We start from the raw sequence: 72,089 nt of genomic DNA on the forward strand, positions 1-72,089 counted from the left end.
AGACATTTTTTTTTTTCCGATATTCGCAGGCTCCTGCCTGGCTCGCCAAATGTATTGGTTTTAAATGTACAGATGGAAACAAAATGTACAGAAGGTATATAAGTGAATGAGTAAAGGGAAAACTCACCAACGGTGGTGCCTTGACTGAAGCAGCTGAGGCAGTCCTCCCTGGTGAGCGATCTCCAAGAGATACTGCTCCAGTGGGAGTCAGCCCTTAAATGAGGTCTTCAGAGGGGATGGAGTCAAGCTCCACCCCTTCCGGGAGCACAGCTACATCACTCTCACCTGTGCTCCCACAGCTGACCCCATACTTGCCTCAGCTGATTAATCAGAGGTTCAGGCTGTGATTACCAATCTCCCATACAGTTTACTATTGGGAATACTTGATAACTGTCATTTCATGGCTGGCTCTTCTCTTTTGGCACTCTCTTTCTGTTATACAACCCCACATTTTAACATTATGAACTCAGAGAATAGGATAATTTCATTAGGTATCTGAGGGCAGTCTCAGGAAGAACTGTTAATGCTTTCTCAACATTAAGGAATAAATGTGCTAAGATGGACGTGTAACCAATTGCTAAATATACCCTCTTGTCTGCTGGGTGTCAGACTCATTCCACAAGATCACACATTAGACCAGAGAATTCTACAAGGGCTGTTCCAAAAGTAATGCCTCCTATTTTATTATGGTGTCCCATGACATCTCAGAGCTCTGGCACTAAACAAAAGACTCTCATCTCCTTCATAAACAGAGGACTTTTTGGCAGATATCATGTCTCATACTTGACTGATCTATGATACTGGCTCTTAATAAAAGAGTAAACATTCCCCATGCTGGGTGAATTATTTTATTAAGAACATAATGCTGGGTGCTGCAGAGGAAGGTATGCAGGAAATTACTAAGAGTTTCAAATCTAGGGCTCTGAAAGAGATTTGTAGTTCAAGGAAGTCTCTGAATATATTTGCTCTAATGCCAAAACAGTCATACAGGAAGAAATGATAATCACTTTATTTCATCTAACAAAGACTTTTGTATAACATATATGAAGACTACTATGCAGACGACAGAACCTACTTTTGGGTACACTATCTATGACATATTCCATCTGTAAAGGAGTGCAGTGATAATATCATAGCTCAGTACAATAATGCACTGGCAAACACTGTACATTAGACTGGTAAAATCTAGTTGTATTCTATGGATTTCTTTTTTGTCTAAGTTCTTTTCACAGCACTGAAAAATCTTGTGAGATTTATTAAATCATCTCTTCATTGTTGTCTCTGCCTTCGAACAGGTACTGGCACTGTTCACTTTGCCATCTCATCATTTTAGCTTCACTGTCTGGTTAAGTGCATTGTTCATGCTGTGTTTTGTTTGGAATTGTTAAATACTTCCTGTGCGTGCACACTATTCTGTCAATTGCAATCTAGTTTACACTGGTTTGACGTTGTGGTAATAAATCACACTGCACTGTGGGAAAGCTGGAGTAGAATACACAAACTGTTCTTCAAAATTCTTATCTAATTAATTCTACAGGAACTCTTTTCACATAAATGCTGAGTCACAGTGGCAAAATGTGAGGGATGGCATATCAGAAATTCCTCCTCCTCTGCTAACAGCATGGGAGGGAAGAGCTGTGGCTTAAGCAGTGATATGGCTCAGACACAACCTCTGCAAGAGAGAAGGATGAAGATATAATATTATATAAGAAATTGTTATTTCTCTTGGGGGACAGAAGAAAGAAATAAGGCTTATTAATATTATTAATATATCTTATATAAAATATACAATCATTATTATAATTTATATATAAAAATAAAATGCATATATATAATATATGACATCTTATGTATATAATTATATTACATATATATTTATATAATTATATATTTTATATTTTATTATCTTATATAATAATTATATAAGAAATGTATATAGGCATATATATATATAATTATATAAGAAATTATTATTTCTCCAGACTTATTTCCATCTTTCTTCTGTTCCCCAGGAGGGACTGTGTCTGTTGTTTGACCTTGTCATCCTCTTTGCTCTTCCAGTGTTTAATTATGTTTTACATATAGTAGATACAACTCTCTTCTCTTTGTGATGCCCTGAAATCAGCTCAGCTGACCTCCAAAGTTGCATTCTCAAACTGATGAGTCACTGACCTTCTGTGATTTGTGCTTATGTCCCTGTGTCTGGGCCTCTACTCTTAAATCCTCTGTGGTTATCTTGTCCTCTGGTCCTTGCTTTGGTTCTGTGAAATCCAATAAGCCTGTGGCACACAGGGCCACATCTTCAAAGAGGAACAGCATCTCAAAGCTCAATATTAACATAACATCTCCCAGGCTCCCTCCACAATCATTGTAGAGATAAACTAACTCTCCAGAAATTCCAAGTGGAAAAAATGGAATTTCATTTCCTTCTTATCCTCTTTTTGAAGGACTCCACTGAAGACTGTGATGCTAGAAGGAGCCTTAGATATTCAGTCTCTCTTGGTTACATCAGCCCTTGAATATATTGCCCTCCATCCATCATCCTCACCTATTGCTCCACAGCCTTATTGAGGAAGCACAATTGTCTTGAGTGTGGGAATGTGCAGCAAGGCAGGAGACACTAAAAATAAATCCTCCCATAAACTCGTTCAACAAAAGAACTGAACTAAGTTACTGAAAATAAGGAGAGGAACAATAACATTTGAATAATACACTTGAGTCTCCATAAAAGCAAAGGACACTGCAGTCTTTTTTAGTATTCTTCAAGAACCACTGAAGGGAAGATTTTATCTTAACCGTTCTCACCAATCATTCATTTTACTCCTGCATCTGAAAAGATGTTTTGGACATACATTCTTTTTGAGCTCTTCTTACTTTACCCATAGCTTCCTTTCTTAAACAGCATTTACACCACTGCTGTTTATTCCTTTGTTTAATTAATGAGCTTGTTTCTGACCCTAGCCTTCCTTTCTTAAAAAACTGTTTTTTTTTTTGTTTTTTTTTTCTTAATTAACATTTTAAATCAATCTTTGTATCAGTTCTTGTGGAATACAATTTTATTTCTTTTTAGTGGAGTACTTATGTAAAAAAATACATCAGTATTCAGATTATATAAAATGTACTAAGTGGTTATGCTATTTGCTGAACATCTGACCCAAATATCTGTGGATAACTTTTATTCCTGTGTGCTGGAAAGCCCCAAATACATTTGGATTTTTAACTTACAGTCTTGTTATATCCATTTTTAACTTACTTGTTCTGCCTGTGTCATAACAAGCCTGCTCTTCTGTATCAAATGCTTACTGCTGTCTTTGATGGTAAAGCCACAATTATTATATTATCATTTAGTTATATTTTACTAATTCCTATCAGCTGCTTTCCATTGCTTCCATTGTTTCTGGCAAAGAAGATCACTTGTATTCTGAATCAACCTGATATATTTAAGATGCCCCTACAGCTTCCTGAGAGTATATAGATGGCACATTGGGTCAAAGGTCCTTCTAACTAGTGATAGGCAGTTACCAACAGCAGATGCTTAGTCAAGCATATAAACCCAGGAACCATGCAGTGGCATTGTCTGAGTGATATTCCTCTGCTTAGTCGCTGAATCCATGTGCACTTGTACTATGAACTACCTTATGTCACTACAGTTCTTGCAGTGTACCTGCTTGTGTGAAAGATCACCTCCTTTCATTTATTTTGCATCTGCTGCCTTCTTCTTTTATTTGAGAACAATATCATTGTCTCTTGCATTGTTAAAAATTGTTGTTCTCCATTTACTCTCTGTGTTGCCAAGGGCTGCAAAGGTTGCTAATGTACTCCCTTCTCACTGGTTTCTTTTTCATACTAGCACATTTCCCACAGAACTGGTCCAGCTCCTGATAATCCCCACTGCCCTTCTCTGAGTCTATTCTAGTATCTGAGATGGGAGAATCATAAAAGCTGAGAATACCCAAGGTGTGGGCACACTGCTTCCATACAGAGAAAAAATAATGTTCCCTGGTCTATTCTCTGTTCCTTTCTTTGTAATTTGTAGCATTTTGTTTTCCGTCCCGACCATTTGAACATTTCATTAAAATTTTCCTACAATTCTCATTTATAACATAAATATCTTTTCCCTGAACATTAGCAGCAGTCAGGCTGCTATTTTAAATGCACACTTTACCAGTGTGAATAATTTGATCATTAATACTTTCCTCACTCTTGGTTTTGTTCCCAGTACTCCTGGCCTTTGTTACCAATAACTCAGCGATGACTTTGAAAGTCTTGTTTTGCTTCAGATCATTTTCAGCAGCTGCCTGCTTCGTGTGTTGGAATTTCATATCCAATTATTTGATGTAAATCAAAGCTTCCAGGCTACTACTCAATTTAAATTCTGCTTCAAAGCCATGACTAATTTGAAAAGAAAAGGTTAATATCCCCCTTTTGTATTCAGAGAGATATTTTAATTCAACATGGTTCTTATCACACAAAACAGTCGTATGTTTTTTACCTTAGACGACATGCATATTTTTAAAACAATGTACTCTTGTACTTTTTCTCACAAAGAAATGTACATCAGTGTTTTTTCCCTTTTAAGTTAGTCTCGATCAGATCTATGATAATTTATTTTGATCCCACATTGTGTTTTTCTCATTCCTGAGGAGTACTTCTTAATTATCCAGTTTTCTTTCTGAGACATGTATATTCTCTGTGGAATGCACCAGATATGCATTCAGAGCTTTGAAATGTCACGAATTTCTGTATTCTTATTTTTTTACATAACTTATGTTGTCACCTGACAAACTACACTTGGTTTTGCTGCACTATTTTTTGAGATTCAGATGTCTTACTATGAAGACGTTCGGAGTCATTGACCTATACAACATTCTAAGCTGTCACTAATTCTCCTGCCATTGCCGATTTTTGGAGCTCTTACTTCCAAAAAACAGTAATAATTTATATAAATCAATGGTTATTGAATATTGCACTAGGTCTGTCTATCTATCTATCTATCTATCTATCTATCTATCTATCTATCTATCTATCTATCTATGAGTAGGACTCCCAGAAACTGTCAGTAACAACTCAAAACTACACTAGTGCCTTGATTCTAGTGGAAAACTACTTTTTAATGTTCTATGCCTAAACTCAAGATCTTATGCAGAACAACTATTCTCTTTAAGGACTTAGTGAAATACATTGATTTTAACTCAGGGACATGTTTTAGCAATACCAGTGCAGAATAAAAGGAAGTACAATACAGTAACAGCATAAAGAGTGTCTCTCTTGAAATGTGATTGCTGTTGGTTAACTTTATAAGGAACATTTTCCTGGAGTGGCAGTAGAAGTCTATATCTTTCTTGAAAAAAACAACAATGCACAGCTATTAGGAAATGTATTCTAACCTTGGAATTCCAGTATGGTGAATGATTTCCCTCTTACAAACCTCGTTATTTTACCAATTGTTTACTGCAACTAGAAATATCACTAAGGATGCCTGTTGAGACATCAAATTGGCTTCAAAAGCCAAATAAGCTCATTAGGTGTATTCAAAAGACTAGCTGCATATATTAGCTGATCAAAGCCTACTAACTGACTTTTATTTTTAAAAAAAAAGAATCATTTCTACAACAGTGCACTTTTTTTTTTTTTTTTTTTTTTTTTTTCATTGATGACTACAAGACTAAACATACATCAAATGCAATCATGGTTTAGAATATATTTATAGTTAGGTCTCTTCCCATCAAAAACTGCTCAGGTTTATTTTCTTCTGATACAACTGGTAGGGGGAGAAGAAACAAAACAAAAAGAAGGTATATTGGTCATCAAACTACAGAGGTCTCTGAGTATCTAATACGCTGCAAGTGCCATTTTCCACACAATGTGATTTGAACTGTCCAGACTGATACCGTCAAACCAAACTTAAGAATGCAATTCTGGAACCCAAAAGATTCTTCAGTTATTCAGCTCAGCTGAAATGAAAAACCCCACAGGTCTTGAGTATGGAAAATTGTGACTGCAGCATTTTTAAAATTTCAAGATCTTTTGCATTAAAGAACATATGTGGAATAAACTCCACAATAGTAGACCTCTTGGAAATCTGGTCTAAAAATTACACTTTCTTTCTGGCTTGTAGCACAGGGATGCACCTCAGCTGTCAGATATCTGAGAGATTTTCTGGCAATCTGCAGGTTTGGGAAAAAAAAAAAGCTATATAAAATTTTAATCTTCTCAGCCCTTTCTGAGACATAAGAAGAAGAGATGCCTCTTAAAGGTTATTTTTGAGAAGACATTCAGTTTTGATATCACATCTCAGGACTGTATTGAAAGGCTTGTATGTCATGAGGCACACACCATACTCAGAGCCCTGTGATGACAAAGCAGCTTCAGGAGTTTAGGGTGCTGAACAAGAAGAAAAGGAGCTTGACTGAAATTATAGAGCCTGGAAAGTGCCTAATAATATTTTCTTCTATTATTTCATCAACTTTAACAGTTTGGGAATTAAAACCAATAAATACAGAAGTAAAATGGAAGCAGTATGGATATTCAGAGTTGTTCACAAATGAACATTATCCCAAGAAAGCAACGACACGAATGAGGCATGATTGTGAAAAAGAGGGGTATGCTAGACAAGGCTTAAAAAAGACTGTTGAACAGACATGGTCAAATTTTCTGAGTTGAATATCTGGTTGAAACTCTATGCATTGTACTCAGAAATTCACAGGTAATGTATTTACGCTGACTGAAAATGGAGTTGCAAATATACAAAATATACAAACATATATACAAATATAGGAAAAAAAAAAAGATTTTTTGGGGGGTGATCTTGAAACCTATTCTCAAAACAGAAAGTATGGCTTCATATTTTTTTTGCTGTTCACAGGACTGTCTTTGGCCAAAGTATCACAATGCATACAATTATTTTCCACAACTTGTGTAAGCACTGCACCGCTGTGCCCTCCTCATGCTCTGGTTTCAGCCCAGACAGTGCTGATCACACACTGATGTGTGGCTGGGGCTGAGCAAAGGGTGTGCACCTGAATCATGCCAGGCCACTTGGCAGGGAAGTGCCACCATGACAGTGCAGGACAGGAGATGGGCTGCAGGTTGGACATGCCTGCTCCAGGGCTTTTTTCAGCTCCAAAGCAAGGCGCGCAGTGTTAGAAGGGGCTCTGGTTCTGTTCCAGTTTCTTTGCAGGTGATAACTTCCTGTTGCCCTCTGCAAAACTGCCAATGTCAACTATAATTTAATGATTGCATACAATCAATTTATTAAAACATTGTTGCTGAAGCTATCTGCTCCATTAGGTTAGTCCCAAGTTCTGCCCTGACTATACTTACTCACAGCTGGCTTCTTACTTCCTTGGTTTAACATTATTTGAGTTAGTTCTTAACTTGATTTTCCAAGAGAAAAAATTTTATGCGGTCAGTCTCCAACCTTCAACCTCATGTTTACTGCCATTATTTTTTTATTTGCTTCCCAAATTAGGCAAATTGACAAATAAGTACAGGCTGAGTTAATTGTAAGACTGTAAAAACTGGTAATTTGCTGGAGAAAGGAGAACTAAAATAACCCAGTCAGTTAGTATCTGTTCTGCCTTCTGTTACTTGACGAGGTCATCAAAGCATGTTTTGTTTGGCAAGAGCCAGAACGATGTGCTGTGATGTAACTCAGGAACTGAGAGGAGCAAGGCTTTGTGCAAAGCTTTGGTGCAATGAAAGGAAATGCTCTCTCAGTTTGTGAGATCAGAGAGAAATAAGGATGTAGGTGAAAATATTAGAAATGTAAAGCAAGAGAAGATAAAAAAATTCAAGAAACTTGCATTTTTATTTTTATATGGATCAAAGTATAAATTTCCTTATCTGAAGATAAATGTCCACTGAGGGGTTTATAATGCAGCTCAGTAACAAAACAATAAGGCAATTTTAATATGATATAGGAGTAGGGTTACATGTTGACCACTAGAGAGCAACAAATAACCAGTAGTTGTATGCTTAGTACAGCAAAATCCCAGCACTCTTCAATGATGAAACACAAAGTAATACAGACGCAGATATTAACATCATAATATAGCAGTACCCTCTTGCTACTCCTTAACAGTCCTAATACTCTCCAATCAAACAAAATAGCAGAAGTGAGCACTCTGATAATCAGCAGCAGCCTGCATCTGAACAAGTGCCTGCAAGGTATCCTATAAAACATTCACTTTGCTTTGTTGGATCAGGTGTCATAAACCATGGATACCAGCTGCAGAAATGTTAAGCTGGTTTCTTCTGTCTCTGATTCCAAGCCTGAGTTACGAGGGGGTGGGAAACATTCAGAACTGAAGCTTCTTTTATTTCTATTTTAAATTCTCAATTTTGTTATTTGTGACTGCACATTCAGAAAGAAAAAAAGAAAAAGAAAAAAAAATTGTGTTTTTCTTTTCTAAGTGTTCTGAACTCTTAGAATCATAGAATCATAGAATGGCCTGGGTTGAAAAGGACCATAATGATCATCTAGTTTCAACCCCCCCGCCATATGAAGGACCACCAAACACTAGACCAGGCTACCCAGAGCCATGTCCAGCCTGGCCTTGAATGCCTCCAGGGATGGGGCATCCTCGACTTCCCTGGGCAACCTGTTCCAGTGTGTTACCGCCCTCTGTGTGAACAACTTTCTCCTAATCTCTAACCTAAACCTCCCCTATCTCAGTTTAAAACCATTCCCCCTTGTCCTACCACTTCTACCCTTGTAAACAGCCATTTCCCCTCCTGTTTAAATGCACCCCCTTCGAGTACCAGAAGACTGCAATGAGGTCTCCCTGGAGCCTTCTCTTCCCTAAGCTAAACAATCCCAGTCCCCTCAACCTTTCCTTGTAGGAGAGGTGCTCCAGCCCTCTGATCATCTTAGTGTCTCTCCTCTGGACCTGCTCCAAGAGTTCCATGTCCTTCCCGTACTGGGGCTCCAGGCCTGGACGCAGTACTGCAAATGGGGCCTCACAAGTGCAGAGTAGAGGAGGACAATCACCTCCCTCTCCCTGCTGGCCACCCCTTTTTAATGCAGTCCAGAACACAGTTGGCCTTCCAGGCTGCAAGTATGCACTGCTGGCTCATATCCAGCTTCTCATCCACCAGGACCCCCAGGTCCTTCTCTGCAGGGCTGCTCTCAAGGAGATCTTCCCCCAGTTTGTATAAGTACCTGGGGTTGCCCCAACCCAAGTGCAACACCCTGCACTTGGCCTTATTGAACCTCATTAGGTTAACATGGGCCCACTTCTCCAGCCTGTCTTGGTCCCTCTGGATGGCTTCCCTTCCTTCCAATGTATCTATAGCACCACACAGCTTGGTATCATCCACAAACTTGCTGAGGGTGCACTCGATGCCATTGTCTGTGTCACTGCTGAAGATGTTGAAGAGCACCGGTCCCAGGACTGACCCCTGAGGGACACTGCTTGTGACCGGCCTCCAACCTGACACAGAACCATTGATCACAACCTGTTGGCTGTGTCCAGCCAGCCAATTCCTAAATGCATCGTACAGTCCATCCTTCAAATCCACACCTCCCCAATTTAGAGAGAAGGATGTGCTGAGGGACCATGTCAAAGGCTTTGTAGAAGTCCAGGTGGATGACATCCATCACTCTTCCCTTGTCCACTGAAGCCATCATTCCATCATAGAAGGCCACCAGATGGGTCAGGCAAGATCTGTCCTTGGTGAAGCCATGCTGGCTGTCTCAAATCACCTCTTTGTCTTGTAATGTGTCTTAGCATAGCTTCTAGGAGGATCTGCATGCAGAATGTAGTCTATACATACTACATTATATTCCATAGTATTACTATAGAAAATATATTACAACTCAGTATATGTTCACCCTAGAAGCCAAAATGTTCCTGCACTGCAAGTGTGTGTTCCATTCTCCATATAATTCACATCTACAAAGTATGTTCACAGAACACACATCCAAAGAAGCACTTCCCCTCCATTCCCAGATTCAAATAGACTGTGCTGTCGCATTATCACAGCACATAGTGAAGATTTACTTACCTGACTATAGTCTTAAAGAGCGAGAGGAGGATTGTTATGTGAGGGTGTTGCCATAGCTCAAGGAGAGATTCTGCATGGCTCCAAAAACATGTCCTTTTTCACTGTCAACTTCTGATATCACGACTGTTTTTTGCAGGCTTTTTAGTACATTTCTTTCCCGCTATTGGGCACTCATGAATTTAGCAATACGCAGAGCAAAGCTGTTCCAAGAAAAGCTCTTAAGGCATTTATATTTTTTGTTCTCTTTCCTCCTGGGCCTTCTCCAAGCACAGATGTTTCATAGTTCTGCAGCTGCATAGCAAAGCTGTAGCTCTACAGCAGCAAATCTGTGCCGCTCTGTCTGAGGCCCTCCTCAATCTAGAAGCCACTATCAGCATTTTGTATCGGATAATCTTGTTACTGGATGCAAAGAAATGCAGGCTTATAACAGGATAATCAGCAGCAGAGTTGAGGTGAATCAGGTGGGTATCACACATTGACCAGTATCACAGAGGACAGTGCAGGAGAAATAATAGATATTGTTGCAAATGGTGGAAAGGCATCATCTCTGCTGCAAGAACTACGTCTCACTGCAAAATAAGGCACGCTTGCAAATACTAAGAAATGCCTCTTGCTTTAGGGTCTTCTCCTATGTGGCTGTCCACAAGTGAATAACACTGCTGCTATGTGGAGAGTCAGGGAATCAAAGGACAAATAGAGAAGGAAGGACTTTTCAGGAGTAGGAATTCAGACATCATCAAGGAAGACTGGTTGATAGCAAAGGAAAGGAGAGAGAGAAAGTGATAAAGGCAACAATTCTCTTCTCTCTAGTAGCTGAACTAGGCTGAGGGCTGGAAACGAAAGGAAGAAGAAGGGATCTCACCTGACTTACTTCTTTGAGGTCAATATCTATGTGACAGTGAAAGGAAATGAAGAAGCCTAAAGTGTGGGGAAGGGTTTGAATTTAGTGTAGCTGGAAGACACTCTGGAAGATGCAATTTGACTCAAGTTTTCCATAACAATTGTCTTTTCTTGGTGACATTGTTTAGTCTGGCCTTATCTAAATACTGAATGATCTATTTGCTTTTGCAAATACCCCATACAGTAAAGCTCCATTTTAAAGACGCTATCTGCAAGGACTCTGGATCCCAAGTTTAAGCACAGCAAATAGATACTGTTGTGGTTTTAAAAGGGCCCTACTGCGCCCAACACCGCACTCCGGGCTGCTTTCCATATCCGCTGCGATGTCAGTCACGCCTCGCAGTGCCGCTCTCTCCCCCCTGGGGTCCCCACCACGCCGGACCGGGGGGCGCAACGCGCCTGCGCCACCGCCGCCGCGCGTAGAACGTTGCTGTAGAGCTCTACACGGCGCCGCCGGCGGGAACGGCAGCGCAGCGCTGACCAATGGGCGCTCGGCCGCCACTGAGGTCAGTTCCGCCGCCTGGTGCTGTGCACCGCTGAGGTTGCGGCAGCCACGGGGGGCGTGTGTGCTCCCTCGTCGGGGTACCTCACTCGTTCTCCGAGCCAGGTAAGGCTCCCCCAGCCCACCGCCGCCGGCCGCGCACCGAGCCGCCTTCACGCCCGCCCGCAGCGGGAGAACCGGGGCTCCCCCGTGGCGAGCGTGGGCCGCGGCGTTGCTCAGTGCTGCCCCCTGCTGGCCGCAGCCGGCACTGCGCCGTAACGCGGGCGGAGCCGCCTCCCCGCCGGCGGCGGCGGCAGAGGGCGAACGTCTGCGCGGAGTGCGGAGGGGTCCGCCGAGCGGCGCGCCGTCCCCACCGGGCAGCTGTTCAGTATTGCCTCTTGGAGATACACGCTGAGCTGGGCCGGCCCCGCGTCCTTTAAGGGTCGGCAGAGCTGCTGCGTGGGTGGGCGAGCTGCCCAAAAAATGGGATTATTTTTTTGGTGTTGTGTGGCGGATGCTGCCGGCTCGCGGGCGCCATGAGGCAGCGGTGGAGGCGGCTGGACTGCAAGGCTGTTGTCTAGGCTTGGCGTCCTGGCTGCTCGTCCTGAAGAAGAACAGCTTTCGGGTTAGTAGCCGTGTTACTGAGCGAAGCAGCGTGCTGCGCTGTGGGTGTGTACGTTTAATGCTTTATAGTATTCGGATGGAAGGTTCTCTTGGTTAAATCCTGTATTTAGTTTTGTTGCTAGAGAATCTTATCATAAAAACGTATGGCATTGGTCACTTAAGGCAATTTTCGTATGTAAAAGGACTTAAAATTCTTTTAAAAAATAGATCTGTGTTAGCATGGAGGTAGTTTAAGTGCCTCGATGCACGCTTTTAATAAAAATAAGTCTGTTTTTTCTTAATTCAGAAGACTAGTGGTATTCCATAGGGATTGCTAGTGTTCTATTCTGCATTGTTACTACAATGCAAGGCTGTGGTCAAGGCCCTTTTTCCTGCAGATCCTTATGTAAGAGGCCAATTTGATCAGGAATTGAACACAGCGATGATTTTTGCTATCTCCATGAGTGTTTGGAGGACTTGGCGTGGAGGAATATGTGCTTTCATGGAGCTCTTTAGTCCTTCCTCTGTTATTATCTGTGGTGCCATGTTTCCTTGCTTTGTTGCTTACAGGCCTTAAAGCTTGGAGCGTGGTAATGCAAATGCAACTCAATCCTTGGGATATACAGAAAGATTTTTAAAGAAATGGCTGTGAATTCTTTGAAATGGGGGAATGTGCAGCATAAATTTATAGGTTGATTGTATATTACGTGAGAAATTGTGCTAGCATCTTCTTGGGCACTGCCAAAAACAGTCCTTCTGATATAGTGATTATACATCAGGGTGCTTTGCTTGCTGTACTGCAGTAAGACCATCAAGCAATTGGATTATATGCCGAAGTCTTTTATATGTCAGATACAGCTAGGCCTCTCTGGCCCAGAGCCTTAGAAAAGCAGACCTCGGTTTCAGTAGAGTACTGCATAATGCATTTTATATGCACTTGCCTTCTACAGATGCTTGCAATGTTAATTAGACGTTTTTTTTTTTCCCTGCGCATTGGGAAAAGAGTTACTTTTAATCAGTCTTGTGCATAACTTCGTACTGTAAGTGCTAAAAGTTCTGAATGTAATTATTTTTTTATGAACAGGGAAACAACTGTATCTTTTGTAATAAACGGGAGCTCTGAAAACCTGGTACATGGTCTTTGCTCTTCTCCACTCCCTACATTGACACGCCTTGTTCATTTTGATGGAAAAGCTTCATGTGAGTTTCAGATACAAAAGGCACTGCGTGTGATTAACTGTCATTTTGAAACAAAATGCATGTTTTTTCTTAAGAAGGATTACAGATAAATATACTCCGTGTGTTTGACTGGATTTTAATACAAAATCAGTTGTTTTGGTTAGTGTAATGTGTAATACATGAGTCAAGCACTTTGGAGTTTTCCTAGCCATTAGGCCTAAGGCTGTGACTGATTATTACATGGTTGGGTCAGCAGGACAGTTAACTGCTTAACAGAGACAGCCAACCGATGCTGAATGGGCTTATATGGCATAATATACAACTGCGCAGTGCAGATGTGATAGGCTTTCATGGCAATTTAAGTTCTTCCATAGAGATTCACATTTTACACACACGGTCTTCCTGATACAGTGATGCATAGTGCCTTCCAGTTCTTTATAAATCTTTCTATAATATAAAATAAATAGAATGACTTGCATGGCTTTTCAGTACCAAAGCAGGCCTTGATCGTTGGGTGCAGGCTTAGTATGTGAGAAGTTTATGCTTTGCTGATGAAATTTGATCGCATATGATAAAAGCATATTGCTTGCCGCATCCATTTTGTTGATAGCAGTGTATGCTTTGAGGAAGTGCTTGGTGGGAGTGAATACTAAAGTTTATCTTCTTTCTATTGTCTTTCCCCCCCAAAAAAACCAAGAAAATTAAGGTATTTTGAGGTATTTTCATACAGTCATTTTTCCAAATCCATTGTTGTAGAGGCAGTGATTGTACTTTTTGGCACTTCTAGTACCTTTTGCTTTGTTCTTCATCTGTCCCATTCCTGCAGGAGCAATTCAGAATCCTTGTGGACTTTCAAATCTTATTTCAGTGCTATCTTTGCTTTGGTCTGCATGCCCTGGATTTGGTTGTAACTTGAAGAATACAGTATGTATCATTTCATTAAATCTTCTGGAGCGTGTCTGTGCTAATACTTTTAATTACCTCACACATTCTTCAGGGTAGGCCTCAGGCTTCTCCCCCTCAACCATTCTTGCTGATATGAAGTGACTGGATGTTGGATTATTACAATACATTTCTGTGTGTATGTCGTTGGTTTTGTTTCTCTGAAGTAACCAGAAAAAGCGAATAGATTTCAGTCTAGAAAAAAAAAAACAACAAAAAAGGCAAATTTATTTCAGTTTAGTAAAAGACATTTTACAATATACTTTGGTTTAGCCAAAACAACAGTGAAATTGAATGCTTTGCCTCCAGGCTCTCCCGAGTACTGAATAGTTAATAAGAAAAGATAGGTTGGGCAAAACTGGGGAGACAACAGTGGATGTCATTTCAGCAGCAGCTGGTTATTCTGTTCTTCTTCACCTTGTGCTGGGTCTGGTTGAGATGAAGTTAAAAGTTTTTCAGAGCAGTGTGTTTGAAGTTGTGGCTAAGACAATACTGATAAAACAACCACTGTTTTGGCTGTTTGCATAACATTAAGGCCTGCCCTTTTTCTCCTTGCAGCCCTCCCCCACCTCAGTAAGTTAGGAGTGAGCAAAGGACTGGGAAGGCACAGTGCTGAGACAGCTGGCTCAGATCCGTCAGAGGGGCGGTCCATACGATACGACGTCATGCTCTGCAGTAACAACTAGAAATAAAGGATAGAGGAGAGGGGGCTTGGCTTCCAAGGTGGTTGTAGACTGGCTGGGCATCGATCTGCCTGCGGGAGGCTGTGAGTGATTTTCGTTAAATCACTGCCTTCCCATCCCCCAGCCTCTTTCCTTTATTGAATGTCTTTGTCTTGACCTATGAGTTTTCTTGCTTTTGTCCACAAGTTATCCCTCCTTCCTGCACAGGGAGGGGTGGGAAATGAGCAGGCAGCTGTTTGGATACTGGTTGAATTTAACCCACCGCACATCTGAGATGCATTTGCAGTACTCAGCATTAAAAACCTGCTTTCTAACAACTGCATTAGAACAGTATTACAATATAGCATTTTTCATGGATCTAAATGAAAGCTTAAGTTTAGTGTTATGCTCATTTGCTTTTGTCCCCAAATGTCAAGGTATTTGGGTTAGGAAAGATTTGAAAGATTACTAGCCTGTTCTTTGAATTACCTCTATTAAATTCTTTTAGTCCTCTCTTGGGCTGGGCAATCCAGATCTGCATGGTCAGTTGAAGCATTTATCAAGTGCTTGACAATTTCTGTTACTTTTTTGTTTTTAAATGGTGATGGATCCTTTTTCATGTTGTCTTGTAAGGTGAAATTTACAATGTTAATTAAAAAAACAACAACACTTTTTTTTTTGTGATGTCTGTAGCATAAAGTGATCTATACTTACCTATTGGTTAGTTGATGTAGAGTGTAGTTTCAGTGTGAGTAAGAGGAGCAAAAAAATCAAAGACAATCTAATTTCACCGATCCTTCCCCAAAACATTTTGAATTACTTTTTAAAGCTGTAGAAATCCTTGAAGTGCTTTTGGTCTGGACACAACACTAGAGCTTATCAAGGGCTCATAGCATCTTGCTCTTGAACTGAAGCAATGGATCTCCTGAGCGTAGACCTGCTGTCAGTCTTTCATGTGAGCAGGATTCATCTGAAGTTTTAGAAGTGGTATTTGCAGGTGAGGAGTGCAGTCCTTTCAAGATGATCAGAATTTTTTATTTTACTCTTTATGCAGTTCCAGGAGCTACTGATGGGTTTTACAGCTTTGCAGCCATCCATCTGCTAGAGACTGAAAATAGAATTGTCTTTAACCAGTTTTCCAGCTTCTTACTGTTGTTGGCGATTACTTCAATATACTTGCTTCTTGTAGAGTCCCATCTCTAGGGCACCATTCTCATAGCAGGTAGGAATATTAGCAGATAGGGCACAGATAGGTGTAAGAAAAACTTAATGGATCAGATGTTTACTTATTTTCAGGCACTGTGAAGATGTTCCACAGTATAAAGTTCTCATTCTGTTAGTATTACAGTAATAGGATGCTACTCTGATCTCAGCTTTGTGATAGGGCTTTGGAACCCAAATCAAGTCTGTCCCCAAAAAGATGTGGAGAGTGAGGAGTTAGATTCCAGGAGCAGAAATGCCCATCTTCTGTAAGATGTATTAAAATGCGACAGATCTGCATAATGGTATGTCAGTAATTGAGAAGGTTTGAATAAGAAAGGTATTGAACTGAGTAGTTCTTGTTGTTAGCTTTGGATTTTATCTTATTTATGTCTCAAAAGCATATTTCATTTTTCTGTTTTCCAAGTGTCAGTGGGCTTATAGTTCTGGCAGAAGCTTTTGAAGCGGAGATCCTGTTCATGTTAAGTGTAGAATAGAGACAGTTCTAGAAGCTTTGGGGCCAAACATGCTTTGCAAGTTAACAGAGTGCTTTTACACTGATATTACTGTTTTACCTCTGCCTTCTGTTGTTTTGCATATTTTATTTGATGGACACATTTTTTTATTATCAGGTTGGAGTGAATTATTTATATGGTTGTTGACATATGTAGAAGTGATCGTACTGTGCTATTAATAGTGAGTAAAAGTAATTACTTTTTGCAGCTGCTGATTGTTTTAACTTAATCATGTTGTTGTAAGTTATTATACTGAGAATATGTGAAGTAGAAAATGCATGTGATTACGTATTAGCAAGACTGGAGCTGAAACATTGGTATTGTTCTTTTCTAAAGTATTTCTACCCGTACTTGAAGAATTTTTATGTTAACTTAAAAATCCTTTATTTACAAAAACAATCTTATAGTTGTGTGTTTCTGGTAACCCTTGTGGTCACTTCAGTCTTGCCTCCTGGGGTACACAAATGGGTGGTATCTGTAATGTTTTATAATACCTTTTCTATACTGCCAGTATATTTTTGGATCAGATGCTTACTCATTTTCAAGCATTGTAAAGGTGTTTTGTAGTTTGAAGTTCTCAGTCTGGTTTCGTAGTAATTGGATGCTGCTGTGTGATCTCATATGAGAAATGTCCTTGACTGTATATAGAACTGAAAGCAAATTCCATTGCTGAGTTCTGTTGTGAAGTGTCCTCCTTGCTAGGCTTAAATACATCTTTTTAAATGTAAAGTTATTATGACATGGAAGAAATAGCATACGCTCTGCAGGTTTTGATAAATATCAGATCATCTTGTAAATTTATGAACGCTGAATATGAGCAAATACTAAAGGGTTATTTAACGGATTATGTTTTGCTTACAGTTAATGATTCTTTGTGCACAGTAGAACCAACTTAATATATTAACAGATTTGCATGCTGTAATTTGGCTGGAGTTAGCTAGTAGTTGACTAGTTCAATGATTAGTAAACCATAACTGACTTTCTTCTGTTCTCTATTCTTTAGTGTGGCAAGTTGATTGTATGAAATGAAGAACATGGAGTATAATATGGATGCGAGTGCTTGATCACCATTTCTTCCAAAAAGCATATTTTGTGGATTGGTGGACTGAATTGAGTAACTGATAAGCCACATACACCAGACTAACTTCAAGAAAACATTCTTTTGCTGCTGTTTGATGAAGCTGGTGCAGATTTGCATCTTCTGAAATGCAGCTGAAAAAAATGAGGGAAATTCTACCAAGATTGTACCCTGGCCAAGTTGATGATAAAAATAATTCCTTAACTACATCCCCAAAGCAATCGTTTGAAGATAAAACAAATCCGTCGAATGGTGATGATGATCAGAACTACTGTTACCAAGGGACTGAGGCTGAGAATAATAGGCTGTCACTGATAAGCTGTATGAAATGCAGAAATATTCAGAAAGTTTCAAAGCAAGACTTAGAAAAGCATAAGAAACTTGGGTGGACTGAAGACAAAAACTTCATCTGCAAGATGTGCAGTCATCTCACACCGCCTGCTTTTCATTTTGTCCCTGAAGGTGCCAATGCTGTAGACTTTGAAAAACATGAGAAAACTTATCCAAGAAAAAAACAGAAAGTGTTTAAAGTTAAAAACTTTTTGCCCGGTAAATACTACTGTGATAAATGCAGATTTTCAACAAAGGATCCTTTGCAGTTTAAAAAGCATGTAAGTCAACATGAAGAAATTAAATTTATTTGTTCCTATTGTAATTATATATCCTACACCAAAGGTGAATTCCAGAGACATTTGGTGAAGCACACTGGAACTTTTCCATATCAGTGTGAATACTGTGAATATGGTGCTGTTAGGCATGACTATATAGTGAAACATACAAGAAGAGTGCATGAAGCGCCCAAAAAACGGCTGTCAAATACTGGCATAAAACGTCAGCAAAAGAAGTCTGGCTTACCAAGTCAAAGCACTTTATTTGAAAAGCAGAAATATGAAGAAATTGCTTTTCAGAATGAACTTTCAAATTCATCTTCAAATATCACTTGTGAGATTCCAGACAAAGCAACTAAAATAGTCTCTTCACCTCATGATTTAGAACGTAGCATCAATGCAGCATTAATCCAGAATAAAACAATATTGGAGCCATCTGAAATAAGCATGTGTGAGAATCAGAGTGTGGAAGTTGAAGTTTATTCTCCAAAAATGGAGCCTTTGCAACCTGGAATGCCTTTAACTGTAATTGCACCATCTGAACTTGTAGTTCCTTCTAACTGTTTAGCTCAGATAGTAGAAATTAAAATAGTGAACGGAGCTCAACAGCTGGTTCTTAAACTAATTCCTATGAAAGAAGCAGCTTGCAGGCCTGTGAACTGTGCTGAATTGGAACTTGAGAATCAAGGTACAGAGCGAACTGCAGAAGGAAAAAAAACATCTTTATCTTCAAATGAGTTTCTAACCATGGAAGTGAATGTAGACAAGTTATCCAGTATTAGTAACCAGCTTAATTTAGATAGTAAGTATGACAAGAATTCTGAATGTGTTTATTCATCTGATTCTCAGTATTCAGACTGCAACTCTGCATCAATTCAGAAAGAAGACTCGTCAAAATTACGCCTTCATTTGGTGAAAGGTATTGATGTGCATTCAGGTGTTATAGAACTTTGTTCTCAGTCTTTGGTGACTAATAGTACTGAAAAAAAATGTGATCTTAAATCACCCAAGAGGGAAGTGGATGGAAAAAGTAAGTTACGTTACGATTTGTATTGTTATGAAGAAGGTGTAGATACATCTCGTCCAAAGTATGCCACTGTTTCTGAAGATAAAAGTTCCAGGAACAATTCAGTAAAGACTACTCGGGAGAGCAAAAATTTCTACTCTTCTGCTGTCCTTAAACAAAAAGATATGTTTCCGATAAAGAGGGATGACAAAGAATGTAGGAGTCTGATAGTCAACTCTGCAGAAACACATTTAGCTGCTAAGGGTTTTGATAGAAAATCTGTTACGTGTTCTGAAGCAGAAAAAAACTTTCATGTTTCTAAAGCCTCACCTTGGGAGGACATGACTTTTAGCTTTAGCAAAGTAAAGAAAGCCGAGACTGTAAGTCAAAAAAATAATCTTCTTCTGGAATCACTAGAACTACAGAAAATGGAGAATAAAAACAATCCTTTTGAGGGACCTGTTATTTCATCTGTATTTTCTCTTAGCTCTGGGGCTGAAAATGTTCCAGAGGGCATCAGATGGGATAATACAACTCGCAATAAGAAGTCAACAACGTTGCTGTGTAGAAAAATTGCTCAGCTCATGTCTGCTGCTGAATCTAACATGAAAGCTATGCCTTTGAGATGCCAGGCTTCTAGTAAAAAGATGCATTTCCCTCAGGAAAATTCAGCAAGCTGTGAGAGAGCTGCTTCTGTCTCTGAATTGGAACAAGCTATGTCTTTCCCTCAAGTGCATGGTGGAAATAATGTAATGGGTAGTGATGAACAAAGTAATGAGCAGCTACTTACATTTGCAAGAACATCTAAAAGCAGGGTGACTAAAAATTCCAATGTTGCTTCTCCAGTGTTTATCCCCAAAGGGACAATGCTGAGAGTGCTCAATGCTGCTAGCAGTCAAAATTCTAGAGGAATGGAAAAGATGAGTGAAGCATCAGCTCCTTCTGCATATTGCAATGAGATGCTTCTGCCTCGTCCGGTTCCTGTCAGTGTTTCTGAGAAACTTAGCAGTAATCTGCCATGTTTGCCTAATCAGAGTGATCCAAATACTCAGTCCCGAAATATATCACTCAGGCAAAGACCAAAGCGAGAGATGAATGCTAAAACTAGTAGCAAGCAAAGCAGACCCTATTCAAGAAGTCAACAAGGACCCAAAAATAAGGTAAAACAAGCAGGTTTCAGGGAACTTCCAAAAAGAAAAACAAGAACACAGTCGGAAACCAGTTCAGGTTCAGACATGTCGTATCTGTTGACAGCAAGACGTCTTCGGCTTGTCCCTCTGAGAATGAATCAGTTGATTAAGTGCCCTCGTCGTAACCAGCCAGTTGTGGTACTAAACCATCCTGATGTCGACACGCCAGAGATAATCAATGTAATGAAGACTATCAACAAGTATAAAGGTCATGTCCTGAAAGTGGTTCTGTCAGAAAGGACAAGTAGTTGTCTTGGTGTCAAACGTTACCGAAAGCGTCTTACTCTTCAGAATGCTGAGACAGGAAGCCAAGGAAAAAAGCAGAGTATGCTAAAAATGAAACTGAAAAAAACACATAAAAACAACTACCAGGTGGTGGAAGCCTCACCAGCTGAAGCACTTCAGTGTATGTTTAAGTGCTGGTTTTGTGGAAGAGTATATGCAGACCAAGAAGAATGGATAAGTCATGGACAGAGGCACTTGATAGAGGCAACCAAGGGTTGGGATGTTCTTTCACATCCAGTAACAAAGCACTAATTGAGAGACTAGTTTTGTCTGTTTTTAATCTTAATTTTAATGAGTGCCATTAATTTCCTTGAAAAGCAAGTTAGGAAAAACTGCTTTACTTTGCAAAGGAATCTCTATTGTTAGCAAAGCGGAAAGGAGAGCAGAGTTATTAAGATACTGAGAAGCTTATACTGAGAACTAAGCACTACTTTGCACTCCTGTGTTTGAAATTTTTATTGGAGGTCAGCTTCATCTCTTCCGTAAGACAAATTTGAAAAGAATTTGCTATGCAAACATTTTTCTTGTTGCCATTATCTGTTCTAGGATGCTGTGCTGTACCTGGTTTCTGCTGGGTCTGTACAAATAAAATCCTAGACTATGATATCTGTCTAACATGGTTTAATTTGTTTTATTACAACATAGTGTTTCAGAGATTAGGCATACATGTAGTAAACAACACCTTCAAATCCTCTATGGGCTGCAAGTGTACATCACCGTTTTTAGTGGCAATTCAGGCACAAGCTATAGGAAGTAAAACTTAAATTCAAACACTGACTTTAGAGGAATACAAGGGTGTGAGAAATCTGTGAGATGAGAGTTAATCCCACTAGGTCAAATAGCACTAAAATGCTTGATTTTTTTTTTTTTATTTTTTTTTTTTTTCCTAGTACTTAGTTTTTATCTAGCTTGTATTGCATAGATAATGAGAAAAAGAGCACAACCATGCCAGCCCTTTGTACTGCTTTTGCTGAGCAGTCAGGGTTGGTTGGAGAACGCGTTAAACTTGGACTGAGAGGGGAGAGAAACTTTTCTGTGTGATCTGAGACTTCAGAACTCTAATGCTGGATGTGTATTGTAAGTTTGAACTGGAACTACTGTTGTGAAACACTGGTAGTTCCTAGCTCTTCATTTTCACTGTTGGTGCATTTTTGTAAACAGTTTAACTAAGCTGGGAATATTTTTCTAAATACTCTGGCGGATAATTCATTGTTTTGATAAAGTATGTATGGTATCTGTATTGACATGTAAATATTTTAAGACTTCAAAGTACAACAAAGCTAAACAGTTAAAAGGTTGCTTTCCACTAATTTTGCAATACTCTTAAAGTTGTTCAGAGACTTGGTGCTTTAAGTGAGACCTTCTTCATCAAACATTGGAAAAGTTTTGTATCATTTGTACCATAGACTAACGTATTCCACAGAACAAACTTCCTTTTCTCTGTTTTGTCAGTAATAATGAAAGGACAGTTCTCATTTTTGTATTCAAATGGAATTATATTTTTTTAGATGGGTACACTAGAGGGTTTTTTCACTTCATGTACTTTTATGCCAAACCTGACAGTACTATTTACATTTTTTTTATTCTGAAAATAGATTCCATTTTAAAACTCTGGCATATCACATACAATAAATAGTAGAACTGTTAACACAACAAAAATATGGTTAAAATCCCTCCTTTGTTAAACTCTTTCAGTCCAGGTTACTGTCCATATTAATTTTGTTTCTGTAGAAGCGACAAAATAAATGGCTTTGAATTTGCTTCTCAAGAGTTGTTGCTGGCAAAATAAGAACATTCTTTATGAAAGCTGTACTCTGTGTGTGCGTGTGGAAAAAATGTTGCTGTTCAGCATTATAAACTAGGTGGTTTAAGTATACTAATAATGCGTGTCTTTAGTAAGCAAGTTTTCTGTTTTGGTGAGCATCTACAAATCTTTGTGTGTTTCTGACATCGTCTGCTGTCTAAATTGTTAATCTGTTCTTTTTTTATCGTGGGTTTAAATTAGAAAAAAAGAATACTTTTCTTCTAATGTAAAATCCTTTCGTAAGTTAAATTGTGTGGTGACTATAAAAGTCTGAAAGCAGATTATGTCATGCCTCTTTTCCTTTTTGAGTTCTGCCAGACTCAGCAGAGCTCCAATGATTAGATGGTGTCGTGTCAAAATAGTTTCCTTCAAGTTTAATAGTCTCAGCAGTTTGAGAGAAGTAAATACAATGAATGAACTTTTGTGTTACTGTCCGGTGTGGGGAAATGAAAAGGTTGTAGGGAAGTCAACAACCAACTGCTCAGATTTGTTCAGTCAGTGCTAGTTTGTGCCATTGCACAGCACTGCATCATAACCTGGGTTGGAATTTCATGGTCTGGGCTTTAATGTTTTAATTCTTCCAATTACCCACTCAAAGTGAGAAAAGATGCTCACTGATGCTTACAGACAGTGCTAAAGCTTTCCTTTCACGTCCATAACAAAACTTCCCCAAACTTAAGTTGTATGAATAAATATTGCATTTTTTTGCTGGAAAAATACTTCACCATTTCATCTGCTTTGATACACGCTGGAACATTTTTGGGTGAGTTTGAAACTTCTACTGTTTATGCTGATGGTTTTTATCTGTATCCTTGGACGTGGTAAGACTTTGAAGCTGCTGTTTGTGAAATGGTCCTAATGTACGTGTGTTTGAGCGTTCAAAAGTGAGATACAAGTGCTTGCTCTTTAAGCTAAAGGTCATGTTGTGAATAGGTTAGTTAAGCAATAGACCTTTTATCATTAAAGGTGTCCCTAGGATTTGCTCCAACACTTAGGAGCATTGACTGATGCCCATTGATTTCAGTGGCTACTGAGCAGGGATTTTTATTGTGCAGATACACACACTCACACAGAATTAAAGTGTTAAACAGCAAATACTCAAATACTGTTTATGTGTATTTTTAAAGGAAAGAATAAATTTTTTTTTTGATACAGAATGTTTTATTAGGTTTTGCTACTGAATGAGCTTCAGTGGCATTCAAGTAAGCAAGGCTGAATCTGGTTTTCATCTTGTATTGTGTACAATGCAAGATAAACAAATTGCTCAACCATTGTCAGAGTTTCAGGAGTCAGTCTCTTAATGCTTTTCTGCACTTTACCCTCAATTTTGTTGCATCTGCTAGATGCAAATATATTGCAAGTATTAAAAAAATGGGTGTCTAATCCAAGTTGGAGAGAAGATTTTAGTGGAACATACAGATTTCTTCATAATACGGGGAGCTGATCACTCGAAGGTTGACCTGGCTTTTCACACATTTAAATAATAGAACTATTTATATTTATTCAAAAGTTGGTGAAGTTAAGGTAGGATATGTCATTTGTGCAGCTTTAATGGGTGTGTAAGGTAGCACTGTACTCTCTGGCTTCCTGTTTTATCCTTTCCATCGATGAGTGTGATGGGAACGTACTTGTAGAAGTCAATTATATCTTTCACAGAATTGAACTTCTGGGGGAAAAAAAAAGATAGAAATTACTGGTTAAAAATTTAAGTGATACTTATCTATAGAATTAAAATAAGTGCAAATTAATGTGTTAGAAATAGGCAGTATTTTGAATAAAGTTTAGATGAGACAATCTATCAAAAGACAAAAAGCAGCAGAATTTAACTCTCATTTATCATTTGAGTCTTGTGTGATTAAAGACCAGCTGGCTGCTTGGAGCAAAAAGGGAGAATGTCTAATCCTGGGAATGCAATATCACTTGTGAAAGTTTGTAATGGCAGGAGCAATGACAATTTCTCAATCTTTTCACTAAGATTTTACCTTATCAAAAATAACATTTAGTAGTGCATGAAACATTGCTAGTTTATCTTGTCCTTTGATTTTTATTTATTCATTTATTTCCCAATGCTCAGTTTACCAAGTAAGTCAGTATAAAATCCCTTTAAAGCGCAGTTCTACTTTTATTCATTGCTGCTGGCAACAATGACATCCTTTAATTCTGTTCTTAAAATGAAAGCTTTATTCAAGGTCCTTAAACTGACTCAAAGTGGAACTGAAGGCTGCCCTCACCTGTCCTACTGGTGAGAGTCCATCCTCGATTCTGCCATTCTGATGGTTAGCAATCCTCCACTAGTCTACTTCTCAGGCAGTGTTGTAGTCATCACCCCGTGTCTTTCAGTTTAAATAGGACACCTCCCTGTGTATACCTTCTAAGCTTTTGCAGGTGAAACAGATTTGACTTCTAATTTTAACTCTCGAGGTAAGTGATTGATTTTTACTATCACCATTACAAAATTCATCTTGAATCTATGAATTCGTTGTTATTAAATTGCTACAACTGTACACAGAAATGTAAGTATACTGTTACTTTAGTGCTTTGAAAGAAATGCATGCCTTGTTATATCACATTTATTCAATGTACAGTCTATCGCATGTGTGATGATGTCTCATGGAAATCACTGTCACTTCCACCTCATCCACACCCGGTTTAGGACAAGAGGTTTGGGTGTAGTCTGCCATTTGGTGTAACTGCTCTTGTATTATTTTCTGATGAAAGTTATTCTATTGAAAATTAGCTGAGTTTAATTTTTTTCATGATTTTTTACTTGTATAGTTTTTTTTCCTCTTTGCTAAAAATCATGTGTTTTCTGTCTGGTAGGTTATTTTGCAAAGTAAATAATTGTTTTTGGTCATGAAGAGACTTCAACATGAGTAAAGGTTTGAGTTGTTTAGGTCTGTCATAGGAACTGTGTACATGAAGAGCAGTAGAGTTACAGCTGTCTGGATCTTTAATAGAGAAAAACAAAAACTGGCTGGAGTGGGGGAAGGCAAGTAAATGGTGTTTAGAACAGCAGTTTTGAATGTAAATGCTTAAATTTCATATTAAATGTCCCATTTGTGGATCTGATCTTCGCAGCTTTTTGTGATTTGATCTGAAGCCAGCTTAGTACAATGTAAGAAATCCAGCTAAATTGCTAGTAAAATGCTAACAGAATGAAAATCCTTTTTTGTCTTTGTATTCATTCCAGCTTGATATTATTTTATCTGCAAGGAACTTCAGTAAATTATTTCTGATAACCATTACATTAGCACAGAAGTAAAAACTTTCTAAGATAAAATTCTGATAATCAGATATTTTCTACCTCATAGGCCCTTTATAAAGGGCTATAAGAGCAGAGGGGCATAAGAGCTAGTGATGCTCTTCTGGAAGTTGAATTCAATGTGTTTTATATATATATATATATATATATATATATAATTTTCTTTTTCATGGTACAAAGCATAACCATTATGCAAAGAATCAAGAGTTAGGGACAAACTTGAATATTTATATTCAATGTCTATAAAATTTCAGTGTGTGGAAGTAGACTAAACATGATGCAGAATAACAGTAAGACTGAACCTTCTTCACTGTAAGAGCACTGAGGCACTGGCACAGGTTGCCCTGAGAAGCTTATGGGTGCTCCAGCCCTAGAGGTGTTCATGGCCATGTTGGATGGGGCCCTGAGCAGCCTCATCTGGTGGTTGGCAACCCTGCCCACAGCAGGGGGTTGGAACTGAATATCCCTTCCAACCCCTTCCAGCCATTCTATGATTAACTGTATACTTCAAATCCTTGTCCTCGAATTGCAGTTTTCCAAGTTTAGCTTCAGTCCAGACCCGCTGCTCAAGATGCACTTTCTGTGCATAAGATGAAACAAACAGAGTCATTTGTTATGGTATTTCCTGAGATGGTGAGATTGTGCTCTGCTTCCTTTTAGTTTAGTAAAAATCCCTTCCCCCTCGTTGGTTTTCGTGTTCATGTAATTTTCAAGTTCCCTTAATTGTCAAGTCTGCTCAGATGACAAACTAATTGGGTTTTTATCTTTATTCAATAGTATTTCAATTTCATTCAGGTTCTTAAATCTCTTGTTTCTAATCTGAGCCATTTTCATCTGGTCAGTTACAGGAAGACTGAACAGCATAAGAATCACAGAAAGCTAAACTCTTCGTCTCATTAATTTATAATAAAACCCCAGGAAATTATCTTAGAGGCTCAGTTCAGAACCATAGGCAATATTGTACAGAAGACTGCACTACAGCAGTGCCACAGTAATGGTACCAGCAGTATGATTTATTCTAATCTATTGCTTCCCAAGCTGCTTGTGTGCAGTGAAGGTTTTGGTTTATTATTAATTATTAAACCAAGATGAACAACTTGCTAGTTAACTTGTGTCTCATAGGCCTGAAAGCTTATGATTCCTCCCGTGATTTCCATGAAGAGTTGAACTGTAAATCTCGGACCTGTTAAATTAAACAAATTAGTTTGTGTAGGTTTTGATTTCAGATTGTTGTTAGGTTTTGACTTGTCTGGACATGCCCGGTGAGGATGGAGTTAATGTCCTTCGTAGCAGAGTAGTGCAGTGTTTTTGGATAACACATGGATGCTTTAACTGCTGCTGACCAGTAGATAGCGTTGAGGCTTTGTGTTTCTCACTCCACCCCCCTCCCCCACCCCTCCCCCCACGCAATGAATAGATCAGTGGGTGAGCAAGGCGCTCATGGAGGACACAACCAGGCACATGACCTGGGCTAACCGAAGGGGGTATTCTGCGCTGTGTTGAATATTGCATATTCAGCAATAAAAAGGGAAAGGATGGGGTTGGCCCGTGGGAGGTGGTGATTGCTTTTGCATCACTTGCTTTGTTTCCTTTTTCTCCTTTGTTTATTAAAGGACTTTTATCTTGATAACTCGGCTTGTCTTGCTTTTACTCTCCTTTCCTTTCCCCCCCGTGCCACTAGGGGGTGTGTGGTGTTTGGTTTCAGGATGAGTTTTATAAGTACTAACACATATACAAAGGGTGTTACTGAAGATTCAGCTACATGGGCTTTGCCACTTCACCTTATTGGGATATCTATCTGTTTACATACCTAATAACCTTTGTAGCAGTTCCTTGTTCTGCTTTGCTTGCTGTGCAGCTGAATTTAATGCTTAGCTGACTAATCTATTACCTTTATCATGTCTGTATAAAATTACTGGTTAGTTTTTTTTCTTGTGTGAGACATGCAGGTAGAGTATTTGTTAATTAACCATATAGACAAGAATTGATCTCATCATATAATTGAATATAATTGAGTTTAACTATGTGAAAGAACACTACTAATGTAAAGGAATTGTTGACTGAAAGTTTAGCATCCCTGAAAGACTGAATGGAGGGGAAAATAACACTCCTACATTTTTTTCATGGTTGCTGAATATCCGCGACTACTTTTGTCCTATTTCTTCATTTCTTTTTAAATTATATTCATTTAATAGTTTGTTATATGAGTCACAGATGATTAGAGAATCTGATTATGCACAAACAACAGCAGCTGGCCATGCTGTCAGATACATGGAGTTGTATATCTTTTAATATTTCTGCTTATATTAAATATACCAGACTACAAAATGAGCTACAGTGATAGGTAAAATGGTAAATACTTGGAAAGGACTCTTCCCCATTACTTTGCAGGTATTACTTAGAGTAGGTAGGAAAATCATACTTAGGAAATTTTCACATTGATTTAAGTCAGAATTAGGGCATGTTATGTAAAATTAGATTTTAAATCTTGAGGTTTTTTGAAGCATTCAGATGCGATCAGATGCCGGTATTGTAAAACAGACTTCAATGAAATATAGCAAGGATGTTATGTGAGAAGTCTATAACTATCTTTGATGTTAAGAGCTTGTATAGTGTGACACAGAAGCAGTAGACTAAAGCATAGGAAGGGATTTTACTTACATCATCTCCTCTGAGCCCTGTACCCAGTGCATACTGTTGAAAGTCTTCCAGAAAACGTACTTTGATGTTGTATACTCTTCTTCCATAGTAGACAACCAAAACATATGGTTCGGTGTTTGATTTCTTTGAACAGTCTCTAACCAAGAATGTCTCATCCTGTGTAGCACACATTATTGTAGCAGTTATACTGTACATTCTGGTAAAAAGTATCACTTTTGTCTGTAACTGCTGTTTGGATTAAAATCTTGCAGAATTAGTTAGTTGTAACAGTGTGATACTGTATAGTTGACAGAAAAACTATTTTTAAGTGAAATTTGTTGGTAAGCAATCTAGCAAAGCGTTTTCTTTATATGTAATAGAGCTCTGTGTTAATTTCCGTAAGTCATATAATTATATAATTATATAAAAATATAAATATATATATAATATATAAATATATAAATATATAAATATATAAATATATAAATATATAAAGTCATATAAATATATAATTAGCCAGTAGTTTGACTGATAATAGTGAGGAATCATGACTCGATCAGTGCTGCTTTATTGTACAATGCTAAGCTGAAATCTTTATCATATACTAGTAAATGATCTTAAAATGAAAATGGGATATTAAAAGTCAAGTTGCTTAAAAGAGAGGAGTTTAATTGAGTGACTGTTAAGTAGGAAGAGAGTAGAGGTATTATAATTCATTGGTTTTGTTTGCTTTCAAAGGCAGTGAATGATTTTATGTACTTAATTTTCTTTGGATGGAACCACTGTTTATGATACAAGGATATGGACTCTTAATGCTTGTTATGACCTTAGAGTTCTAAATCATAGTGAGTCTTACTCGTACCCGATACATATTTACACTGTTGGGCTAATCTTGAAGTGTAGTACAACTTTGACAAAATTGCTACAACAATTTCAATTTTAGTGAGTTTCTTTAAGGACATGGCATAATGATACCCATGAAATGTAACTGTGAGAACAGAAATCATACTGAAAGATGTTTTTGTCCATTTACTTGTGTGCTGGGAATTGACACCCCCCTGCAGCATCAGCCAGCAGGCTGTTCACAGTCATAAAGTTCAGTATGTAAGTAAACATTTGCATGACTGGTTTTAGCAGTTTCACTCAGCATGGTGAAACCTCTCATATGCCTAAGGAGCTCATGAAACTAAATGTTTTCCAGAAAATGTTTCAAATTCTGTGATCTGTCTAATTCTTTTGTGGAAAGGCCAGAGAAGAATATTAACAGTGATGGAATGAAGACATTCCCACGTTATTTCATGCAGGCAACTCTGTCATGCCAACATAATATTTTTCATTTAAGCAGTAGAAGAGCAGAGGAAGGGAAAATAAAATGTGCCAGCTTTTCAAAATTATTATTTCTTTTTTTTATTGCACTGAATGGATACTCATATATATGGTTCTGCATTTTTAACTGTAAGAATCTTAGAGTAAAAGAAAATGTAAATCAACAAAGCTAAGAACTTCAGAGAAACCCAAGCATTACCCAAGTTTTAGATTTTATGTGAATAATAACAATGTCACTGTAGTAGGAGCTGCAGGAGTTGCTGACCAGAACTGCCAAATGCACCAGCAGTTCTGAACTTAACGCTTTTTTAAGAATATGCAGTAAACAAAGAAACCAGGAGATAATATTAATCAAGGAATGCTGTTCATAATCTTAGTGTCTCTGACTCTGTGCTTGCTGAAATCAGTAGTAAAGCTCACATGTTACGGAATGTAAGACTAGAAGCTTTTTTTTTTTTTTTTTCTGGCCTGAATGCAGATACAAAAATCACAAATGTGAAGGAAAAATGTATTTATGCGTTTCGATGAGAGTGTTCTAATATTGAAAAAACAAACAAACAAAAAACCAGCTAGAACATATTTTTTCTACTAGAATATGTTAAAATAATTCTTGAATGCATGCTTTTAGAGTTTTCACAGGTAGCTGAATGTAGGAGATTGCAAAATATGTTTTACTTTTGAATAGAATCAGAATCATGTAATGGCCTGGGTTGGAAAGGACCGTAATGATCATCTAGTTTCAATGCCCATGCTATGTGCAGGGTCGCCAGTCACTAGACCAGAATATATGAAAATCATTGTATTATTCCCAGCAGATTGGAGGTGTCCAAAAAGCTGAAGTCCAAAAAATTTCCACTTCTTGTTGTTCCTTGTGATAGTCCTCCTGTGTGCAAAGAACTGAGCTATGAAACAAAGTATTGTATCCGAACTATTCTGACACTTGGCTGTGACCAAAGGCACGCTTATGTAGCTGCTTAGCTGAGCTACCCTCCACAGTTGCAGAGCAGCTGCACACGTTACTTTCCAAACTCCAGTGTGACCAGTGTAGAGTAGTGCAATCAAATTTAGGGCTGATGGGAAGACTCAAGTCATTGCTCTGCATGCAATTAGTTTTGTTCAGTAAAAGCTTATTGAGAAACTGTCTTCCCTCTCTTGTTTCACACGGGCTCTGACATTATATTTCAAATTATTATGCACAGAAGTGTTCTAAAAAAAAAACCAGAAAAACACCAAACACATTGTCAAACCCTCTCTCAACATATTGGACTAGAAACCCAATATGACAACAGGAAGATTAGCAATATTGGAATAATGTGGTGCTATTGTTGCTTGGCCTGACTGTCTTTCAGCATTGCTCTGCAGCTGGTTCTAATGTGGGTCTGCCAGAAAACCAGGGTAGGCACGAGGGTGTGTGAGTCTCCCTGATGTCCTTCGGGGCTCCATTCCTTCAAAAGCTCCTGCTGCCCATTAACTCACATTGATCCTCCTGCTCCTTGGGTGAGCACACCTAGCCTAAGACTGAAGCTGAGAGGTTTGGTGCTAAAGGGGCCCTAAAAAAACCAGCTGTTGCTGCATTTGCCTCTCTTAAAATAAGGGAATAAATCAGTTATCATAGTTTGGATCACTGGAAGCTGATGAGCTGAAATGGGTCTCCTGTGCTTCAGCCCTATAGGTGTGATTTCAATACCTGAAGTGGTTAGGAGACTGAAGGATTTCATACCTTCTGTGGACCATTTTGTATATCTTTTTAAATTGATAAGCTCCAATGGAATTACTTTTATCACACCCATGTTGCCCTCAGTGAGGAAATCCTTCCTGCAGTGGCCAGATGCTCCACCCTTTACATTATGCCTGCAGGAACATTCTGCTCACCCTGCTCCCTCCAGGCTGTGCCTTTCAAAGCTGGAGATTAATAATGACTGCAAAACAGCAAGATGGGTGGATCTTTTTATGACAAACAATTAATTAAAAAGTAAATTATTAATATTTGCTCCTTTCCTTAACCTTGTCAGTTAATGTCTGGTGTGTTAATTAGTGGACTAGTTGATGGTTTTAAGTGTTTTTAAACCCTGTATTATATATCAAAGTTAGTATGGAATATATGGTTAAATTACAAAAAATCCTGAGTCACTGTGGACAGTTTTAGGATGTTTTCTCTAAAAGTTTTCACCATGAGTTTCAAGATAAATTGTACTCACAGTGTTCTCCTCCAGCAGTGCTGCCTCTGCTTCATGGCGACCGTATTCTCCAACGTACCATTCATATTTGTGTAAGTCCTTAATTTTAAGACATAATAATCAGAGCATAGAAATGAACCGCAGCTGGCAGAAGCAAATGTCAGAAAAAACAGATTATCTCTAATTTGCATTTAAAGCAACTTTATGGCAGTTTATTAAGATAATTACAATGCATCTATATCATGAAATCATTTTGGAAAATGTGTTTCAAAGTAAACATCTAAATTGTTATCAGCTCATGCTGGATTGTTTTCAGGGGCATTGAAAGCCCACAGATTTCAGGCTATTTTAGTTCTTAGAGGAATGTTTTCAGTAGGCAGCATTTCTTAGATGTGTGCATGCTTTAACAGTGATAATCCTTTTATATGAAGATCCTCTCTCTCCATTAAGTAAAGTATTCTTTACCTGTTCAGTGGGTTGGGCCATATATTCCACTTTCTCTTTTACAAGTGAATGTTTCGGTGTATTTTCACACGTTGTATAGTGAATGGGAGATGGTGACCTCTTGACTGACATATTCTCCGCATTTATTGTAGAACCTGTGAAGGTAAATTCAGAAGGAAAAAAAATGTATTGCTTTTAGTTTGAGCTTAATTTTACTGTCTGTATTTTATACAGTAGAATAGCATTTGCGGTTTGGTAACCTTTATCACAGAATCACAGAATGACCCGGGTTGGAAGGGACCTCAAGGATCATGAAGCTACAACCCTCCTGCCTGGCAGGGCCACCAAACTTCCACGTTTACTAGATCAGGTTGCCCAGGGCCCCATCCAACCTGGCCTTGAACACCTCCAAGGACGGGGCATCCACAACCTCCCTGTGCAGCCTGTTCCAGGGCCTAACCACGCTCCTAGTAAAGAACTTCCCCCTAACATCCAACCTTTGAAATTTTGAACTTTTTTTTATGATGGCTTTTAGGTCAATGCAGCAGCAATGATATCAGAGTAGTGTCTCAAGAAATATAGCATGTTTTCTGATGTATTTTGATTGATAGCAGGTTCTTCTACACATAGGGGTAGTATGTACTGTACACATTCAGGTAGTACAGTTAGGTTGTGGTTGGACATGATGATCTTTAAGGTCTTTTCCAACCTGAGCAATTCTACAAGCGTAACAAAATATTTAATATAAGTTATTAATAAAATATCAAATATTGTATAACATCATTAATGGGGATATATGCGTTCATATGTAATTCTGCTCTGCTTTTACCCATCTGAGGATGTTCAGACAGATGAAAAATGTTTTCCCAAAGCAAGTGATCTGCAGTCTGTATATTTAATGCTGCCTTTAGCAGAGCATCACCTGGGAGCTGTGGCAGTGTGCAAGGCTGAGTGGGAGCACCAAGTGTGGGGTGATTTGGGAAGGCTTGGAATGACTGAGGCAGGTGAGGCTGCAGAGGAAACAACCTTACAAAAGATTCCAGGTGTATGGTTAGGATGCATTTTGCAGATGCACATCATGAGAAAAAGGTTAATTGTAGTGTAAAAGCCTTTATATCCTGCCATACAACAGAACGCTAGTGGGGTTGAATAAAGATGAGGCTTTTAGTATGAGATGAGATAGAGGCTGGCACACAATGGATCCAATATGATACAACAGCAAAAAAGCTAACGCTGCTTTTGAGGGTGTTTGTAGAAGTGGCATCTTCAAGAATAACAAGGCAGAGTGGTGAAACCACTCCTGGGCATGTCCAGCTCTTGGAATTGCAGACAGCATGAGGACAATGACAGGAGTGACATTGCCATAGTTACTGGACACACCACTGCTGGGGCTGGGCACAGACATCACTGCTGGCTCCCAGTCTGCTTGTTCCTTCACAGAGTGCTATGCAGCTCAGTGAGTCATCTATTTCTAGCCCTAGTACACTCACCCATAATGCTGCCATAATAACTGTCCCATAATGCTACCTGCAAGTCCCTCCCTCTAGGAATCTGTGGTATGCCTAAAGCTGTTTTCACAAATAAAAGATCAATGTGTTCACTTAACACAAAGTTATTAAAACAATAGCAGTTGCCTTATAACGTCCTCAACATCTGCAGGTTCCAGTCAGCTGACCCCAGCTCTGAGTGGGGAAGAAGCCTGTGCTGCTTAGTGTCCTTTCTCCATATCTTTTGCATGCCCAGCTATTTGCCTTCTGCTCTCACCCCTGTTGTTCAGCAGCTCATTCCAGTCTCCTTGCTTTTCTGAGGTCTCAGCTTAGGCATTTCTGAATTTAAGCCATGCACAGCATACAGCCAAACAAATGAGTTCTATTTGTTCCTGCTGATTATGCCATTGTTTTGCTTTTTGTCTGCTTGCTTTTATTTTATTTTATTTTATTTTATTTTATTTTATTTTATTTTATTTTATTTTATTTTATTTTATTTTATTTTATTTTATTTTAATTTTTTTTTAACCATCAGTTTCCTTGTGCTTGCTCTTCTGGGATGATTAAAGGCCTGGGGCATCTCCCATATGAAGAAAGGCTGAGATAAATATTTAAGGTGCAGGAATCGAGGCAATTGGGGCAAACCCTAACTGGTGGCAAGCAAAAATACAAGGGGCAACGGAACATGAGAAGTTTCATACTAACCCAAGGAATAAGTTTACTGACGAGTGATGGAACACTGGAGTAGGCTGCCCATAGAGACTGTGGAGGTTCCTCCTCTGGAGACCCACCTGGATGCCTTCCTGTGAGCTCTGCTGTAGGGAACTGGTCGAGCAGGGGGTTGGACTCAATGATCTGCAGAAGTCCCTTCCAGCTACCACAATTCTGTGACTGCATGCATTGAAAACACCAAGTGCTGAGAGATACCCCCACCCATAGAGCTGGTGCTTAATGTGCCACTATAACTATGATTAGCATTTGTCCATTCCTGGTTTAGTTTTCATAGTGATTTTTGGTTCTTACCTGAACTGCAAATGTTTTTGGAGCTCTGCATATATTGAAAGCTAGGAGAGAGCAATGAAAGGAATGTCAGAAAAATATTTATCCTAGTGGCAAATGTTTAAGATCACAGAGAAATGTATGACTGTGCTACCCCAGGGTACCCTTTAATCCTTCAACATGTCGGTGTTTTAGACACTCCTGGTTTCAGATGGTGATTTTGTATTTAACAGTATTTGACTGATTTATCTTCCATTAATTTCTCCAGCCACTTCTTGAAGCTACATCCCTTTTTTGACCCTCACAAGTCTTTTCAAGAATTTGAATTACAGTGATCAGATAACTCCGCATAACGGAGCCACTGATACGATACTAGGGGTCCTATGGACCGCCACATTTACTACAGGCAATTATTTTATCTTGGAAAAGTACCATTGTCAGCAAGAAGGACATATGAGTGGTTCTGTTTAATTATTCAACTGTATTTGTCTACTTAAGCAGGGCATTAAATCATAGGCACATTTCCTATACTTTTATATTTTATTGAGTGCTTTGGGAGGGATGTAGTAGATTTAGATTGAATAACATATTTAGACAAGATTTACATGAATTAGAAAAGTAGGAGAAATGTGGCCGATTTCTATAGAATAATAATTGGCCTTAAGAAGACCACACAAATTCTTGTTATATAAAAACAGAAAACAGATTGTAGTGAAAACGATGAGGCTGGGGATGGCAGGGTGACTTCATATGGTAAGTTTAACACTTCCATAAAAACTTAGGCAAAAATATAATACAGTAGCATGTTAATAAAGATAAAAATTCAAGCATAGCTTGAAAGCAGTTCCCAAGGATGGTTACTCTTTTGCTTCAGGTAAAAACAATGTATCACTCCATGGCATCAAGAAGTGATGCAATCCTGCTTTTATTACGTAGTGAAGTATAATTTACCGTGTGCAGAAATTTTAGGTCTTGAAGCTTCTAGTACAGTAAAATTCTTACCTGGCTTTAGGAAGATGCTCTGCTTTATACTGTTGTTCTTGTAAAATGAATTCAAGTTTCTTCCCTGTACCTGTGTCAATTAATAAAATGAGTAAGAATTTATTATTTCCTCTCGTGTAACTTTGACTGTATCTGGCCACTACTGTGAAAAATAATTGAGTAAGCCAAATTCCCATACAAGGGGAAGAAGTTCAGTAGAGAAATAGGCTACAGTTAGTTTAATTTAAATCAGTCAACTCATTATTTCAGTGGGAAACCTTACTGTAGTGCTGAATATTACATGGTGATGCTGAACATCACAGGCTTTGCCAGTACCACTTATAATTAACATAATCGTAAAGAACAGAATACTGTACTAGAGTTGTACAGAGAGTTTATAAATCCCTTTTGTAGAGTGGGATAGATAATGAATATATTAAATGCAATCAGTACTATTTCTACCTGAAAATCAGGAAACTGCACCTTAATTCACGAAATGAACTGCCAGAGGAAATTATGAACTCATTGACAGGGAGAAGTAAACAGCATAACAATTAGTTAGGCTATGTCTGTCTCTGAGGTATTGTCCATATATATATCTCTCTGTCTCTCTGTGTGTGTATATATATATTCCTAATATATATATATATTCCTGGACCATCATGCATACATACAGACTGAGTGACATAAGATGTTCTTTTAAAAGCTTTATGTACATCTAAAGGATTGACATATTTTTAAAACACTATTTTATAACAAAACCAAACCACCACCCATTGGTTTATTTGTAGCCTCTAAAAATCTTTCTTTCAAAATTCTCAGCCTCACATTATAGGAGAGAGTCAAGATTGGAGAGGAAGAAGATATATTGGCAGATTAGATTTGCGCGTGGTTGATATTTTTTTCTACTTTTCAGGTTATCCTATTTTTAAGTTTCCAGTATCATTTTTTTTCCCTTGGGACCTTAAGAATTTGATTCGCCTGCAACAAGTACGTTGGGTGTAGCAAATGTTGAGTTAAATTCCTTTTTCTGCTCAACTTCCACAAGCGTACAGGTCAGTCTAAATATCTCGGCAGATGTATACCAATGGGATATCTAATACTAGTTTGAATATAGAGCCAGACTGTATGATCCTATATACCAGGATAATGTCACTTTCCTTTTCTGATTACCTCACATGGAGTTTTAATGATAAAATGCTTTGATCTTATAATGCAAAAGAAAAACAACGAATTAGTGTTATATGATTAAATACTAACCTTTATCTCTTCCAGATACCTATATAAAATGATAACACAGTAAATATTTTTTCTTTTAATTGCCAACCTGAAGTTACCACAACAAACCCAAATATCTTTTCAGTTTAAAACATTTCATATACATTCACTTATGAACATCTGATCACTTTGTCAAAAAATCAGGCTAAATTCTAATCTTAGTCCACTGGCAACAATGAGAAATGAATGTCCAGGGGTTTAAATGAACACAGGGTTTATTCATGATCACTGTTGCACATCAGTTTAAGTGATGATATGGATCTTTGTCAATTTTTGTATGAAATCAAGAGTTTGATTTTGATTGACTGGAGACACACTGTCCAAAGATTAAAATCATTCATTTCTTTTCAGAGTCCTCAACTGAGAGTGTAATTACTTGTGCTGTCGTGGCAGATACTTCATTCAAAATCACTATCTGGAGAGTCTAAATATGGTGTACTATACTACAAAGAAATGAATGACAGATAGGTACCTAGAGATCAGAGTTTGGTGCATTTTCTCTGTATTTCTGTAGTATTTTGATTCACATGGAAATAGTAGCTATTTTGATTATTAATTTGATACAAGACTATAATTCATAATTACTATTATTATTTCCTCTGTGTAGCTGTTGCTTCAATAGTCTTCCCAAAAACTTATCTTCCCATTAATTTTTTTCATTACTTAGAAATTAGTTGTGCCATTCAAGTTGAAATGGACCTGGGCAAGACTCTAGACCAAACTTCTGCTCAAAGCACGAAATGGTTGATGAGATCAGGCTCATTGCTTTGCCCAGCTCTGTCTTGCAGACATCCAAAACATAGTCTTCATTGCCTCTCTAGGTCACCTGTTCCAGCACCCTCAGAATTACCCTCTTAATTTATTTTTTTCCTTTTTTCTAGTTTTCCTCTCTGAACCACACTGACCTGCAATTTGGTGTCCATACTTGGCAAGGGTACATCTCATCTTCTCATCTGGATCATGCTGAAACTATTCATATCTTAGGAGCAATACAAATGGGACATGATCCATTCAAATCCAATTTTATTATCTTTTCTGTGTTATGAGATATACAGTATTTATCCTTAAGATGTAGCCAAACTATGTGCTTATTAGGAGCTGCAATATTTGCACAGCTGTTTAGTGCCCAGCCAGAAATATTAATTGCAGATGTAAGATGTTTATTGTTCTTGGAAGTGTTTTTTTTAATTTGTTTTCTGTAATGAATCAGTATCTGGGACATGACAAAGCTTTTGTGTTAAAATATTATCTTTCTTGGCAATATTGTCTGACATTAAGTGTGAATTACAATATTGCAATCAAAGCATGTTTTTAATAACTTCTCAAAATGTAGGAGTTTCAAACTATGGGAGGAGTGAGGATCTGGGACAGCCCTCTGGTTGGGGCTGTGAAGAATTAAAATTCAAATCATTTTGAAGTTAGACTGGCTTGTAGGTTTGTGACACAGCATCTGTGCTAGGAAATGGCTGTATTTAGCTGGTGTAGAGATTCCTTTATTTCCTGTTCTCACTTGTAATGAGACAAAAATGATGTTATAGAAGTGTATTATGCCTTTAAGTGAGTTCATGGCGTCGCCTCTCAGTTTCTGCCCTCTGTCCATAGGCTGTTTAGAGGTGTGGGCTGCCTTCTCAGCCTCTGCTGGAAATGAGAGCCAGCATTACTGACCTTGAGAGCACAGAAGCGCCTCTCCATTCTGCACAGCTTTCATAGACATCTGCAGCATTTGGCACTGATGAGATGCACTTTTATTTGACCACTTGGGAAGGTTGCTTAACACTGTGTGTGCTTTTATTTCCATAAGGAATTTCAGGATCTTAACTGTCATTCATAGCATAGCAGTTTTGAAAATACTATATATATTAAGAATAAATGTATTTATGACCAAAAATAATTTGGTTATTATAGTTTTAGCTATCAGGCTAAGTCATGACTGAAATACTGCTACTTCAGAAGATGTGCAGCCCTGAAAAGTGTATGGTTTTGGCAGTAATAATATATATGAAGATGATTACTTACTTCATTCAGGTCTCTAAAAGATAGATGCCTAGAAAAGAAAGAATTATGTACAAAAACTGCATTATCCTAAAATAAAAATGACTGAGGACTTAAATACTTTAGTTACATCGTTCCTGAAAATTAACAGCCCTTGGCATTTTATTACTGCTATAGAAATTCAGAGGCTGGTTATTCTTTGACATAAATTATTTGCAGGAAAAGGTTATGGACTTCCATAAAAAAGAACAGCAGTCACAGTATTAATTATGGCAAATGAGAAAAGCCCCATTTAGGATGTATTTGGAGAGGAAAAGAGAGATGAGCAGTTATAAGCTTTATTCTGTACCCTTTATCTTATTCTAAAATTATTACTACAAACTTTAAAGTCAGGTAGAAGCAGTTTTTTGAAGACTAAAGATTTTCAAAAATGAAATACTGACAGTGGCTGAATGAAAAGTGTAGATAAAAGGAGATGCAAACCAGGAACTCAAGATGCAAGCTGGTAAAGAGTAGTGGAGAAGTTCTGGTGCCAGATCAAGTTGGTAGTTAGGTGTTTTTATGCTGTCTTCTGGTATTTCTAGTCAACAAAGATACCTTTCCCTCCAGAAGGGAGATCACCAGAAAATATTCTGCCCCTCAAAGGGGACAGTATATTAAGTCTGACCTATTTTATTGGATGTCCTAGGTTTGGTGAACACACAAAGTGTGTATTTCATAATAAAAGAGATTGAGGTATAGATTTTAAAAGTTTTTTAGGAACATAAGGTATGGATAAGCACCTGGTAATTTTCTAAAGGCTCCAAATTCCTCTTTAGCTTATCTCTGAGACAAATCAACAATTTACTAAATCGTTCAAAGAGAATGCAGAAGGAAGGAAGTATATAAAATAAAACCCTGGGAGCTATGTTTCAAGATTTCTTGAGTGAGGAGTCTCTTCCTTTTACCTGTGCTGAAAACATGAGCATGGAGGATTAAAAAAAGCAAGAGATTTGGGATCTATTGGAGTAATATTTCAACAAGGGTAGGAGGAAGGAGAAGACATATCAGGTTTGGATAGATGCTTTTGTGTTAACGTGATTTTTTAGCTTGGCCTCTGAGGTCATTATATGACAAGCAGAAGACTACTTAGAATGTCGGGTGCCTACTACAGTTAAGAGATAACGAAAGTTTTCTTGCAGGGCAGAACTTCTTCCTTGAGGAGACACACCACTTTTTTGGCCCATCTACCCTAGGCATGTAAAAGTTTAATTCTCGCCAAACCTTCCTAATACATTTTAGCATCCTGCATGTGCCCGTATTTTTATGAAGATGTTTATAAGAATGTATAAATAATGGTGTGTATGATTTTATAAATCTCCCAAATCTTGTTGGGGAATAGAATGTGCACTCCTCAATTATGCCTGCAGTTTGATAGCTTTGCTTACAGTCTGGCAGTTACTGGTGCAGTGCCACATCCCCCCCACTGCAGACTGTATGTATGTTTTCTCCCTACCGAGCTGTGACTGGATTGGTGATGGGTGACAAGTATTTTGAGTGAAGTGCCTGTGTGGGAACTATGTGAAGTGCCTTCTCAGATCATGTGTGGTCTTAGTCTGTGCTACGCCTCTCCTAATTCTGTGATTGAAAAATCTGTTACAATTAACATATAACACATTAGAAAAAGCTTGGAAGTTATAACTGCAATGTGAAATTTTGTGGTTATGGGGATTTTTATACCTCCTTTCACTTCTAGAATAAGAAATTACTTGTATTTGTATTAAAGAATTTGGCTTTGTAGTAGGACCTTTCGAATCCAAGTGCTTTGCATACTGATGACTGCTGGCAAGCACAGCCTGTAATAGTTCTCACAGCATTCAATTTATGTGCTGCCCTACCAAGGGGAGGGATCAGCCATGGGATTTGGAACTCCTCAGCTATAGGTCAGGTCATGCATCTGAATATGAAGCTACTTCATATTAATAAAACGTCTTAACATCCAACAGCTTTAACCTAATACATGAAAGAATTTAAGTGCCATTCAGGAAAAATAAGGCATACTCAGAGGTAGCTCTTTAAGCATATACTTGAATTAGATTTCTTCATTGATTTGTAAGCTGCTTTTTTGTTTGTTTGTTTGTTTTTGTTTTTCTTGTGGGATTTGTACTATAGGATTTGGACTCTGGTCACCTTTGTAAAAATGAAGCAAAATTCCACCTCGATAAAATGAAATTGAAGGTATTTGCAGAAGGTTGGGTAGAACTGACACAGCTCAGTTGGGCCCAAATTTCTGTCTGCAATAGGTTTTCAGAGAGGCTCTGTGCATCATACCCAGCTGCCCTGGGTGTATATCAGTCCTGTTCTCAGCATGTCTACACCTGCTTCATTTATGCCCGTGTAGCTTGGTCACATGGGTGTGCACATATATCTGGGTACAGGGCAGTGAGCAGCACACATTCATGTTCATGTAGCTCAATATATTATATGAAAATAGCAGCCAGTCTCATAACTTGACATACATATGCTCTGTCATACAGCTGAACAAAACTGCTGGACTCAGCTTCTATCCATGCTCTCCAAATGCTGTACGAGCAGGTGTCTTGTATGACATAGGAGAAGCTGGGGGGGTTCTGGTGTAAAGGATCAGTGTGATGGTTGGAGCAAGATTTCTGGCTATAGATTTGTCATCTCTTTTGCTGAATGTAATATCCTTGGGATGTGGAGGTGTTTCTGTATATCTCTGGTACATTCAGGGTGTTTCCCCATATTTGGCTTTCTGTCACCAGCTGTGCTGAGCAAATGCAATTACTTTTATTTAGAAGTGGTTGCCAAACCTCTAAATATCAGTGGAAAAAAAAATGTAGGGCCTTAAACAAAGTGTTCATGAGAGTTCAACCTACTTTTCCACTCCTTTTCCTCTTTACCTTATTTTGGCAGTTTTTTCTTTAAAAACTGCTGGTATCAGATTATGCTAAATACCACTTCTCTTGATTATTCACAGCTGTCTAAAGAATCAACAGCTATTTTCTTAAGTATAAGCAGGAGTGTGATGGAGAAGTCTGGTGGTTTTGCCAGGGAGAGTGTTTTGATTCTCAGGAAATCAGCATGAAGAAATTTAGCAGTACCTCGTGGGCTTTGATGATATTGGAAACGTATGAGGCTGGCTGGGTGTTTCCCTGGTGTGGTGGACATGGCTGCTTATCTTCGGCTCTGGAGGAAGTGGATGATACTGTTTTGGCAGTGTCTTCAGAGGCCTGAAAGAGCCAAAGGAGAATTGGAAGAACTTGTAGGGAATGAAGGAGGTGCAAAGACTGTGTTGTAAGTGCAAGCTCAAAAGGGAAAACATTGGAATTTTCCAAGAGTATTTCAATGTATTTGTGCTGAGCTTAGCTCAGGTCCAGGATTCAATAGCAATAATAATTTTGGATAATATTCTGCATTTGCAAGAACTTGCTGTACTGTGTTCCATGCTGCTTAGCACTGCTTTCATGCTTTTCTCCAGTATGTGCCAGCTTTACAGTGCTGAGATCTCTGGGTGGGAAATGCCCAGCTGGGGAATGTTCTCCAGCTTACTTAAGTAATCATATAGAATCACAGAATGATTTGGGTTGCAAGGGACCTTTAAGATCATATAGTTCTAACCCTCTTTTATAGGCAGGGACACCTACCTCTAGACCAGGTTGCTCACAACCCCATCCAGCCTGGCCATTAATGTGTCCAAGGTGGAAGGATTCACAACACTCTCTGTTCCAGTGCCTCACCACTCTCATAGTAAATAATTCCTTTCTAATATCAAGACTAAGTCTACCCTCTTCCAGTTTAAAGCCATTTTCTCTTGTCCTGTCGCTATATGCCCTTATAAAGAGAACCTCCACTGCTTTCCTGTAGGCCCCTCCATGTACTGGAAGGCTGCTATAAGTTCCCTCTAAAGCCTTCTCCTCTCCAGCCTGAAGAACCACAACTCTCTCAGCCTGTCCTCGTATGGGAGGTGCTATGGGAGAATGGGAAAAACAAAACAAAGAAAACAAAACAAAACATAAAAAAAATAATAATTTTTTTTTTTGTTGGCATATGATAGAAAAATGTATTCATATGTATTCACGGAATAGAGGTTGTTTTATCTACTGTGGGAGTAAGTGACTGTAGTTGATTTCTATCAACATGCTTTAAACTTATAAAAAAAGAAAAGCAGAAAGATTTAAAAGACAGTGGAGATGATATTGTATTGTGAACAGGACCTAAAGAAATCATATAAATGAAGAGTTCCTCTGCCCCAGCCCCCCAACAATTTGTTGCTGGATTGAACCTGATTCCAAATTTCTAGACTTCCTATGTTGGGAAAAGCATGAAAGCTATTTCTGAGCTAATCTTACCGTGGGGGAGGCAAGGGTTTCTAGAAGAGAAAGAAAACAAAGATATTTGAGCTTTTCTCCCTTGTTTTACCAGCAGAAATATAAGTAGTTCAGATTAAGCAGGCATATCTGTGTCAACAGGCAGTTTTATGTACTCCACAACGCATAACATAGATCTAAATATGCCTCTTTAAAATCATTGAAGAGTAAAAGATGCCATCATAAACCATGAATACAAATCAGTGAGGTAAATGTAGGCCTGCAGATTTCTCATCCTGTAGTTAGTGCTAGTAAAACTGGAGTGTGCTTTTTACAAATATATTCAATAGTGTAATAGCCTGTGCAAATATAATTCATGAGAGACTGCTTACCCGGAGTCCATATGTTTTCTTTCTTTCTCCTAAGACAATTATTAATAATGGTTAGTTGAGTACTGTCCATATAAACTACAAGAAAAGGTATAGCTTTATCCCGGTTTTGTTGTTGTTGGCAGCCCACCCCAACCCACGAGCTCACTGCCAGCACGTTCATCCTGTTAACATATCCACATCTCCACCATATTTCCTGCTTCCTAATAACCATTAACCTAATAAGCATTAATTAATGTCAATCTGTTTGCAGGGGCTGGAAGCTTCAGTGGTTCAGTGAGAGATTGTTGTCTGTGGGAGTGAAGGCTGAAGCTGCTGGAAATGGGAGTGAGTGCTCGTTTTGCGTTGGCCAGACTGGGCTCTGGGTGAAATCTAACATAAGCACGGTGAGTTTCGTTCTGTATTTTATTTCATCATTTCTAAGGTTGGATTCACAGGTAGATTGAAATGCAATTTAAAGTTCCTTCTAACAGTTTGTACTTCTCTCCAATTAAATACTAGACTTTGTATACTGAGATAATTGTGGCAATCCTGGAAATATTGAGGATCTTCTCGTACTGCAGCCAGGCGAATCTTTCTAAAATACAGATGCTCATTTCATAAGGGACATAACTCGAAATTACCCGAAGTTAAAGCGGGAGAAAACTAGTATGTTTAATTACCTCAATTTAAAATATAAATTAGAGCAAATAAAATAATCTTTACACGACTTGATAAAACTTCTTGAAGTTCGGTTTTGTCCCTGACTTTAATGTGACATATTTCAAGCTGATGTTTATTCAGATGTTTTGTAAAGTTAAGTATTGTTCTGAGACTTTGTACGTGTGCTGATTAAGTTGTTTGTTTGTTTGTTTGTTTTGCCTGTTTTGACAAAAAATAAATCTATGCTTTCTGTTATTGTTGTTCTTTCCAAGTTTACCATCATTTGACTGATTTTTAAATGCATGAGGCATCCTACTATTGAAAAAACAAAAAAGTGTGTAGATAACATTTTTACTCTATTTGCAATGGAGTTTGGTTTGTTAAATATTTTCAGAAGTTCGGTGTGCAGACATCCTAAGTAATGTGAAAAATGGTGAAGTGGAGCCTGGGTTCTCCCTCAGGTGAGCCATAGCAAATTGCTCTGAACTAAAATAATAGCACTTTAAATATTTAGCAATTTGAAAAAAAAAAATAGCTGCTGGAAAAAAAAAAAAAAAAAAAAATGTGTTATTTATGCCATCTGGCGGTGAAGCCACTTAACAGCACTTTGTATGAGAATAAATGCTAGGGCACTTAATAACAGGGTAGTTATTTAAAAATAATAGATTGCCCCATAGATACCGTTGGCTCAGGAAGTACTCAAATGCGTATAGGTTCCATCCTCAAACTGCAGAGTTTAAGCTACTTGCCTGCATGGTCCTTCCATCTCTCTTGATGTCAGCGCATACCTTGTGCAGGCAGATAGACACATGAAGCCAATTCCTGTCCATTGTGGAATTTGAGGCTTTATCAATGCTGTCCAGCTGTCAGAGGGACCTATATCATTAATTTCTTCAGATTTTGAAGCTGGCCTGCTTGATGTTTCTCGTTTTTCAGCTTTTGTACAAACTATATCAGTATTTGCTCACAAGATTCATTTTTTCATGTTGTGAACTTTATACTGCTTAATTTCTTCTTCTGGAATGTGGGAATTATTTGGCTCAATCCTTTGAGTTACAGTGTGGAATAAAAGGAAAAAAAAAAATAAACCTTATATTACATGGGATTCTTTGCATTGCTTTTCTGGCTTGTCAAATGTCTGAAAATTTACAACAAACATGGTGATCATATTTTCCTGGGTTGGTAATTGCATTCCTTCCGGCCATGCTTTGGATATGGTTCAAAGATTTGAAATGATAAGTGAAAAACCCTAATTCCCTTTCAAGGGGAATTGAATATCTAATCCTTCAGTTGTTGACATTGTGATATATTGCTATATCTTAAGTATACAAAAAATGTAGAAGAATGTATAGAAATAAAGTGTTTAGAAATACACTTCAATAGAAACTTATTCTTGATTAAAATTGTAAAGGATTTAGTAGTTGAAGGCCTCATTAAATTCCTAAGAATCAGACAGCAGCCTGTATGCAATTCAACCACAAGAAATGAAACAGAACAAACAAAAGTGAAAGGTATACTTACAATTCAAAAATATAGGAATTTGAAGCTAACTTAAAGTTAATGGCAAAGCAGTGGAGCTGCAAATATACACCAGGTAATACTATAGATCTAATGCATTCTGTATAGAAGAATATTGACAGATAGCTTTTGTAAATATGTTGGTTGCTCTGAAGGTAACGCCTCCTATTTATTTACATGGAAACAACATCAGAGTTCAACACTATTTGGTAGAGCAAATTCTCAGCTACAAAATACTATTTTGCAACACACTACCATTAATTATGCATTTTTGCTAGCAGTTGAGCCTGCACGCCGTGCGTCATCGGGGGTGACCCACTGCTGCTGTTGCCACTATTGAAACACACTAACTGCTTGCCTCACTGTGCTCATGTCCACTGTTTGCTCTCCATAATCATACACAAAGCATTGAGGAATGTCAATGAGTGCCATTTTTTTCTGCATGAAGGAGCTCAGTGACACACCTTTGTTTCATACACACCTCCATGTCAGATGCCATTTTGTCAGACTTCCTCTCTGCTGCCATTTGTCACGTGGCAACAAAATGTAATGGAATATTGGTAGGAAGGCCCAGCCTCTACTGCCATCCCACCAACATCTGCCTCTGATGCTGTGGGCTATTACAATAAAACAGGAGGCATTATTTTTGGAGCACCCATCATACGTTTCTACTGAGAAATAGAAGTAATGAATTAAAATATATCTACTTTTTTTAAACAGTTACCTTTGTATTGGGTTGTTGAAATAGTACTTGAAATTTAGCAGCAGGATTATTTGGGAAAGTGGCTGCTGTTATAAAAACAGTCTCTGTCATCTGTCTGCTTATGTATCAAAGCTAAATATGGAAACACCGTTTTCTGATTGCAGAACCAGATAGATTTTTTTTAATTATACCTTCAACGTTTGGCATGTTCCTCGCCTCTAGTGTAGACGTATGTTTCTGTTAATAAAGTCAAATAAAGATGTGATGTTAGGCATCATATTTGAAAATGTAGCTAGTAAAAACAGTGCTATTCTTGACTGAAATGCCGCAAATAGTTTGTAGATCCATTCTTGACCTCAGGCATCAACAAAGGAAGGTGAGCTGAGGGGACATTGTTGCATAGCAAAACAGGATCCTACGTGACCTTGCAAAAATCAAATTGTTCATGGCTAAGACTTCAACTGGACAGCATGTAGCTTTATGTGATGTTACAGAATATAGGAAGTGTGTTTGCAGGCAGAGCTTAAGGTTTTTACTTACAGGCAAGTACTGAGGGGGCTGAGGTGGGTGCTGACTGCTTGTGTGTGTGGTACCTGAAGGCTTCAGACAATGTTTATCTATAAGAAATGAAGAAAAAAAGCAATCTTGAGTAATTCAGTCTTTTGAAAGTTGCTGTCTTTCAAGATGAAGAAATTTTAGTGTTTAGAACACGGTTTTGATGTCAGGCATTGCCATTTTTATAGCATTTTCATTTTGCCTTTCCTGATCTCCCATGTTACTTTAGTAGTGGTATTGATCACCTACCTCACAGTGGTTAAGAAAGAAAAATAAGCCTTCATTAGGTGGTACACAGCTAAGGAGCAGTTAAGCTGTGAGTGACTCCATGAATTTGCTCATTATCTTGAATGAGTTGCTGGGGTTTAATGAGAGGTGGGAGGGGTTTGCTCTTCAGAGAACTTCTAAATTTACTTTAGCTTCTAATAAACACTGCACTCGTGGCCCACCAGAAGAAACATATGAAGTGCGAACTGGCATGTGTCCTTGAGATACAAATTGAACCACTTTAGAACATTTTTATTTTTCTAGGAAAGATGGCAAAATGGGATGGTATGCGGTTTTGCCTTTTTGAAAAACCTTTCCTCACACCTGTATTACATCATAGTTACTGGGCATAACATGCAGGTAAAAAGCAGCATTACGTTTAATTTGGTTTCTTTTTCATTTTCAGGAGAGTCAAAAACAATAGAATGTGCCATTTGCGGACTGAAAGTCTTTTTTACTAATGAAGATAAAAAGAGTGTAAGTTATTTAGATTTCCAATTAAAATACCTAAAAGAGTCTTTGTACATTAGAGTATCTGGCCCTTCAGAATGTCAGTGATCAAGTCAAACATCATACTTGCTTGGCAGGGGAGACACCATGATGATGGTTCATCCCCCCTGCACTCCAGGTGTGTTTACTCCTGTGATTTCCCCAAATGCAGGAGATTTGACTAATTTGTGGTAGCAGGGAACTGCTGATTTTTTTTTTATTATTATTATTATTTTTTAAATTTTACAAGGGAGACCTTACAGCTCTCTGAAAGGAGGTTGTGGTCAGGTGGGAGATGGCCTCTTCTCTCAAGTAACAGCAATAGGATGAGAGGTGGTGGCCTCAAGTTGCACCTGGGGAGATTTGGGTTGGATATTAGAGAAAAATTTCTTTTGAAAAAGATGGTGAGGCATTGGAACAGTCTGCCCAGGGAGGTGATGGGTGGAGTCACTGTCCTTGGAGGTGTTCAAGAAATGTGGAGATGTGGTACTGAGGGATGTGGTTAGTAGGACATGGTGGAGATGGGTTCATAGTTGGACTAGATGATCTTAGACATCTTTCAACCTTAATGTTTCTGTCTGTGATTTGGTGAATAAACTACAAAAATCAATGGAAAATCGTAACTGTGTTTGATGTGAACTGGAGAGAACTTTCATATGTATATCTAAAATAAGAGAAATTTTAGAATAATTTTAGAATAATTTGAGATCTTTGTAATTTGTGAATTCTTGATGTAGGTATCTGGGATGATATTTCACTTCCGTAGGCTGGATATTAATTGGTTATTTATGTTTGGGCATTAAATTTAACTTCAGATTGCTCTAGTAACCCAAAACGTAACTAATATAACTGTCTTGTAAGGCTAAGTATACCTGAGAAATACATTCAAAGTACTTTCTTATTAGTGATGTTACAAGTGTCAGAAAATGCATGTGACAAGCCTTCTACATTTGTTCATTTGCAAATTATAATCTGAATGAAACATTAAAAAAAGTTTCTAGTGTGTTTTGCATCACAAAGTTTTCTAGGCTTAAGTAACAGTGAGCTTTCCTGTAATGGTTGTGGGTCTGGCCAGTCAGATTTTGAAGGTACAATGTGAAATGGGATCATAGAGTGAGATCATGAAGGTAATACCATAATGAAAAAAATCAGCAATTATTAATCTAACATAATTTAATGGGAAAGAAAGGTAACTTCTGAGTATGAAGTTGAAGACAAAGCTATTATCTCATCCCTGCCCACTAGTCTTTTATTTTTCAATTAAACTATATCATTTATTTTTTTTTTAAAAAAAAGGGGGGGGGGGGGAGGGGGGGGGAGGGAAGGGGAAAGAAAAGAAACAACATGTGAATTCTTCCTATTCATGTCTATGCTTGGCTCATTTCCAGTAGACAGAAAAAGTTACCTGCATATACGGAATCTTGTTGAGGCTTGAGAGGAAGAATTCTCAAATCCTGGACAGCCTCCAGAGTGGAAGAACTTACTGTCTCGTAAAAATCTTCATCTGCATCAGATAGTTTGGAGGATGATTTTAAGTCATCCCGGCCCCTCTTTGTGAAATGTCTGTCCTGCATAGAAGAGCAGGATATATGCAGATAATACAACAAGTTTAAGTTCAAGATTTAGGAGAAAGTTTTTCACACAGAGGGTGAAGACACACTAGGTTGCCCAAGGAGGTTGTGGATGCCCCATCCCTGGAAGCATTCAAGGCCAGGCTGGATGTGGCTCTGGGCAGCCTGGTTTGATGGCTGACAACTAGATGATAGTTGAAACTAGATGATCATTGTGGTCCTTTTCAACCCAGGCCATTCTATGATTCTATGAAGATTAATTTAATATTTGGAAATACTTGAGGGCTGGAACCTGGTATTTTGGTACATGGTACATTTTCTGGCAGAAACTGATTGATAGGAAAATAATTGAGCAAGTGTTCTGAGGATTTGAACTTTTGATTAATGAAATAGCCATTTTGATATGTGCAAGAATATATCAGCTAGTACATCACACGTTTCATGCCTTAAAATTAAAACGCAAGCTGTTTCTGAGAATTTATATTAGAAAATTAGCAATCCAAGAGACTCAGAATATCTGTGGCTGTGCCTATCCTCTTGTTCCAGATTGGCTCAAAATTTCTTTCTGGTGTTCTGGTCTGCTCTTTGTGCTCACCATTTACATGCTGGGACAATGCTGCTGGTTTCTTTCAGGGGAAATGCACAGGCAGCACAGAGTTGAGATTACTGCTGCTTCAACTCAATTAAAGGTACCTAGAATTTAGTAAATAACGTTTTACTACCAGAGACAGTATAGGTGTATCCACCCAGTGTGTAATTGCAGCTTCCCTGATGTTTGTTTTAATCTGTTTTTAAATTTCTTATTAATGGGGAATCAATATCCTCTCGAGGTGCTGTCTTCCACTAGTTAACTATCCTTTCCGTTAATGCTTCTTCTTGAGTGCTACAAATTATACCAATTTGTTTCACCCTCCAAGGGCACACAAAAATAATTGATTATTAATCACTTTATTTCAACTTTTATTATACTCAGTGTTTATAATTATATTTTCTTTTAGTCTCCTCACTCCTAGACTAAACAGGAGTTTAAATTCCTCAAAACCTCTTCTGAGCTCTCAGCCTACTCAAAGGATTTTGATCCTTATGTCCCCAGTGTTAGTTTTCTGTTAACTCTTCCAGGCTATGTACAGCTTTATGAAAACATCAGGCAGACATCCAAGAATAGAATGTTTTTGACGGTACATATCAGGGTAACGTTTGCCTTTCTATAACTGCAGATGTTAATTGAAAAAATATCACTACACCTTGTATGCACCACTACAGGATACATTGGTTTGCAGGGTATTCTTCTGTATAACTACTTCCAGTTCAGTAGCAGAGCTCTAGGAACTACAGTGAGGGTGGATATATTTTTTTCAAACAACTGGAAATACAAATACAAATATTTACAGATTTCTACAGCTTGCTTGTGAAATTTTCTTCTGGGAAATGTCAAAGACTTAACAAAATTTAAGATACATCACATCTACTGCTTTTTTCTTTCCCAGCGTGGTTGTATTTCTTCTAAAAAGGGAATTAATTTTTCAATGAATCATTTTCCCTGTTCACGTTAGCAGTAATTTTTAAATAATCAGACATCTGACACATTTCAAAAATGCTTCCAGACTCTGTTTGATAGCCTCTCCAGGTATCCAATAGACCCTCAGGATCTGCTAACTTCTAAGAACTGAACTTGCCCCTGTTCCTCCCTGCTGTTTTTGGAACATTTTAGAATGATCCCAAAGATAATCAATTAATGTCCCAGAAATTACTTCAAATTCTTCTTTAGATGCTTTAGTAAAAGTAAATGCTCTCCTAGCAGTTCTTTCCCTACTCTGTTGCGTGACAGTACTGCCATCTAGTTTCTATTAATTCCACATAGTATCTGACTGTAATTAATTAACCTTTCTATGAGACTTGAAGCAGCCAAAGTATTGATTATATCAGCCTTCTTCAGTCATCCTTTACTTGTTCAGCTTGCTCTTTAAGCATCAGATCTGTGCTTTTTCCTCTTTCTCTAACTTGTAAGGTATTTGCAGTCTTTTCTTATACATCAGACATCTGAAACTCAAGATCAGCTTTCACATAGAAGTGGGAGAACATTTGAAATATATTATCTTTTCAGCTTTTATTTGCATTAGCTACTTATTAAACCTTGAGGTTTATGAGTTTCATGCTTGTTCATCTTGACTCCTGTTAATTTTGCATGATCTTACAATGAAGGAGTATTTCAGATGCATACCATAAACAGAGAATTAGGTCAATTCTTTGATCTATCTCCCACTAATACAAAGTTGTTCTATTTACTTAATTAAAAAAAATAATAAATCCCTTTATTAACATTGAGGACTACATTTTCTGCTACCAGCGTTGTAGCCAGAACACACATGTAGAAGTGAAAGAAAGAGAAAATTTTAGGAGGGACAGATACTTACAGTACAATATGTATTAGCAGGAACATTCCTTCTTTCATTTTCTGTTTGAAACGGAGAAAAATGTCAGCAGATGTTGTTCTGTAGAAAATGATACAATAACTGATAGCTTACATAAAGGAATAAAAATCTATCATCAGCACAGTACTTTAAAGATAAGTGTTTTAAACAGCGGAGCTGATGCAAATCCACCCAAAAGTTTGTTGACTTTTGTCATGCAGTGCGTGAGGAAGTAGCTCTGTGGCACTGGGATTCACAACCACTAGCCGAGCCCACCCACAGAAAACACTCAAGAGGACATGCTTGAGCTCCTACCTGTCTTCTGAGTTTTGCTGCCTGGTGCAGATCTTCAAGGTTTATTACTGTTGAACTTAGGGATCACAGTCTGGAAATCCCTCTTCTGGATAGAAATATATATTTGCCCCTTTGGTGGTACAAGAAAATCTGACCTCCTGCTTTCAAGATGGAACTAGAAAAGAGTTGTTGCTGATGTCTTTGCTGTAATAGCACATCATATGCTGCTCTTGTCCAGGAGATGGGAGTCCTGGTTTCAGCTTCTGAAACTCCAAATCCACAGTTCCCAAAATCAAGAGCAACAGCTATAAGGCTGCAAACTGCTGCAACTGGTAGCTGTTTGCTAATGGATGTTATCACATGGTATCATCAAGAAAGCACATTGCAGATCCTAGGGAATAATGAACAAGAGAGTGCATTCATTTGGGAAGAGTCCTTAGTTTAGCCCTTGACCTGATTTACATGTTTACTCTGGGGACTGGTGAATGCAAAACAGCCATGGTACATACGTACCCAACAAGTGCCCTTGTTCTGGGCTGTAGAACAAATTATTGCACAGTCTGTCTTAAGTCCCACAGGTCCTGCATCTGTGACTTAGTGATAGTCTGGTTTTAAAAGCTGAGCATGAAAGTTCTTCTGTCAAGAGTAACTTACGACTTAGCTTAGTGCTGAAAGCAGGATGTCAGATTATCTTGTGCTGCCTTAGTAACCTGTCTTCCAGTGATGTTCTCAGAGAAGCCAGTCTTTAAATACATAGCCTCTTTAAATTTATCGATATTCTTTCTATTTATTTATTTATTTATTATGATTTAAATAATTCATGAGCCTGTTATTGCAGAGTGTTGTATGCCCCAGCAGATGGCATTCAGTGTTCATTTATGCAACACAGTGTTTTTATCTCTTACTCAGAGGGTCATGAACAAGAGGCAGTTATTCATGTGAATTATTTGTCTGATTTTCTGTTTAGTTATGCTGGAGTGGATCAGAAATAAGCCCAGTTAAATCAATGGCACTGAGGAAAATTGATGCAGATGAGAAGATAATTAGACAGTGCCAGTGCAACAATGAAGAGACAGACACAGCCTTTAAATTGTTGTCTTTTTACTTCTGTTAATAAAAATGTGATTCTATCTTCCACAGTGAACAACAGAATTGAAAAACAGTGGTAAACATCAGAGCTATTAAGCCGCATGTTTCATGATTTAACTCTAAAAGGGGGCAGACATGAGCCTTCAGGATGATCTATTGATATTTAACATCAGTTTACAAACTGATGTCCAGGTTAGCCTATAATCTATTCTGTTACCCAGCAGTCACCACAGTTTGGAGAAACAGCTGCCCTCCCTCTCCTTTTCTTTTGAGAGTATGTGCTTTGCACAATGCCAGTGAAGGAAGTAGAGTTGCTGATATCCTGTGGACGTTCCATTTACATGACATGAATTCCCAAACAGTTGCTTTGAGTTAGCTACAGAGTGCACACCAGATAGAAATTACTCCTGTAATTTAAGAATGTTATTTTGGGAGTAAGGATGAATATTACATTTTGTCACCTATGCTAGAAATATTCGGCCATAGACATGCTACATATACTGTAATGAAAAATGCTGTCTGGGTAGTGAAACACTATCAAAGAGACTCACCACTTAGGAAGAGATGGTACATGTTATTTACTATATATACATTCTGAGTGGATGGGGCCCAGGGCAGTCTGATTGAGGGGGTTGGGTGCACCCTCAGTAAGTTTGCAGATGACACAAAGCTGGGAGGGAGTGTTGGCCTGCCAGAGGGAAGAAGGGCACTATAGAGGGACCTGGATAGACTGGATCGATGAGCCAAGGCTAATGGCATGAGTTTCAATAGGGCCAAGTGTTAGGTCCTGCATTTTGGTCACAACGACCCCAGGCAACCCTACAGGCTTGCGGAGGAGTGTCTGGAAAGCTGCCTGAAGGAAAGGGAATTTGGTGTGTTGATGGACATCCAGCTGAATATGAGCCAGCAGTGTGCACAGGTGGCCAAGAAGGCCAATGGCATCCTGGCTTGTATCAGGAATGGTGTGGTGAGCAGGACTAGGGAAGTCATCCTGCCCCTGTGGTGAGGCCTCAGTACAAAAAGGACATGGAGGTACTGGAGCAGGTCCAGAGAAGGGAAATGAGGCTTGTGAAAGGCTTGGAAAATCAGCCCCATGAGGAGAGGCTGAGGGAGCTTGGGCTGTTTAGTCTGGGGAAAAAGAGGCTAAGGGGGGACCTTATTACTCTCTTCTAGTATCTGAAAGTTGCTTACAGTGAGAGCAGGGCAGGTCGCTTCTTACTGGTGATAGGTGACAGGATGAGGGGAAATGGCCTCAAGCTGCGCCAAGGTAAGTTTAGGTTGGATGTTAGGAAACACTTCTTTACAGAAAGGGTAGTTAAATAGTGGAATAGGCTTCCCAGGGAGGTGATTGAGTCACCATCCCTGGATGTGTTATAGAGTGGTGCTCAGAGATAGGATCTAGTGTTGTTGTTGATAGGATAGAGTGTTGTTAGATTTAGGGTACTATGGTTAGGCTGCTATTGGACTTGATGATCTTTAAGGTCTTTTCTAACCTGAGTGATTCTATGATCTAGTACTTGATTTAGTGGCTGGCAACCCTGCCTGTGGCAGGGGAGCTAGAACCTGATGAGGTCGCTTCCAACCCATGCCATTCGATGATTTTATCATTTTATTGTTCTAGAATGTAAATCCTCTGATTTTCTGTTCCGTAGGTATGAAAGTGGACAGAGTCACTGAATAATGGAATGGTTTGTGGAGGAAGGGATCTTAAAGATCATCTAGTCTGATGCTAGACGCTCTTCCAAATAGACCATCTTGCCCAAAGCCGCATCCAAACTGGCTTTGAATACCTCCAGTCGTGAGGGATCCTTAGCTTCACTGGACAATTTGTTCCAGAGGCTCAGCACCCTAATCATGAAGAATTTCTTCCTCATTTCCAATCTAAATATACATGCTTTCAGTTCAAAGCTGCTGCCCCCTGTTCTGTCACTACAGGGTCATGTAAGAAGTGTCTCCCCATTTTTCTTTAGGCTCCTTAAGTTATTGAAAGGCCACTGGAAAATCTTCCTGAAGCCTTCTTTTCTCCATGTTGAACAATCCCAACTCTTAGCAGTTTTTTTAATCTTTTTTTACCAGATAGTTTGCAATCAAGGGGATGTTCTGCCATCAGTATTTTTTCAGTTAAAGCTGATAACTTACAACTGGCAGGAGTTTTCTCAAGCTATAGAGACCGAACACCTCCTGCTCAGTATTGAAATTTCTTATGCCACAGCTTCTGTAAAACTAATAGATGGAGTATGTCAGTTGTAACAATAGTAAGGAATTATATTTCTGTGGCATATGTGTGGGTGGGTTTCTGCCAGCTGACAGAATGTCTGATGCCAAAGGACAAAAGAGAAGAAATGATTTTTTAATTAACTTGCAACGAAATAGAATTGCATGCATTTTGTGGCAACCTTACTTACTTTTCATAAGTGACCTAAAGAAGTCTATTCAGAAGGGTGACAGATTAACAATTTGTGCTTGAAAACCCAATGTCAGACTTGCATCCCTTATTTAAATGAGAAAGCAGAAGGTAAATCTGTTTCCATAGTCTTCAGTGAGTCTATGAGTGCGCTGTGGTTTTTTTCAGTCATTTTTGTGGTGTTTCAGCAAGTGACAAAAAGTGATAAAATGTTGTGCGCTATATTTCAGTGAATCTTGTGATACTTACAGAGTGTCTCTTAACCCCTTCAGTAGAAAAAAAGAATAAATAGATGAAATATAGCAAGTAAGAATCTGCATAGGAGTTTTCAGTGTCATTATTTTCTGGTCCAAAAGTACAGTGTAAAAATGTCAGCATTTTCCTCTGGTCTCTGGAGAGGTTAGGTAAGACAAGCAAAACCTTTGTAAATCACATAGTTATAATTTCAGGACCAAGGAAGAGACTAGGCAGTCTTCAGAGGCTGTGAAATGCATGTGTGAAAAATGCCACTTTTGTGAGCTTTTGTGGTATGGCTAGTTATCTATAGAACATAAAAGATATCCCGCTAGATGGTTGAGTTTTATTTTTCCAGAACTGACTTCTTTTTTTCTTTTTTCTTTTTTTTTTTTTTTTTCCAGCCTTAAATCTAAATCTTATGTATTATATTTCATGCATTTGAGAAAACTTCATGTAATGCAATAAACACAGGGTACCAAATACATTTATCTGGATGGTTGTGCCCCCATTTAAGTAGATAATTTATGTACTTTGCATTAAACATCTCTAAGCTCAGCCAAAGTTGTGAAATGCAGTGCCATTTTCCAAATGCTCTAATAGGATCTGTACTTAAGAAGTAAATGGGATTCAAATACATGCTTAATACTGACAATAACTGCCATGGAATGAGATTCAGAGCTCCTATATCATTGTCCCATTGCTTTGGAACAACAGCAAAACAGATTGTTTCAGAAGTGGTTCATCCCTTTAAATTCCCTCAATTGCATTTTAGAAGTCATCAGGTTTTCAGTTTCCAGCAAGAAGATGACTCATATTCAGCTTGTTTCAATGTATAACATCATGAAGCCAACATTTCTTGAAGCAGTCTGGAACTAATCATCTTCTTACTTTCTTCATTAGCAGCTATGCAAGAACTTAGCTTTCCTTTCCTTCTTTTCTTGCAACAAATTTTTTTATTTTTTTATTTATTTTTTTTTTAAATTTGTATTATGATGTATGTTAAAATGTTTTGGCCCTTCTTAATTAGGAGCTATTACTGACTGAGTAATCGGTATGGAAAAAAGATACGCTGTAGTACTTCTTTTTTTAGTAATAAAAGAATTTTACCTTTCGGATGTATTTCCAGATTCATTTCTGCACATAAACTTGGGCAGGAACTAAGGACATAAAAAAAAATATTAAAAAAAAAAAAATTAAAAAATAAAAATCCACTTAAATATTAGAAATTACCATTGATCTATGAAACTTTTCAAACAGTCTAACTTAGCAGAACAAGTGGAATTGCAAGTGCAATAACTTAAACTTGAAAAACAATTTGTTAGATACAGAAATTCAACATTTTTTGCAATCTCTCCAGCCTCAAATTTGGACAAGTAGAACTCTGCTGATACTACAAATTTTAGACCTAAGCATTGCAACAATCAAATTAGTGCTTTTACATTTTCAGGACATAATTTGAGTGAGAATGATTTTGCTTAGGGAAATAGGATCTAAATCCCTTTTAACCATGTAGCTGTGCCACTGCACATGGCTCCTTTCCCCTTTTGCCAGCTCCCATAGGTATAACAGTTTCCCCAAACTCTGTCATGATACTATTCCATCTTGCTTTAGGATGGAATTCAGCTAGTAGGAATATGTGGGATACACTGAGTTCAGAAGAAGCACATTGACAGATCTTGATTTAAGCCTGTTGTCGAGGATGATAGTTCTCTCACTATCACCCTCTTTAGTTGCTGGTCCTTGGCCCTATGTCAGCCTGACCAGCAGCATAAACAGATAATTGCAGTAGTATAACTCAGTATTCAGAAACAACAACTATTTTTCAGTGAATATGCAGTCAGGGTTTACATAAGGACAGTATTAATACACTCCTGTATTACCTACTTTCTGAACACACTTGGAATTACCCAAAGTTTGTGAAACAACAGAGCTTCAAGTGCCCCGCTCTTCTAATTACAACATAATTTATGTTAGCAGCAGCTTTTGAACACAATGAAGCTGAGTGGTTTCCTGTTCACTGAGTAGTCTGTAAACCACAATAGATTCATTTGGTCTTTGCTGTTTGTAGCTTAGAGCATGGCCACATTAATAATAAAACTTCTGTTGAAGTTACTTATCGGCGCCTTAAACGGCAATTTACTTACCTATTTTTTGGCATAGTTTTCTTCTTCCCATTTGAGTCTGTCGGGCGCTGTGTCATAGTTTTCCTGTTAGTTCTGACACAATTAAACAAAGATTACTGCCAGGAAGCAGTAGTAAGTGGAAAAGAAATGTGAATTTAAAGTGAAATTTTCAAATCTGGGAAAAACATGTAAATGATTCCCATTTCTAACCCAAACATGATTTTCTTTCTTGTTTGCTTTTGTTTTTTACTATTTGGAAAACAAAAATATTTTACTGCTGAGAGAAGGAAAGCCTGGAAACAGAATTCCTGCATCCAGTGTTTTGATTTCTTTATGATAAGGTATTTATTAAACTCTTCTACAGATGAATAGAAATCAAGATTTGGGGCACGTATCCAGCATCTCTAGTAATAGTAAATCACTTGATAAACACTAGACATGTAGATATCAAAGTAACAGAGACCTGTTCTTTTGTCCCTCTGCTTCTGATTGCTCTTGAGCTTAAATTAGAAACCTAGTTCACTCATTTAAAATAATATTGATCTGAAACACAGAGGATTTCAGCTTTTACCCCTTAACTTCTGACACCTTAGTGTTAGCAGCAAAAGAAAATTATATTGCAAAACAGTTCCTGTAGATTGTCAAGATGGTCATGTTCTCTTGAACTTTTAGGCTTAGTCCTCCCAAATTCATTTAAGTTCATAGATTCTATAAGCAGTGTTGCTAGATAAAGATTTTTTTTTTTTTTGCTTACATGTATATATATGCTCAAAAATTCTTAAAAAAAAAAAAGTTCTTAATATGTGAACGCACACACATTTTCTAATTCTCAGTGTAAAAATACTAATAGCAACAAATGCAAAGACAGAAATGTTAGAGGGTTTTATTTGGTATAAGAAGCATTTTTGAACTTTGGCTATAATTGAATTTTGAACTCTGTATATTTCTTAGTTTGCCAGACAAAACCTTTAGAAGATTTGTCCCTAGCCACCAGAAATATAAATGGTTACATTTTTGTGCTGAGTTATCTCTGTAGAACATCAGAAATACAATCAGTTACTGGTTTCTATCAGCTCTATCCTCTTCACAGTTCATGTATGATCTTTCTTTTTCCTTTAAGAGAACTATTTCATTCTTGGCAACATTCTTCTAAATTCCTCTTAATGAAGTGTGTATTAAAAATGCAAAACTCTACTGCATGTAAGCATTATGAGTACAATGAACACAATTTTTGTGCATTTGAATTTGCAGCATTCTTTCCCAACTCTTCTGTGTGGTTAATGTCCCGTTGCACCTGGAAAGTGACCTTCTTCAAGTTCTGCCTTGCCCACAGTGGGGAACTATTTTAATCTGCTTTGTTTGGCTTTGCCCATATGTGGGATGCAGCACTGAGGCCGAAAGCCTCCTTTGATGGCTATGTCTGTAGTCCTTCAGAACTGCAGACGTGTCAAAGGTAAGTAATAGCATAAAGTACAGGATTTTTCAGAAGGTCACTATGGGTTCAGAATGTGGGGACATTCTACAATTTTTGTGTGACTTATGTTAGTAAATTCTCTCTCTTGCCTAAGAAGATTTCAAAAACTCCTCCACTGCTTATTCCTTTAAAGTACTGCTATACAATTTCTTAAAGTTTCTATGTCTACAGTGTAAAAGCATTTTACCTTCCTAGGATTTTCTTCCATTTCTTGTCAACACTACAGTTGACACTGTCACTGGAGTGACATTGCTCCTTCACTCCTTCTGCAAAAGGCAGTGTAAAAAAGCTTCACCTCTGTAACTTAAGAGGCTGTATTTTAGAACTTTTTCTACTTACTAAACATTTCAGACAGACCAGATGCAAAAACCTAAATTGCATTGTCTGTGACAGTGCAGTTTAGTGGCACAGAGAGCTGCGACTCCTATTTAGCTCAAGGTTCAATTTTCATCATCTATGGCAAGAAGGTATACTGAGGGGGAAATGTAGGCTGGGCTTCCCATTAAGTAGTGATTCACTAATATTTAATGGCAGACAAACTGTTATGGAGCACGTAAAGAAATCCAAATAACATTTACATTAATGTAGATTGAATTTCTCTCAGTGGATTCTGTTGCAATAATCTATGATTAATACATGATGAATTGGATGTATAAATGTTTGTGTTTCCAAATTTCAAAATTTCCCAGAGTCATGAAATGCGTAGCTATATTATGCCATCTGGAAGTTTATGTACTTCAGAGCATTTAAGGAGATTATTACTAGGGTACATTTTATTTGCCAGGAGTGAAAAATGGCTAAATTGGTAATGAATGGTAAAAAGAGAAGGGGGGAAAAAAAAAGAAAAAAAGAAAAAAGAGTAAAGTCCTTTCCTTCCTGCCTTTATTCTCTATTCTGTATTAATAGCAAAATAACAACAAAAGTAACTATCATATTCAGAGGCTCCCCTCTGCCTGCAGTACTCTACATGAAGCAGCCCAATATTGCATGATATTTTGTTCCATAAATTACCGTGTTCCAAACATTCTGCCATACTTCTGTGTTAAATCCTTTTTCACGAGAGATTTTAAATGCCGTCATTCGGCCCAGAGTATTCAGAAGCAGTTCCCTATTGGATAAACATTATTGCTGATATCTGTTTTTGTAGTTACTTATTTTTGCACCTATTTGCATATTTATTTGGTTTGGCAGAAATGTTTGAGAGTACTTCTCATAAAATGGATCCTCATTGTGCTGGATGATTCACACTCATAAAGTCAAAGAATGCATAAAATGAGAAAAAAGTTGAATACCACCTACAAGTGAAGAGCAAAATAAGCTGAAGGTGGAAAAAGTTGGGCTTAAAAGGAAAGGAATAGAATATGAAAGGTTCTTACAGTGAGAGTGGGGCAGGTCTCTTCTCACTAGTGACAAGTGACAGGACGAGGGGAAATGGCCTCAAGTTGCGCCAGGGCAAGTTTAGGTTGGATATTAGGAAGAACTTCTTTACAGAAAGGGTGGTTAGGTACTGGAATGGGCTCCCCAGGGAGGTGGTTGAATCGCCATCCCTGGATGTGTTTAAGAGCCGTTTGGATGTGGTACTCAGGGATATGATTTAGCAGAGGTTGTTTTTTTTTTGTTTTTTTTTGTTTTTTTTTTTTTTTGTTTTTTTTTTTTTTTTGTTTTTTTTTCTTAGAGATGGGGTACTGGTTAGGCTGCGGTTGGACTTGATGATCTTCAAGGTCTTTTCCAACCTGGATAATTCTATGATTCTATGAAGTAAAGCGGTTTTAAATTAATGGAGAAGAGGTTTAGGTTAGTAGTCAGGGGGAAGTTTTTAACTGAGAAGGTGGTGAAGCACTGGCATAGGCTACTCAAAGAGGTTGTGGATGCCCCATCCCTGGAGGAGTTCAAGACCAAGTTGGATGGGTCCCTGTGCGGCCTAATCTAATGCCTGATTGAGTGGGTGGCAGCCCTGCCCACACTAGGGTTTGGAACTGGATAATCTTAGAGGTCCCTTCCAACCCAAGTCATTCTATCATACAATGATTCTATGGAGTCTGCAAACCTGTGCTGACTGCACACTTCTGAAGGAGGTCAGTTTGCAAATCTAGGTACCTGTCAAACTTTGTATCGTTACTACTATATAAAATAGTCATTACTGTCTACATAATTAAAACATAAAGTTCCTAGTATTTATCATTCTGATCATCCCAATTGATGGCTTATTTTGCATCTTTCTCTATAGGCATAATTACCTAGCAGTAGGATTTGGAGTGGGAGGAGGCTTAGTTAATTTTTTTTTTTGGCCCTAATTAAGCAAAACTAAAGTCAGTAAGGCAGAAATAAATTTTAACTCTAGCAGCAGAGAGCAATGTCAAACTCCCTCACCCCCATTTTTAGAAGTGATACAGGCTAGTAAGAGAGATCATGAATCTGGCTTGATTGGACTAGCTCACTATTGAAGAGGATTTTGAAGTTGCTTCAATACTGGGATTCATTGCCACCCCAGGCAACAAATGCACCCTGCCTGGCCTCCTGTGACAGCTCAAGAAGGATCCCCTAAGAATATGAACCTAAGTTTTCCTTTTCCTGAAGCCCATAACTATATGTAGGAGGACAGTGGGAGGGCTTCCTTGCACCATCCTTCCTAGGGCAGCAATGGTCATTTGGGGACTGGTGAGTGGGACATGCACATGTGGATTGCCCTCTAAACAGGGCTGTTCTGGACCTTAACAGGCTGACATGGATTGTCTGCACCCCAAATTATCTCTGATTCTAAATCCTTTTGAATTTGTTTGAGGCAAGCACAGAATTGCCCTTCTATGTATTTAATCTAATTTGCTGAGCTCCATACATGCTGGTATGGAGTTAATCATCGTAGCAGCCCATATGGGGCTGCATTTTGAATTAGTGGCTAAAACAGTGTTGATAACACATCACTGTTTTGGCTGTTGCTGAGCAGTGATTGCACAGCATTAAGCCTCGATTTTCTTCCCAGTCTGTTCCTCATTGAGAAGTCTGGGGGTGAGAAGGAGTTTGGATGGGGTCAGCCAGGACAGTTAATCTCAACAGACCAAAAGGTTATTTTATGCCATGTAACATTGTATTCAGCAATAAAAAATGAAGGAGGGTTTTTTTGGAAGATGGACACTGTTTGGAGAACAGCTAGGCATTGGTCTACTCATGGGAGGTGCTGAGTGAGAGCCTTTGCTTCACTTGTTTTTCAGGATGACAGTTTTTAACACAGGCACATAAATATAAGCATCATCCAGGTCTGACGCAAAGGCGCAACCACTTTTCTGAAATTTTTCCCAGACAGTGTCCAGAAGAGAAACTGTTCTTTTGCTTTTAATTTGTAAAGGTCAGCTTTTATGAATCAGTAATAAGATCATCCATGAAAGCATTGTATGAGGTGTCGTTACAACAGAAAAAAATGCATAAATGGATGCTGATACGATTCATGTGTTGAAGCTGCTTCAGCTCTGGCTCTACAATCATGTCAAGTAGGAAGAGACTGTAGCTATGGTGCATGCTAGGAGCATAATAGTAAATATGAAAGGTTATATTCTCTTAGCATAATTATATGTCTCATCATTTGAAAAACTATTTAATTACAACTGACATTGTTCATCTGAATTTTCTTCTTCAAAAAAAAAAGGTGCTGTAGGTTTCCCTGAAAACCTTTAAAATGATATACATAGAAACACCCCAACCAAGCTTCATAATATCAAATAACCACATAGATAAAGTGAAAATTATTTAATTACCCTCTTGGTTAAATATAAATTTGGAAGTTCTGAATAGAAATATTTACTTGGTGCCAAACTGCGTTAGCAGTCAGCAAAATGACAACTTATAAAATATTGGAAGATATTAAAGCTGCCTTTATCAGGAAACAGATCCCTGGTGAAGGTGTCATGACTCCTATATCTGTACTATGGGATAAGACAGGCATTCAGGGCGCCAATGAAGATACACAGAACACACGTGTGTTTCTGTTACAGATTTGTATTCATCTGGTTTGGACTTGCTGCAGTGAATCATAGCCCAGTGGCTTTGCACTGGTTGAAAGAGGTGCAAAAGAGAAAAAAATTATCACAGAATCACAGAATCACAGAATTATAGGGGTTGGAAGGGACCTCTAGAGATCATCGAGTCCAACCCCCCTGCCAAAGCAGGCTCCCTACACCACGTCGCACAGGTAGGCGTCCAGGCGTGTCTTGAATATCTCCAGAGAAGGAGACTCCACCACCTCCCTGGGCAGCCTGTTCCAGTGCTCCGTCACCCTCACCGTAAAGAAGTTCTTGCGCACATTCGTGCGGAACTTCCTATGCTGGAGTTTCAGCCCGTTGCCCCTAGTCCTGTCCCCACGCACTACTGAAAAGAGACCAGCCTCGCCACTATAGCTCCCACACCCCAGGTATTTATAAACCTGGATCAAGTCCCCTCTCAGCCTTCTTTTCTCAAGGCTAAACAGACCCAGTTCCCTAAGTCTCTCCTCGTAGGGGAGATGGTCCAGGCCCTTCACCATCTTTGTGGCCCTCCGCTGGACTCTTTCCAAGAGATCCCTGTCTTTTTTGTACTGGGGAGCCCAGAACTGGACACAGTATTCCAGATGAGGCCTCACCAGGGCAGAGAAGAGGGGGAGGATCACCTCCCTTGACCTGCTGGCTACGCTCTTTTTAATGCACCCCAGAATGCCATTGGCCTTTTTGGCTACAAGGGCACACTGCTGGCTCATGGCCAACCTGTCGTCCACCAGGACGCCCAGGTCCCTCTCAGCAGAGCTCCTTTCCAGCAGGTCTTCCCCCAACCTGTACTGGTGTATGCAATTATTTCTACCGAGATGCAAGACTCTACACTTGCTTATGTTAAACCTCATCCGGTTTCTTACTGCCCAGCTCTCCAGCCTGTCCAGGTCTCTCTGAATGGCCGCACAGCCTTCAGGCGTGTCAGCCAATCCTCCCAGCTTCGTGTCATCATTATAACCCACTCTGTCTGAGGAAAGGGATGGCGTATCACTAAAGTGTCTTTCAAGTCAGGTGGTGATGATCTTGCAAGGAAAAGAAAGATTGCACTCAATCCTATTTGCAAACAGAAGCTGCCCTTTAGAGTGGCAAAGTGGAGATCTATGTTTTGTTGTATGTAATACCATGCTGTGAGAGAAATGCCTGAAAAAGGTTTGGTGTTTGGCACAGATTCCTCCTCAGAACTCCTCTATCAAATCAAGCAAAACATATTCAAATAGCAACAGGGTGTTTTGTAACACTTCAAGCCAAATGCTGCAATATAATATAAACCACATTGCAAAGCTTTCGCGAGGGGGTGTGGCATGAATATTTTGCTCTTGAATAAAGGAGTATGAACCATGAGGCTGTCTCCTCTGTGCATTACCCTTCTGGTGTGTCTCCTAATAGCAATACAATGCAAAAGGCTGTACCTTCTGTATAGATATATATATTCATACTTTGCAGATGTATATATATACACATAAATACCAAGTAGTACATATAGACTCTCTCCTTATATGTCCTATAAATTAGAATGTATATATCTGTGTATATTACTTTAAGCTGTATTATATTAATCACACAGTATCATGGCACAGTAATTTACTATATGAACTTAAGAACAGCAACCAGTTCTATAACCTCAGTGCAAACACGTGGGACCATTATACATTTAGTTATGTGTGTGTAGTTTCAGCCCCTGTGAAGCAGGCTGAGCACGTGCTATGAGGAGAGTAGGGACCCTGGGTATCTGAAAGGTTTTCATAGTTTTTTAGTTCAAGTAGCTAAATACTAATTTGAGTGTGACTAAAGGAAGTTCTTAATGCATGTAAAATTGTTTATAGGAACATAATAATAATGAAAATATACTTTTGAAACACTTTGATTTTATTATTATTATTATTATTTACCATAGAAATCAGAGTTAATTAAATTACAACTCCTCATCTGAATTTGGTCCTGGGATGGTACTAACACTTTGCAGAGGTGTAGGATTGCATCACTGCAGTTATTTTCATGTTCATGTTTCTTAGCTTCTCTGCAGGCCGTTGGGATTTTTGGCATCTAAACAGTAGAGAGTTTCTTCTGGAATGAACAAACATCCAAATGGGAAACAAATTTGTTTTATTTTTCATGAAGGTCTTGGTAACAGACACTCTCTGAGGACTTGCTAAATTTGAAGCATTCCCTCTGCTTGCAATACATGCCTTTCAGAAGATTCATCTATAGATTTTAACCTGTTTTCACTTCTGCCTCTTATAAAGAGTATATTTTCCAGATGTGCTCTGTGTAGCTACCTACAAGGATATTTGTATTGGCTTTATAAGTCCATGCATTAGGATACTATGTTTATCTCTGCCCTTGCATCTTGCAATGATGAGTGAAAATCCCTGTTCACCTGGGGAAGGCTGAGGAAAAATATTTAACTTAATTATCTCCCTAGTGCTTGGGGACTGCCTGGTGTGAGAAGGGAAGCCAAAGCCTTCTAGTTTTCCACTTAAAGAACAGTGAGTTATTCCATTCTGAGCAGTCAGAGGAGCTGATGGTTTATCATCTTCCTCCTCCTCCACAGATGAGCAATATCCTGGGAGCAGGCAAGAAGCAGGCAGATTGTATCTTATCTTAGAGCATGCAGTGTTAGCTGGGGCTACCTGCCAGAATGTGGGGAGGCACTGCAACCCAGAGCTGCCCAGGGTGCTGTCATTATGTTACCCCTTTCTAGCAGACAGGGGAGCCTGGCAATCATCCCATAGCTCCAGGCAAACCTGCTGCTTCTGGAGACATTTGACTCTGAGTTAAGTGATGGAAATGAAATTCCCTCCTTAATGCTGAAATACTGATAGCCTGCTGCTGCTCTACAACAGCAACTCATAACATAAGCTGAGCAGACGTAATTCACGTGGCAATCAAGTAACTACATTGAACTAAAAGAACGTGCTGTATTCCCATCCCTCCATGTCCATCTGCTGTCAGGAAGGAGCTGGTAGGTAAGCAGATTTCAATTTATTTTCACTCTGAGTCAGGGTGGAATAACCTTCATAGAAATACAAAAATGGATCCTTCCACCATGGTCATGGTGTATGACCTCAACAATGGCTCTTATCTAGAAGAATAACATTATCCTGCTCAAAGCAGAAAGGGAATATATATCTGAAGAAAAAGACTTCAGTTTACTGCTGTTGCACTGTAAACCTATATCTAGGTCTTCAGTATCTGTGAACCAGAGAGTGTAATACTGCAGTTAAAAGTTGTCTGTGAAATCCTATTTAGAGGTGGATGACAATGTCTGCTCTGTATATTCTCACAAGAGTGGTTTCCATGGTGAATTGGAGGTATGTACAGCAGTCATGCTTCTAAGTTAAAAGGAAGGCAAGAAAGTGTTGCCAGCAGGAGCAGGAGGGTGATCATCCCTCTGTACTCAGCTCTGGTGAAGCTGCACCTCAAGTAGTGCATTTGGTTTTGGGCCCCTCTCTACAGGAAAGACATTGAGGCCCTGGACTGTGTTCAGAGAAGGGCAACAAAGATGGTGAGAGGTCTGGAGCTCAAATTTTGTGAGGAGCAAATGAGTTAACTGGCATTTTTCAGTCTGGAGAAGAGGACTCTCATTGGAGGCTTTATAGCTCTCTACAAGTACGTGAAAGGAGATTGTGGCCAGGTGGGCATCATCCCTTGAAACTAGCAATTGGACTGGGAGAATGGACTCAGCCTCAGGTTGTGTCAGGGGAAATTCAGGTTGAACTTAAGGAAAAAATTATTTTCCAAGAGTGGTCAGATGCTGTAATGGGCTGCTGAGGGTGGTGATCAATAAATGTTTAGGTGTTGTACTAAGGGACATGGTTCAGTGGGGAAATATTGGTGGTAGGTGGACAGTTGGACTGGATGATCTTGATGTCTTTTCCAACCTTGATGATTCTATGATTTTGTCTGTACATCTTATGAAAGTATCTTTCATTTATATGCTTACCATTCTAGTTTTTGAATCATGAGCAAATGACAAACAAACATGTATATATTTATTTCTGTGAAAGCCTTCAACATCTCTAACACTAAGTTGTTCATAGAAGACAGCAGATAGTAAAACTAGAGAAAGGGCTGTGCTAAACAAGTTATATTTGCCTGTTTAAATGTTCATATCACTCAGTTTGGGATCCTTAAATATAAATTAGGTGTTTTAATTAACTCTGTTGACTCACTGTGGGCAATCATTTCTGAAAAGACTTCTCTCCTAGCTGTAGCCAAGTGCCTCTGAAAATTTAAAAAAACACTCCACTTAGGACAGAGTTCATGTTCTTCTGTTCAAGAACTCATGTCCTTCACCAGACCTCTAAGCTTGTCTGTTTCTCTGCCTAATTAATCCTAGATTAATTAATCCTCTTCTTGCGCTTTACCACTCTTGTGCAGTTGTAGCCCACTTGGATATCTGGGTACTTGCTCAGTCTTGTGGCTTCCTGGCATTTAGGGTTATGTTGCCTGACAGCTATAGACCTGAAATGGTGAGATGCCTGCACAAAAAGCTTATAATGGAGAGAGACTGGAATAGACTACGCTGTTTCTAAAGCCTTTCTAGTTAATGCCCGATTCCAGCATCTGACAAAGATGTAAACCAGACACATCTCATAACTGCACCACATTCCTTTTTGAAAAGATTTCTGAAGTCATCACTTTTAATTACAGCCTAACGCATAGTCCTTATCCAGGTTCTCTTCTTGAACATGGTTCGACAGTAGTGGAAACAGAGTCGAGGAACCACAAATAAACATACTATTCTGTCCGTAACTGTGCAACAAAGTTTCTAGGTCCAGCTTTTCTGTAATGCATGAAGACTTGAAGGTGATAAAATTTAGACAGTCCTTTAAAAGTTGTACATCCTTTGTGCTATGAAGTGGCTTTGGAAACAGAACAGGTGTGGACCTCAGATCCACACAGGGCTAGTTAGCTTCCTACTAGGGTAAATGGTTTATTTTCATTTCTATACTTATTTCTTGCATGTTGCAACTTTAGTTGCTGTCAGATATTGCTTAGAGGAGCAGAGATAGAGTATCTTTGTACCTGGGGAGTGCACAACAGTTAAGGTACTTGGTAAAAATCAATGCTGCTAACTTAATGGCATAACCTTCTAAAACCACTTCACCTCTGCTACATCTGCAATAATTAATATTACACTACTTAGTCATCAAGTTTATTCATATTCTAATGAATGACCTAAGGTCAAATAAGATTGTGAGAAAATTTCCGTAGTCTAACCATACCACTGCTGTTAGCATATATCCGGATTCTGCTGGGATTACAGGATCTAACTTAAATTTATCACTTCAATCTAGATCTCAGATTCTAGTTCTAAACCATAAAGGCAGCCCAGGGACACTTGCAAACAGCTCATCATCACCTGAATGCACTAATAGACCTTAATGTCCTTGACAAGTCTCACCTGGTGCTTTTCCACACCCCTGCCAATGAGTAAAGACCCCCCATTCAGCTGTCAGACCCTACTGAGCAAATGATGCCACTGAAGTGTGAACTTCCAGCTCAGTGACATCCATGTCTGGCTATAGACTTTGATGATCCAAGCCACAACCTACAGAAGGACTTCCTAGCCTGACCTTGAACCTACCTCATCATGTTGAAGCTGCTTAGTAGCTGCGGGGCTGTATTTGGCTTACCTCACCAGATATGAGAGTAACCCTGGCCAGCAAATGACTTCCTAGCTTGACCCTTACCCTGCCTTCCTGCCACTGACTTGCTTCACCATCTGGATCATTGGAGCCTAGATGCTATCCCTAGGTGTGCTCTGATCATCTGGCTGGGATAGTGGATGGACCCTAGACATACCTGTTATACTCCTCAGCTCCTGCCCTGTGGTTCAGCCCTTATCCTAACTCTGATTAAGTCCACTCAGCATACTAAGTTCAGTTCCAGTAACAAGTATTTACTTGTAAGGACTGTGGTCCTGGCCCCATAGGTCTTGCCACCGTTTAGCTGTACAATGTCCTTTCCAGTTTTTACAGTCTGAGAATATTATACTACTTAATTGTGCATGCCATTTAACTCCAAATGACTTACAGTCCTGCAGTAAGCAAACTCTAGTTTCTTTAGTCTTGAACTTCAGTACTATGCCTGATTATGCTCCAGATTTAAAAAGTATTCCAATATTCTGTATCCACACCACGCCCGTTATCAACTGACCTCACACTTCTACTGACTGCTTTCATCTCAGCCCCCAGTTCCTTAAGTGTAACTACAGTGGCTTGACAGAGACTTTGTGGATACTTAGCTGGATACTTGAGGTTTTTTGATTATAGTAGTATAAAGGAAAATGCTGAGGACCACCTAGCAGAGTTCATTTCTTTGATTCCTTTGAATGATCAGTTCCCTGTTGTGAACAATTTCATGTTTTTAATCATTTGACTTGATATGCCTTCCATTCCTAGAAATAGAATTAGAATAATGATGTATGCAATAAGGGAAGTAACAAAAATCAGGAATGTCCAATTCTGTGTTAAAAGCATAAGGGCTGACATCTCCTAAAGCTTTACTCTTGCAGTTTCAGTTCCAGTCATGCTGTATGGGAACCATTAGGTCACAGCCCAAACCAGTGATTGAGTACCTGGTGAAGGAGTGTGGGATCACAAGTGTAAGCAGTTCTCCTATTCAATGGGAAAGGGTGGATTCAGGTTCCACCCCTCCCTAGCCTCATTTAAGAGATGGCAACTGAAAGAGAAGTATCTCTTCTTGGAGGTTGTGTCCTTTGGAAGTTTCCTGTGAGCTCTGATTCTGTGAAAGGGTGATTTTATTATTATTATTTTATTACTGAATTATAACTACTGCCTTTCTTGGCTGATCTGAAACTGATTAAAGGTGACTATGAACCGCCTCTTATCCCTACGCAAGATTTCTCAGGGGCTCTAGCCTCTAGATGATATAAAGCACCTTAAAAGTCAAAACCTTTCTTTAAGCGCTGTAATATGAATTGGTATGCTGAATTTTATGTATGAAGATTTTGAAGTTTAAGTATTTAGTATGTGAGGGAAAGCAGATAGGAAGAAAATCATTAATGCATTCAGATCAAAACCATAGGAGCGTTATCTACTCTACCAGTTGCTGGGATGTTGACCTTAATGTATCTACAACTTTTGCAAGCTGGGCTCTGTATAGTAGAGCAGGGAGAAACATAATGGCTTTAAACTCTGTTTTCCACTCTACTTATGTTAGATGTGCGTTAGTTGCTTAGAAGGAAGAATTAGAATGGAAATGAATATAGCATTGGGGAAAAAAATGGGTAATCAGCATCACAAGCATGTCTCTGCTGTGATGCAGTTAAATAAAAGTGATGTTTAGTATCAGTGAGTTACCATTTTTGCCTACTTGCCTATTCATAAACCATCTTGAAAAGCATTTTACAGTGTGTCATAGCAGTACCTCACTTTAAAACTTTCAATATTAAAAAGAAAATCCAACGTCTTTTAAAAATAACAGATGGCTATGTAGTGAATACAGAGCTATATTTCACTCTTGGGGATTTGTGGCAATTCAGAAGCCAGTTGAGTTACATGCTCATGGTTAATAAGATCACTAGAGCCACTCCAGTTAATTACAGCATTTTATTTATTCCATAGTTCATTATAGTATGTCAGGTTCCAGTAAGAAATAGGCAAGATATAATTCCTCCTAAGATACTGTGCTACCCAACAACAACAACAACAAAAAAAAGAAACTTCACAGCTGTAGAGAAAATGTAAGCTCCATTATGGAATAAGAGATGCACTTTAATGTCTCCTTCACAGAGCAGCTTAATTGACAGTAATTCCAGACTGGCCAGATAACAAACATTGTACTGCTTCTCATGGACGGCTAGTAAAATAGAGTATTGCCTTCCTCCCAGAGGAGGAAAGGAAGAAATAGGAGCTGTAATGAGTATGTAGAAAGGACTATTAAGGAACATGGAGCTGTCTCCAGTTTCATTTAGTTTTTCATCCTGATTTCACTTCATTCTCTATTTATTGTCCTTTTTCCATCCTTTTCCGAAGAAAATATGTATAGCCAAATGGACTAGTCTGTTTTCTTGATCAAATAATTGAGGCAATGTAAAATACTTCTACCAAGAAAATCTGGAGAAGTTTAAGAGCCTTTTTTGTAAGGAAGACTATAAATTATTGACTAAGTATTTTCATTGAAAAGAAAAGGCAGAGGCCTTAAGTAAGCCTATATACCCATGGATAGGAGAGGTATGTGGATTTAATCTAGGAAACAACGTTTAGAAATACATCATGAGGACTGTTTTATTTCTTCATTTTTTCTTTTAACATGGTGTATCTAGGGGGGAGATCCTTCTCTTGCTTTTAGCTTTCCTTCCAGGTAACCAAGTGGTGTGCATGAAGCATTTGGGCTATTTCCGAGCAAAATCTGTGCAATGAAGTTATCCTTCTGTGTAGTAGTACTGGCCTTTATGCAGTGAACTTGGCTAAGCTGTGAAATAATTCCTTGGTATGGTGTATGAATATTTCAGAAGCCTTGACTGATCACAGGAACCATTCTACCTGACACACTAATAAAGGCAAATCTCACTTCCAGCACCTT

At 38.5% G+C, this 72,089-nt stretch overlaps 2 protein-coding genes across 4 annotated transcripts; one reads left to right on the forward strand and one right to left on the reverse strand.

The window, feature by feature from the left end:
- Positions 1-11,378: 11,378 nt before the first annotated feature.
- Positions 11,379-25,619, forward strand: ZNF518B (zinc finger protein 518B). Of its 3 annotated transcripts, XM_072336223.1 has the most exons (3): positions 11,705-12,014; positions 13,077-13,192; positions 17,494-22,735. In XM_072336223.1, the coding sequence occupies exon 3, from the start codon at positions 17,697-17,699 to the stop codon at positions 20,907-20,909; it is 3,213 nt and encodes a 1,070-aa protein (XP_072192324.1). In that variant the 5' UTR covers positions 11,705-12,014; positions 13,077-13,192; positions 17,494-17,696; the 3' UTR covers positions 20,910-22,735. The 3 variants fall into 3 exon arrangements, with proteins under 3 accessions (XP_072192322.1, XP_072192324.1, XP_072192323.1); XM_072336221.1 differs by lacking the exons at positions 11,705-12,014; positions 13,077-13,192 and adding an exon at positions 11,379-11,515; XM_072336222.1 differs by lacking the exon at positions 13,077-13,192 and having other exon boundaries at positions 17,494-25,619.
- Positions 23,996-58,126, reverse strand: CLNK (cytokine dependent hematopoietic cell linker). The gene is made up of 17 exons (XM_072336224.1): positions 58,071-58,126; positions 57,034-57,083; positions 51,906-51,946; positions 49,326-49,488; positions 47,150-47,226; positions 46,801-46,846; positions 43,750-43,778; positions 43,400-43,419; positions 42,152-42,280; positions 39,072-39,099; positions 37,038-37,056; positions 35,799-35,868; positions 34,821-34,861; positions 32,332-32,465; positions 31,888-31,965; positions 28,385-28,540; positions 23,996-24,127 (listed from the first exon to the last, which is right to left on the reverse strand). The coding sequence occupies exons 1-17, from the start codon at positions 58,124-58,126 to the stop codon at positions 23,996-23,998; spliced, it is 1,269 nt and encodes a 422-aa protein (XP_072192325.1).
- Positions 58,127-72,089: the final 13,963 nt, after the last annotated feature.

This window comes from Excalfactoria chinensis, chromosome 4, assembly GCF_039878825.1.
Source record: "Excalfactoria chinensis isolate bCotChi1 chromosome 4, bCotChi1.hap2, whole genome shotgun sequence".
In the NCBI taxonomy this organism is placed as follows: Eukaryota; Metazoa; Chordata; class Aves; order Galliformes; family Phasianidae; genus Excalfactoria; species Excalfactoria chinensis.

Bases quoted from the DNA above. Each gene is read 5' to 3' on its own strand.
- ZNF518B (XM_072336221.1), top strand. From the start codon at position 17,697: ATGCAGCTGAAAAAAATGAGGGAAATTCTACCAAGATTGTACCCTGGC.
- CLNK (XM_072336224.1), bottom strand. From the start codon at position 58,126: ATGACACAGCGCCCGACAGACTCAAATGGGAAGAAGAAAACTATGCCA. The intron at 47,227-49,325 runs GTAACTTTTTCT...CATTTCTTATAG, and splicing joins ACAAGATTCCGTATATGCAG to ATAAACATTGTCTGAAGCCT. The intron at 24,128-28,384 runs GTAAGTAAAATC...TTTTTCCCCCAG, and splicing joins CAGGGCTCAGAGGAGATGAT to AAGTTCAATTCTGTGAAAGA.